Consider the following 72,089-nt stretch of genomic DNA (forward strand, 5'->3'; position numbering starts at 1 on the left):
ATTGTATTGTATTGACCCCCTTCTTTTGACACCCACTGCACCTACCTGGAAAGGGGTCTCTCTTTGAACTGCCTTTCCCAAGGTTTCTTACATTTTTCCCTACTAGGTTTTTCCTTGTCTTCTTAGAGAGTCAAGGCTGGGGGGCTGTCAAGAGGCAGGGCCTGTTAAAGCCCATTGCGGCACTTCCTGTGTAATTTTGGGCTATACAAAAATAAACTGTGTTGTATTGTACAGTATAATAGCTTTAATAGGCACCAGAGACCTAATCAATTAATATATCAATTGACTGTACTATTGTTACTTGTTGGCTTTGGAAGGATGATGGCTATCTGTAGATCACACTACTTAAAACGTAATCATATAAAGTCTATCTTAAAGTCTGCCTTCATGTGTAAGCAGCTGTTTGATAGTAACCAAGCGCATGATTGTGCTAGTGTATCAATAACTTGTAATGAAAATCAATTTTGCTGTCAAAAGTAAATAAATAAATTTGAATTAGTAAATAAATCAGTAAAAGGTCCCACATAATGTTTCTGTCTTAATGATTTCACAAATGTATTATATTCAAGATATTTTAACAAAATTTTAACTCCATCTATCTATCCATTTTCCTAACCTGCTTATCCAGGGCAGAGTCTCAGAACAAAAATTGAACTTTCCTGACAGATATCTTTGAAGTGTATGAAATTTCAAGAAAATCAGTCACCTATCAGCAGTCACTTCATGTGGACTGACAAATAGGCTGGCAGACAGACTTGACAATGACATTTAATGTTGTCACATTTTATGCAGACACAACCTAAATAATATGTATTGTAAGTGTTTAGACATTGCATATTTCCATTAAGATTTGCCTCAGTTTTAATAAGTTGTTATATACTGTCCAGGACATACATTTAAAAAAAAATGCCAGGCTGGTGTTTCACTATTTTTGTGAGCCAGAAATGATACTGTATTATAAATCTAAATATACTGTTAATATCCAAACCTCAAGAACCTGTGAAAGCTAGAACTAAATTAAGTGGGTTCAAAAAGTAATAAATGAAGTGACATATACAGTAGATAGATAGATAGATAGATAGATAGATAGATAGATAGATAGATAGATAGATAGATAGATAGATAGATAGATAGATAGATAGATAGATAGATAGATTGTGACAGGTGGCCGGGTGTGGTCATCAGCCGCCTGCCTATTTAAGGGGCCGCCTCCCTTCAATCAAGGCTGGAGTCGGGTGAGGAGTTGGACGAGGTCGGAGAGGAGGCGGCGAGGAGAGGCCTGAAGTGTGTGAGGGGAAAGAGAAAGAGAGACGGCTGTTGGAGAAGCCAGGACTTTGGGAGACTGTGGGGGTTTGTTGGTGTGTCGGTGCACTTAGAGACTTGTATATAATATAGTGTAAATAAACGTGTGGTGATGGCTGGAAATGTGTCTGCCCGTCTCTGTCCGGGCCGCACTATTTCACAATAGATAGATACAGTAGATAGATAGATACTTTATTAATCCCAAGGGGAAATTCACATACATCCAGCAGCAGCATATTGATAAAAAACAATATTAAAGACTGATGAAAATGCAGGTATAACAGACAATAACTTTGTATAATGTTAACGTTTACCCCCCCGAGTGGAATTGAAGAGTCGCATAGTGTGGGGGAGGAACAATCTCCTCAGTCTGTCAGTGGAGCAGGACAGTAACAACAGTCTGTCGCTGAAGCTGCTCTTCTGTCTGGAGATGATACTGTTCAGTGGATTCGGTGGATTCTCCATGATTGACAGGAGCCTGCTCAGTGCCCGTCGCTCTGCCACAGATGTCAAACTGTCCAGCTCCATGCCTATAATAGAGCCTGCTTTCCTCACCAGTTTGTCCAGGCGTGAGGCGTCCTTCTTCTTAATGCTGCCTCCCCAGCACACCACCGCGTAGAAGAGGGCGCTCGCCACAACCATCTGATAGAACATCTGCAGCATCTTATTGCAGATGTTGAAGGACACCAGCCTTCTAAGGAAGTATAGTCGGCTCTGTCCTCTCTTGCACAGAGCATCAGTATTGGAAGTCCAGTCCAATTTATCATCCAGCTGCACTCCCAGGTATTTATAGGTCTGCACCCTCTGCACACAGCTACCTCTGATGATCACGGGGTCCATGAGGGGTCTGGTCCTCCTAAAATCCACACCAGCTCCTTGGTTTTGCTGGTGTTCAGTTGTAGGTGGTTTGAGTCGCACCATTTAACAAAGTCCTTAATTAGGTTCCTATACTCCTCCTCTGCCCACTCCTGATGTAGCCCACGATAGCAGTGTCGTCAGCGAACTTTTGCATGTGGCAGGACTCCGAGTTGTATTGGAAGTCCGATGTATATAGGCTGAACAGAACCGGAGAAAGTACAGTCCCCTGCGGCGCTCCTGTGTTGCTGACCACAATGTAAGACCTGCAGTTCCCGAGACGCACATACTGAGGTCTGTCTGTAAGATAGTCCACGATCCATGCCACCAGGTATGAATATACTACCATGTCTCTCAGCTTGTCCCTAAGGAGCAGAGATTGGATGGTGTTGAAGGTGCTAGAGAAGTCCAGAAACATAATTCTTACAGCACCACTGCCTCTGTCCAAGTGGGAGAGGGATCGGTGTAGCATATAGATGATGGCATCTTCCGCTCCCACCTTCTCCTGGTATGCGAACTGCAGAGGGTCGAGGGCGTGGCGGACCTGTGGCCTCAGGTGGTGAAGCAGCAGCCGCTGCATGGTCTTCATCACATGTGACGTCAGAGCAACAGGCTGGAAGTCATTCAGCTCACTAGGACGTGATACCTTTGGGACTGGAGTGATGCAAGATGTTTTCCAAAGCCTTGGGACTCTCCCCTGTTCCAGGCTCAGGTTGAAGATGTGCTGTAGAGGACTCTCCAGCTGCAACGCAGAGGCCTTCAGCAGTCATGGCGATACTCCATTTGGACCCACTGCTTTGCTGGCACGAAGTCTCCTCAGCTCTCTGCTTACCTGCGCTGCTGTAATTGTGGGTGTGGGGGGGGGGGGGGGGGACTCTCTCCTAATCTGGTATCAGCAGAAGGATGGGTGGAGGGTGCAGTACTCCGAGGTGAGAGTGGGTTAGGGTGGTCAAACCTGTTAAAGAAGTTATTCATCTGGTCTGCTCTCTCAATGTTTCTCTCGATGGTGGCACCCCGTTTCAAGCTGCAGCCAGTGATGATCTTCATCCCATCCCACACTTCCTTCATGCTGTTATTCTGCAACTTCTGCTCCAGCTTTCTCCTGTACTGCTCCTTCACCGCCCTGAGCTGGACTCAAGAGTTCCTTCTGCACGTACTTGAGCTCATGCTGATCATCGCCTTTAAAAGCTCTTTTCTTCTGGTTCAAAAGGCCCTTGATGTCACTTGTAATCCATGGCTTGTTGTTAGAATAGCAGCGTATTGTTCTTACTGGAACTACAATGTCCATACAGTTGATGTAGTCAGTAGTACAGTCAACAGCATCCTCAATGTTCTCACTCTATGATCCCTGCAGGATATCCCAGTCCGTAGTTCCAAAGCAGTCTCTCAGAGCCTGCTCTGCCTCAGGGGACCACTTCCTGAATGAGCGTGTGGTTGCAGGTAGCTCCCTTACTCTTGATTTGTAGTGAGGCTGAAGCAGAACCAGGTTGTGATCTACTTTCACAAGCACAGGCAGCGTCTTTAACGTTTGCATACAGTAGGTCAATAGTCCTATTTCCCTGAGTGTTACAATCCACATACTGGGAGAAGGCAGGTAATGTTTTTTCCAGGGTCACATGGTTAAAGTCTCCAGCGATTAGCACAAGTGCCTCAGGGTGCTGCGTTTGTAGTTTAGCAACAGCGGAATGGATGATGTCACCCACTATCTCCATGTCCGCCCGAGGGGGGATGTAAACAATAACATCAATGACGTGTCCAAACTCTCTGGGCAAGTAATAGGGACGCAGACTTACAGCCAACAGTTCGATGTCCCCGCAGCAAGTGGAGATTTTGACGTTTACATGTCCAGAGTTGCACCACCTTGTATTCACATAGAGAGCGAGTCCTCCTCCTTTCCACTTCCCGCAGGTATTTGTGTCTCTGTTTCGCTCTAACTGTGCTAAACCCGGGTAGCTCCACGTTAGCATCTAGGATGTTAGTTGTTAGCCACGTTTCACAAAAACACAACAAACTGCATTCTCTGTAGGTCCTGACATTTTTTACCAACGCAGCCAGTTTGTTGATCTTATTTGGTAGTGAGTTCACATTTCCCAGGATCACAGAAGGCACCGAAGGCTTGTATTGCCACTTTCTCGCTAGCCGCTTGGCTTTTAGCTTAGTGCCGGCTCTGCTGCCACGATACAACCTTCTTACCTCGTCTTTTTAGATTATACAGAGCTAGAAGGTCTGGATAGATTTAAAATCTATATTTTGATTGTTCTATCATTCTTTGAACATTATCTCAGTATATAATCATTCTGCTCATCCCAGACCTCAACAAAGCACTACAGAGGGTGCTGAAGTTGGTACAAAATTATTACTGCCACACAGCTGCCTTCTCTTCAAGACATACAGCATATACTGTAATACTAGCCACACTACCTGTTGAAGACAGGTAATAGAGTAATTTTAAAATATTTACTACCTCTTGTCCTACATGTACCTTCAGCTCTTTTCCTCTGTATCCACGTGTGTCTGAGCCTCTCTTGAATGGCGTGTCATCTCAAGAGGGGAGGGCATTCCCATAAAGCCTTCTCGCCAACTCTGTCATTATATTCAAAGCACCATTCTAATATCATGTTTGGTTTTATAATGTCTGTCTTTGAAAGCAAGTCTCTCATCCTGCCTTAATGTTTCATTAAATATTAGACAGATATGCTGCCTTTAAAAGACAAACGGTGCTTACTGAATACCTCAGCCATTCTGCACAGTTCAGGACCATCTGTCCTGTAAATTCATGGACAATTTTTACCCAGTGATCATAAGGTTTATTATCAGCCATTCATTTTGACAAATGTGATTGTTTCTCTTTGGTAACAACTGTTCCATCTTAAGCGTCAGAATATTTAACAATAATTTTATAATGTGGCCACTGTGTCCCTCCAGGAACAAACTACTCAAAAAAATTTAAAGGAATACTTTGAAAACACATCAGATCTCAATGTGAAAAAAATCATGCTGGATATCTATACTGGCTAGTCCATTTTGCCGAAATTTCATTGCAGCAACTCAAAATCGTACTCAGTTGTTTGTATGGCCCCCATGTGCTTGTATGCATGCCTGACAATGTCGGGGCATGCTCCTAATGAGACTACAGATGGTGCCCTAGGGGATCTCCTCACAGATCTATACCAGGGCATCACTGAGCTCCTGGACAGTCTGAGGTGCAACCTGGCAGCATCAGATGGACTGGAACATAATGTCCCAGAGGTGTTCTATTGGATGTAGGTCAAGTGAGCGTGTGGGGCCAGTCAATGATATCAATTCCTTCATCCTCCAGGAACTGTCTGCATACTCTCGCCACATGAGGCAGGGTGTTGTCGTGCACTAGGAGGAACCCAGGACCCACTGCACCAGCATAGGGTCTGACAATGGGTCCAAGGATTTCATCCCAATACCTAATGGCAGTCAAGGTGCCATTGTCTAGCCTGTAATGGTCTGTGCATTCCTCTATGGATATACCTCCACAGACCATCACTGACCCACCACCAAACCAGTCCTGCTGAACGATGTTACAGGCAGCATAATGTTCTCCACGGCTTCTCCAGGGTATTTCACATCTGTCACATGTGCTCAGGGTGAACCTGCTCTCATCTGTGAAAAGCACAGGGCGTCAGCGGTGGACCTGCCAATTCTGGTGTTCTATGGCAAATGCCAATTGAGCTCCACTGTGCCAGGCAGTGAGCACAGGGCCCTCAGGCAAACCTCATGAAGCCTGTTTTTGATTGTTTGGTCAGAGACATTCAAACTAGTGGCCTGTTGGAGGTCATTTTGTAGGGCTCGTGCAGTGCTCATCCTGTTCCTCCTTGCCCAAAGGAGCAGATACCAGTCCTGCTGGTGGGATAAGGACCTTCTACGGCCCTGTCCAGCTCTCCTAGAGTAACTGCTTGTCTACTGGAATCTTCTCCATGCCCTTAAGACTGGCTGGGAGACACAGCAAACCTTCTGGCAATGGCACATATTGATATGCCATCATGGAGAAGTTGAACTACCTGTGCAACCTCTGTAGTGTCCAGGTATTGCCTCATGCTACCAGTAGTGACACTGACCATAGCCAAATGCAAAACCAGTGAAAAAGTCAGAAAGGATGTGGAGGGAAAAATGTCAGTGGCCTCCACCTGTTAAACCGTTCCTGTTTTGGGGGTCGTCTGATTGCTTCCCCTCTAGTGCACCTGTTGTTAACTTCATTAACACCAAAGCAGCTGAAACTGATTAACAACCCTCACTGCTACTTAACTGACCAGATCAATATCCCAGAAGTTTCATTGACTTGATGCCGTACTCTTAATTGCAAGCCAGCTCTTGCTATTAGTGAAACATGGTAATACATGACTCTAAGTGTTCTTTTCTATCACAAACATTTCTACTGTAAAGATTTTGATTTTTTTTCAAATAGCAAAATGTTTTCTGGACTGCAGGTGATTATTACCTCTTAATCCTACACTGAAACAAAAACATTGGGTACAGAAAAGAGAAAAGAAAATTGTTTATATTTTATATAGTTAATTTATGACAGCCTGCTTGTAAAGAAGCTAAGGATTTACATGTTGGGGTTAATCTGTGAGCAGCCACCCTAGAAGCAGTTAGTGGTTAGGAGCCACTCATGGAACAGAAGGTGCTTCTGAATCTGCCACTTCTGGTTGCTCCTTTGTCACATAACAATCATTACTAATCTAATGCAAAAAACAAAAATGTTGTTTGTTGTGAGCAATAAAATAAAAGTTTTTTAAAAAGCATGGTGCAATGTATGTCTGATTCTTACCATATGCACGTGAGCAGAAGAAAACAGAAATTTAAAACCAGTTTCTTACAAGTAGTGTGTTAGAAGAAAGCCAATTTGAGTCTTAAGGCTATAGCAAAGTACACAATATTAAATATTTGTCTTGATATTCACGTTGGGTCATAAAAAGCCAAGAGATAGACATTTAGTGTGCAAGATGTAGATACTGTAACTTGTGAATTCTCATAAGAGAAGGAAACAACTAGCTAGAGAGTATTTTTTCCTGAATTAAGTAAAGACAAAGTGGCATATTTAGTTATGCTGGGGTAACTGTTTTTTTTTTAATCTCTACAAATAGTTTATATAAAAAATAAATAAGACATTGTCTAGCTTTGTGAAGAATGTTGAACTAGCTGAATTAACAGATGTCCAAGAGTCAGTTTCAGCAGATGGGCCTAGAGAAAATTGAGGTTTGTCTGGAAATATTGCAAATTAGGCTTAATACAAATAAAACATTAAGTCTTTCACATAATTAGAACTGGAGGCTGGAAATAAAAAATAATAGGCTTTTCAGATAAAAAGTAAGGAGTTCCTAGTAGACTTGCTTTCCATAAGCATGCAATGTACAGTGGAGTGATTAAAAAAAGCTAATACATTACACTGCTCTCTGATGCAGGAAATTTCACTGTTATGTAATTCAACATCTGGAATACTCTGTGTAACGTTGGACTCTGTATTCCAAGAACGGCATACAGAAATGCCAAAATTAAACTGCTAGATTTATTCTTGAATCAAAGGGCATCGAGATAAACAGGAGTTAAAAGTATTTATCTTAAAAATGAAGATTAAGAGGTAACACGATGGAAATGTTTAATATTACAAAGGGAGTAGTAAGCATAAAAGCTAAAGTCTTTAAAGCTAGTTCTTCATCAAAACACAAGAATACTAAATGGAGGCAGGCTAAGGACAAACTCTTCAAGGTACAGCAGCTATAGATACTGCCCATGAAAATGTTAATAGGTGGTCTAAGTTAAAGAAACACCTTCTCATCTTCTCCATCTGCATGGAATGAATTTTCTAAAATTAAAAACAAAGAACTCTAAAAGACATGCTCTTATTACTTTTGTATACTAACAAACAACATATAAATAATCCTAATATTTTATTCAGAACAGTGGCAAACTTAAAAAACAGGTAAACCTAAAAGGACTAAAATAGTAGCAATTTTTTTTTTCTTTATACTAGATAATATAGCTAGACGGGTTAATCCTTATCTATCAATTAGCTTTCAATTTAAGCAGCAGTGTATCATATTTCCCTTTATACCAGCCACCACAGTAAACATAAATTGAAGACAGAAGGGGAAAGCTTCTGATCTGATTTCCAAAATGAAACCTGCTATATTACATTAGAACACCTTTCCAACTAGATTGTTAAAGAAAAACGTCATCTACAGGAGCTGCACAACCAACAGTGGACATAATTAATGAACCTTTATTAAATGGTAGTTTCTGATTTCTTCAAATTCACCACTATTAGACCTTTAAAAATATAGACCAATATTCAATTTGCATCTTTCTTTAAGAGACAATTGTAACAGGAAGATGTTTAAGGAGGGGATGATGCCATTACATATTTTTCAGAAATATATTCAAACATCATCTAGTATAAATTAATAATGTCCCACTCCATATACTGAATTTGCTGCATTTAAATGAAATAGGCTACCATTCTATGGTATCATGTTTCAAACCTATTCAAGAAAGTTTTCATTTCAGTTTGCCTAAGGACTCACTTTAATGTTACATATACCCTGTTTTTTTCTAAGACTCTGTGAAGCGCCTTGAGCATGGGAAAGGCACTATATAAATAAAATGCATTATTATTATTATTATCTACCAAAACAAGTATGTAACAATTGCCTTACAAATGTTCAAATTATCATCATCTTTTAGCAGCATTTCAAAGTAAGACATTCATAATATTATAAGTGCAAAACACAGATAGATAGATAGATAGATAGATAGATAGATAGATAGATAGATAGATAGATAGATAGATAGATAGATAGATAGATAGATAGATGGATGGATGGATGGATGGATGGATGGATGGATGGATGGATGGATGGATGGATGGATAGATAGATAGATAGATAGATAGATAGATAGATAGATAGATAGATAGATAGATAGATAGATAGATAGATAGATAGATAGATAGATAGATACTTTATTAATCCCAATGGGAAATTCACATTCTTCAGCAGCAGCATACTGATACAATAAATAATATTAAATTAAAGAATGATAATAATGCAGGTGAAAAACAGACAATAACTATGTATAATGTTAACGTTTACCCCCCCGGGTGGAATTAACTGCCACAGTGTGGCAGTTCCCAGACTAATAACAATATAAAACATTCAGCACAGTGGTCTAATAATAAAATAAAACTAACAACACACTTAAGGTCAGGTCAGGTTGAGGAGTATGCACTGGTACAGTACAGTGCCGCACCCACCACACGACGAAACAGCTTGGAATTCTGGTTTGCAACCCCCCAGGCAGACACACGGTCCAGTCCAACCCTCTGGAAATGACCCACTATCTGCCACAGCCAGGTGTTATGTGGGTGTCCCCTTGGCCTGGTCCAGCCACTTGGGTCCTCAACAATGAGGAACCTGTGTGCTGGACCACCCTCGGGGAATCGTGCCACACAGCCGTAGTGCCGTAACTGACACTCCCTCATAATGCAGGTAATGTGCCTCATTCGGAACTCCATGAGCAACCACTCATTCGACACAAAGTCAAACCAGCAGTACCCAAGGATTCTCCAAAGAGACACAGTACCAAAGGAGTCCAGTCTTCATCTCAGGTCACTGGATAACATCCATATCTCACAATCATATAGCAAGACAGAAAGCACCAGGACTCTAAAGACTTGGACCTTCGTCCTTTGGCAGAGATAGGATAGGAAGAGTTAACTGAGACATGAATGTCACTTCCGAGGTAAGTAAACCTCTCAACAAGGTCAACATTCTCTCTGCAGACAGACACACTGATGATGGCTGTGCCCACAAGGTCATTAAAGGCCTGGATCTTGGTTTTAATCCAGGACACTCGCAAGCCCAGACACCTCGCTTAGTCTCTCAAGCGCCCCAATCAGAGCCTCCATTGACTCTGTGAAGATCACAGCATCATCGGCAAACTCAAGATCAGAGAATCTTCCTTCACCAACAGATGTCCCACAGCCACTGGACCCCACGACCTTGCCCAACACCCAGTCCATGAAAGCACTGAAGAGAGTAGGAGCAAGAACACACCCTTGATGAACCCCAGAATCAACTGGGAAAAACACAGAGGTTCTGCCTCCACTCTGCACTGCGCTCACAGTATCTGTGTACAGGCCAGCCATGATATCCAGCAACCCTGAGGGGAACCCCGCGAACCCTCAGGATGTCCCACACTGCAGCCTGATGAGAACCCTCAGTGCTAGGATACAGATGGTAGACTTCTTAAGTATAAAACAAGACTTCTCCGGTCGCTGGTAGGTGAGCAAGTGATCACGGATCCTATTGAGGACAACCCTAGCAAGGACCTTACTCTTGTTTTCATGTTTTCATGCGTGACATGCATAAAGAAATAACTCTCTCTCACTCTTTTACTTTAATCAATACCAAATTACAGTAGTATTTATTAACATTTGAATTATTTTTAACCTATGTTTATCACACTACTGACAACAAACTTCAGGTGCTGACTCTGAAGTAGTAGGGGGTGCTACTTCATCCTCAGTACCTGCTTACCTGTGTCTATGCCCACAGTAATAAATAGGGCTGCGTCCTATATATCACCCTTAGCTCAAATTATAAAGCTGCATATCTTTATGGTTGTCCTGTCTGGACTCCCACAGGGTTGTAGTTTGAAACGGCAGACCTGCTGGAAGAAACTGAAGCCACTGGAAGAAGCTATCAAGAAGCAATTTGATCATTTGTGTGGATTCAACCGAGTCAAAAAATGTTTCTGGGTTATTCATCTGGCATGACAAGAGGTATTCCTGGGGTCAGCCTCCTGGAGCCTCTGTTCCTCAAACAGGCAAACTTGAAGTCTGAAGAGTAACAGTTCCATGGGAAGATGATGTGACCTGAGAAAGCGAAAGAAGGCTAGAGGTACGGGAGCAAGACAAAACTAAAAACTCGTCTATTTTTGTGTATGTTTCCTATATCCATTTCCCTCCACTAACCCTCCTCTATTGGAGTCTTCAATAAACCTCACTTGTTTTTTTTTTCACTTGGTCTGGCATAGGGGTGTTCTGGGTCAGAGGTGCTTGAGAACACCCAGATCTTATCTACAATTTTCCTCATACCTGCATTTTCACTATCATTGACAAAGAATATTCAGTTTCACTATAACAGATAAGGTATTGACATCAATATGAACACCACCTTAAAAAAATTAGTGAATTATACAGAGTTGCAGTTACCAATATGAATACTACCATACTTTCTAGAATATGAGGTAACTTGTGGTCTAGAAATAGAGAAAATTGTTTATTCACTTATTTAAAAAAGTTCACCTTAAATGAGCCATCTATTAGTTACATTTACTGACTTGCTGAAAGCAGACAGAATTTATGGAACTTGAGCATATACAACAAAGAGCATATATAACAAAGAAATTATTAAAAGAAATAAACATTTGAAATACATCAGTCTGTGTGTAATGAATGAATCTAATATACAAGTTTCACTTTTTGAATGGAATTATTGAAATAAATCAACTTTGTCATGATATTCTAATTTTATGACCAGCACCTGTAGTGTATTTAGGCTAGGTTTTTTAACTACAGGGAAGTTTGTTTGCAGGAGGAACATACAAAGGTCTGGTCAGGTTGGGAAGCATGCACTGGTATAGTACATTGCTGCACCCACCACATGATGAAACAGCTCGATTATCCTAGTTGGCAATCACTCCCACCCCAGGGAAACACGAGGTCCAGTCCCAACCTCCGGAAATGACCAGCTATCTGCTGCAGCCTGGTGTTACATGGCCATCCCCTTGGCCTGGTTCAGCTGCTGAAGTCTTCAACAATGAGGATCCTGTGAGCCCGATCACCCTTGGGGAATTGTACCACATGGCTGTAGTGCCATAACTGACACTCCCTCACAAAACAGGTAATGTGTCACATTTGCAAATCCATGAGCAACTGCTCGTTCGACACAAAGTCAAACCAGTTGCACCAAGGATTCTCTGAAGAGACACAGTGCCGAAGGTATAACACAATATTTCATATATACCACAAAAAGGCAGGAGGCAAGAAATTATATCAGTTTTTTTTTATGAGAACACACACTCCAACACGTGTAGCTGCTTACATTGCAAGAACATAAGAGTTTTACATACCTTCTATAGTCTCTAGAATTCAAAATGCCTATGGCATTATTTTTAGGAATAAAAAAGTTCTTAAATTTTAAGTCCTGGAAATCTAAATCTGGAACCTGATGGCACAATTTGAACTTTGGGCAAAGCATAGCTACAGTCCCACTAGATTTGGCCTGCTTTCTATCCTGCTTGTGATAACGTTCTGTGAAAAAGTGAGAACAAACACTGCTTCAGACAAATATTCATCCATCCATTTTCCAACCCGCTGAATCCGAACACAGGGTCACGGGGGTCCGCTGGAGCCAATCCCAGCCAACACAGGGCACAAGGCAGGAAACAATCCCGGGCAGGGTGCCAACCCACCGCAGCAGACCAATATTGTTACTTATAAATCTGACAATGTTGTTGAGACAGTTTTTTTTATTATTCACACTAACACTTATAAACCAATACAAATAAAAGCAAACATAATAACAGTTTCAGTTAAAAAGTGACATTAATATTTTGTCTATTTTACCAGTTTCTGAAGAAAAAAAAAGCTCTTTGCTCCTTATTAATTTGTTATACAATCAGATGAAAATTTAGCCTATCACCACTAATTGTTTCTATGCCCCTCACTCTCAACAGTTTTTTTTCTTTTATCAATGTTGATGGAAGTAATGATTGATCATGCTTGGTTTCAGAGATATTCAGTTGTAATAAGGAATGATCATACATTTTAAAAAATCATCAGATTTGTCCATGACTGCCCCCCTTATCAACTAAAAAACTCTGAAATCTGGCTGGGTTTTGCCTGTTTTAAGTTGCAGGACCTCTGATTACAGTAATCATTTAAAAATACTATCTAGGACATTTGCACTGTTAACTGTGAAGCTTCATCTATATTGGTGAAGGAACAGAAATTTTGAATGATCCAATGTTAATTTCTCCCATCTAACTGTATTTTCATTTATCTGCTACAACAATGTAGGTCAACATTCCTTTATCAAGCATATATTTAGTGCCTAGTTATAAGATATACTTGTACTTTGTTAATTTAATACACGTACATAGATGTTCATAATACTAAACATGGATCTCCACTTCAAAGTGTTTGCAATATATTGTATATCCTTTAGTCAGAATTGATACTTTTGCCATTTTGGTTATTTTCAAAAATATGCCTTATTTTCAGTTCCCTATAAGTAGCGTGTCACATGCCAAGGATTGGAAAACACTGTTAAACATCTACAACATGGGACGACCTGATTTTTACTAGTGTCTGTGTAAAAAAGAAAAACTGAATAAAAGAACCATTCATCCATGCACTGAAAGTTACATTTTCAGTATAATAGCCTAGCATTCAGCGAGTATATAGTTACAGAATTGCTTGGCAGCCCCTCCACTGTAGCACAAGTTGACATATACACCATAAAGGTTTAGGCCAGATTTGGGATCTGTTTAGGTTGCCAGTTTTACAATGTACATAACAATGTAACTTTACTGAAATCCTGCACCGCTTGAAATACTTAATGTGGTAATGAGTAAACACTTATTTCACATTACTCTTCATTGCCCTATTAAGCACTTAACACAATGTTGTTGTGTGCACTGCAACATGCTAGGCTGTTGCAGAATAACTATGTAAACAGACTACAAATTATAATTATTAAGTTTAATCAAAACTTAAACTGTATTCAATTATTGATTAAAGTGTAACATATGAATCAGAATTACAAACCAACCACACATTTCAAAGAGGCATTGAAGCAGAAAATAAAACCCACTCTGTATAAAATTTAAAAAAATAAATAAGTGAGTCAATTTTATATTTATGGAAAACCTTCAACAGAAAATTTCAGCAAAACAGCTATGCACAAAATTGCAGCCTTTCTAGATTTTACAGACTTCACATTTATTTATTTGCACATATGTCAAGTTAGACTGCAACTGTATATGTACTTGAAGCTAACATCTCTTAACAAGAGAAGTTTCTGTGCGGTGAAGAGAGATGACTTGAGTTTAAACTGTAGCCATTGTCCAAACTAAATACTCAAACACCATAAAGTTTCGCATTTTCTATGCTTCATGTTCAAATATATTAATGGATATAATAATAATAATAATAATAATAATAATAATAACATTTATTTGTATAGCACATTTTCATACAAAAAAGTAGCTCAAAGTGCTTTACATAATGAAGAACAGTAAATAAAAAATATATATATATATATAAAACAACATAAGAAATTAAAATAAGACAATATTAGTTAACATAAAAAAAAAAGAGTAAGGTCCGATGGTGGAAAGAAAAAACAAAAAAAAAAACTCTGGAGAAAAAACGGCTGGAGAAAAAAAATAAAATCTGCAGGGGTTCCAGGCCACGAGACCGCCCAGTCCCCTCTGGGCATTCTACCTAACATAAATGAAATAGTCCTCTTGTGTCTACAGTTCTCACGGAAGGACTTGATGATGATGGACATGCAGACTTCTGGCTTTTAATTCTTCACTGTTGGAACATCATGGTGCTTTGAGTAGATGGTGGTGGTGAAAGCCACCACCAAAAGGACACCGGAAAAAGAAACAGAAGAGAGAATAGAGGTTAGTACAGATTTTAGAGCCACCATCAATAGTTATTATAATGAATTGGATATACTGAGTATCAGGATTAAATTACAGTGAAATTATGAGAAGGCCATGTTAAAATAATGTGTTTTCAGCAGTTTTCTGAAGTGCTCCACTGTATTAGCCTGGCGAATTTCTATTGGCAGGCTATTCCAGATTTTAGGTGCATAACAGCAGAAGGCCGCCTCACCACTTTTTAAGTTTTGCTCTTGGAATTCTAAGGAGACACTCATTTGAGGATCTGAGATTACGATTTGGAATATAAGATGTCAGACATTCCAATATATAAAATGGGGCGAGATTATTTAAGGCTTTATTAACCATAAGCAGAATTTTAAAGTCAATCCTGAATGACACAGGTAACCAGTGTAGTGACATCAAAACTGGAGGAAATGTGCTCAGATTTTCTTTTCCTTGTTAGGATTCTAGCAACTGCATTCTGCACTAGTTGCAAACGATTTATGTCTTTTTTGGGTATTCCTGAGAGGAGTGCGTTACAGTAATCTAGTCAACTGAAAACAAACGCGTGAACTAATTTCTCAGCATCTTTCAATGATATAAGAGGTCTAACTTTTGCTGTGTTTCTTAAGTGAAAAAAAACTGTCCTAGTGATCTGATTAATATGTGATTTAAAATTCAGATTACAGTCAACAGTTACCCCTAAGCATTTTACCTCCGTCTTGACTTTTAATCCTAATATATCCAGTTTATTTCTAATAGCCTCATTGTATCCATTATTGCCAATCACTAAGATTTCAGTTTTCTCTTTATTTAGCTTGAGAAAGTTACTATTCATCCATTCTGAAATACAAGTCAGACATTGTGTTAGTGAATCAATAGAATCGGGGTCATCAGGTGCTATTGATAAATACAGCTGTGTGTCATCAGCATAACTGTGGTAGCTCACGTTGTGACCTGAGATAATCTGACCTAACGGAAGCATGTAGATTGAGAAGAGCAGCGGACTCAGGATAGAGCCTTGTGGAACACCATATTGGATATCATGTGTCCTTGAGTTGTAATTACCACAACTAACAAAAGAATTTTCTCCCTGCCAGGTAGGATTCAAACCAATTTAAGACGCTGCCAGAGAGGCCCACCCATTGACTAAGGCGATTTCTAAGAATATTATGATCAATGGTGTCAAATGCGGCACTCAGATTTAATAGGATGAGAACAGATAAATGGCCTCTGTCTACATTTACCCGCAAATCATTTACTACTTTAACGAGTGCAGTTTCTGTGCTGTGATTTGTTCTAAAACCTGACTAAAATTTATCAAGAATAGCATGTTTATTGAGGTGGTCATTTAACTGCATAATGACTGCCTTCTCTAAAATTTTACTTAAAAAAGGCAGGTTAGAGATGGGTCTAAAATTTTCAAGAGCAGAGGGGTCAAGATTATTTTTCTTAAGTAGGGGTTTAACTACAGCAGTCTTGAGACAGTCTGGGAAGACCCCCGTATATACATATTTGACATAATAAGAGTCGCATTTTGGTGTAAACAAATCTTCCGTTTTTTCACTTTTTCTTTACTATGAAGTCTTTTACCTGTTTCTTTTACTGGTGTATGTCTTTCTGGCAGGTTTTTGAGTTCCTCCCGGAAGCTGCCAGGCTAGTAGAAGAGGCTGTCGGGATAGAAGAGACTGTTGCTATGACAGCAAAAAGTGGCACCTCCGTAATCTTTAGTCCGTCACAGAAGGTGACCGTGGCTGACTCTAATTTACAGGACTGATGGTTGTCTTTTCGGTTAGCTCCAACAGTACTTGATTTAGCTACACTTCTTATTGTTGTCAACGGACATTCTGATTATTTTCACTTTATTTACAATTTCTTTTCTTTTCTTTCTGCTTCTGAAAACATTGATTGTTGCTCATCATTGCTAAACTAGCAAACGCCTGACGCTCTGTCTTGAGACAGTTATACGTTGAATTTAAAAACATCTTTTAAAAACGCGACTGGCAGAAGTAATTCTCAGATACCAATTCTTCAGATTTCTTCAGAAAATAACTTTTCCTGCAACGCCCTAAGAGAAAGTGCGACCTATTTAGAAACAGCACGCAGGATTAAAGAACCAACTAGATATTATAGACTGACAACATGAGGTAAGTTTGAGCCTTTTCATTCCGTACGCGAGGATTTTAATTGTCAACTACCTAAGACACGCCTGCTTGACGCATCAATATGTGATGTACAAAGTGTGATCGAATTTTTATGTAATATATATATTATTTAAGAAATATTTTATATTTTATCCGGAATACATTATCTATCTATCTATCTATCTATCTATCTATCTATCTATCTATCTATCTATCTATCTATCTATCTATCTATCTATCTATCTATCTATCTCTGTTCAATATAAAGTAATACTGGCTTTTAAAAGATCCAGTGTTTGCAATAAGAGTGACAAGCATATATCATGCAGGTAAAATAAACCTGCACTAATAATAAAACATACTGCACATAGTAATACAAAATTAAATTTTACCCTAAATGAGAGAAACTCATGTGTTTCTTTTCTTAATTCATATTTTCAACAGTCCTATTACAAGTCCATTGCATGACCCATTACTCACAGAACTACACTCGTTGACACTGAGCCAATTTAGCATTTGCAGTTAGCTTCAACTACATGTCCTTCAGGTTAGGGATGAAAATGTCAATATGTGGAGAGATAATGAGATGCACAGTACATGGGGGGAGGGGGAGTCATGTAAACTTCTCACAGACTGAATGTCAAATTCTACATCTGTGACACAGCAGCACTAAACACTCGCCACCACAACAAAAGATGAATATGGACTATGTGAATACAACAGGGAACAGTCCAGAGAAGTCAGAAATATAATCTGTTTCACAGAAGTAAGAAATCTACAGTTTAAAAAATACATACACATCATCAAATATCATACATAGATTATACAAGGTAATTAGGGTGTCTTCAGGCTTCACGGCCTGTTTTAAACTATAAAATGAGCTATGGCACTATCCCATGAGAGTGTGAGTTTTACAGGTTGATATTATATTGTTTTTACAATTTATTAATGGCTTCAAAAGTAGTTTTAATTCCCTCCTTGGTCAGTGTCTGAGAAAGGTTTACCAGCACTATTTCCATGTACAACGGTATTTCTGTCTCATGTCAAATATGTACATGTTAGGTTAATTTATAACTTTAAAACTGCCAAGTGTGCCAAATTTATGGATGGATTATAATTAAAGGAAAACGGTACTTTTACAGTTACAGTAGGTGTTTAAATTTCAGCGGTTATTATTGTGTGTACCATCATGCATAGAAAGCAAGGTTGAATACAAAAAAACAAACTGACTTAAACAGGTAATATTCACAAATTCAAAGGATATAGCACTCTCCATCTTGCTTTTCTTTTTTATTATACTGTGAGATATAATATGAGTAATAAATTCCATAAAAGTGGAAGAGGAGGAAATTTCAAATAATTTAATCTTTCTTGGAGAAAGGACATCTAGTCTTCTCTTTGTGGAACTTGTTGTGGATGTCTTTTAAATAAATGTTCAAAAGTGACTTTGCAAAAGCTGTTAATTTCACTGTCCTGCACCCGAGAGACTTCAAGAAAACCAACATTATTCCAATCAAAACAGTCGGGGTATTTATTCAAATGGGAAGTACCACTTCAATACACATAGATACAGCAAACAAGCAGGGAGGTGACCAGGTCAGCGGCTGGATTATAATGTTCCCCACATCATCCATCGGGGGACAGATGTGTTACGCAGGGAGGCTGTAAACCTGTAGTTGCCTCGGTGACTGTGAACCTGGAGACTGTGACGGACAAGCAGCCCTCAACAGACATGTCAATCGTGTTTTGGCATGCAGTACCAAAAGAAAAGACATTTCTAAGCTTGTATAGACATAGATAAGAGTAAATAACAGTTAAAAAATATGTTAAAAATACATACAAAATTATTTGAAAAACTTAATTCCAACCAATTTCTTAATTTCATGTTAACTTGTCATTTAAACTGATTGTCTGCCACAGCTTGTTTTATGCATCTTCAGAAATCAGCAACAGCTTCTTTTTTACATTCAGAAAAACTATTTATTTCTACCATGGCTTAAAATTTACTGGAAACACTAAGTAAAAACTGCTCTTTACTGGTATCACCAAAATGGAAATGATAACTGGCATTGGGGTGTGATCAGTTCATGGATTGCCAGAAGTCTTTTTACCGGGTTTAGGCCATGGGTGGGCAACCGTTTTTAGTGATGGGCCACATTGTCAGTAATGACTAACACAGTGGGCGTTATAAAATCTAGGTGTGCCTGTGAACCCAGGCTATTTAGCACTTGTCTTAACGACAACGATCCGCTTTAAAACATAGTTGCTCCAAGAAATGGTTTAAATGTAAATCTTTCTGAGCAATGCTAAGACATCAATAACAGAGTAATTTTAAAGTGATTTTGCTATGACATTGTTCTAGCTGTGAACATGAAACTGCTTGCTTTTGCACAGTTAATATCAACTGAGATGCTAGATTAGATTAGATTAGATATGTTGCAACAGTTAATTCATCACAAAAATGTTTATCTATTAATATAATTCTTTGCTGGCTTTTGCATTTGTGAAAAGACCTGCTAGTAGATGTACAGTATGTGCTACCAATTGATGATGCAATGTGCACAGCATCCTTGCAAAACCTTACAAACAATTTCTGAATAGTGTACAGTCTGTAGAGCTCAAGCAGAAACTTTGGTAAACTTCTATTTAATCTCAGTACTGTATTGCACTAGGGTTCAAATGTGACCAGCTTCAAGCCTTCTGGAATATTGTCCACATTAACAGCTAAAGGAGATAAACAAATTGTAAAATCTGTCTCATGGCACTTGAACACAGTTCCGTAAATTTGGGAAAATAAACAGGTTTTGCCTGTTGCAACGGAATCTGATTATTGCAAAGTTTGAAGAATGGAGGAAAAAAATAAATTAAGAGTGCAATGCCAAAATCAACATTGATGTGTCTGAAAAACACATAAACTCCCTGAAGGCACTGTTACAATGCTGCTGCTGCTGGTAAATGCATTTTATTCCTCATCTTATCAAACACATGGGTAATGTACTGTATGTAGTGCTGGGCGGTATACCGGTCCATACCAAAAATTTTTTTTATTTTTGTTATGATATGGATTTTTCTTATACTGCAACGCCGGTTTAAATAGCCTAAACAATGTTCGAAACGTGGCGCAGCGGGAAACTGTTTAAGGGGGGACCTTTTTCACTGCTGCACCGCTAAACACGCATACAACGGAGTACATGCGTTAGTGGAGGTTTTGAACAGTGAAAATGGACAGAGAACATTCTGAAACTGAAGCTGTAGCAGACAATAAAGTTGAACATGATGACACAGAAGAACTTTTGCCGAAAAAAGGAGCCATGTCTGTTGTCTGTAGAGACTTTGGTTTTAAATGTGGACCATTATGTTCAAAATAATGAATACTGTTTCTATACTACTGGATAATACTGCAAGCCAAGTTGTACTTGTTTTATTTTTTTCAATACTGTGTAATGTACCTGGGTACTGTGTAATAGTGTGACGACATGTTGACTTTATTCTCGACATTTCCACTTTAATCTCGACACTTATGACGAGAATAAAGTCAATATGTTGACTTTATTCTCGACATTTCTACTTTATTCTCGCCATTTATGTTCAGATTAAAGTCGACATGTTGACTTTATTATCGTAATTTGTCATTAAAGTAGAACATCGTAAACTAAACTTCATCTTAAAATGAATATTTAATTTACTAGATTTTCTCAAACCCCTTCATAAATTATGTAGCACATTAAATGCTTTGTGTTAAGTGTTCCCAGAGCCATGTTAATCGCTGCGTGCTTCTTAAACTGACTTCCTCTTGCACTATGAGGAGGCGCAGGCAGCACACAGAATACATTAATTTCATGATATTCCTGCTCTCTGAACATTTAGAATACTAAGATAAATACTTGATATCATTTTCATGATGAAATGCATTAAAGCATGTATTAATCATGTGAGGGCACGGTGGCGGGGAGGTTGCACTGCTGCCTTGCAGCAAAGGGGTCCCAGGTGTTCCCTGCCTTGAATTTGCATGTTTTTCTGGTGGGTTTACTCGGCGTGCTTCAGTGTCCTTTCAAAGTCATGTAGGATGTGGGGTTTTGTTACGTTATATTAACCCTGCTAGTGTATGTATTGCTTGTATTCACCCTGCAATGTGCTGGCGCCACGTTCAGGATTTGCTTCTGCCTCGCACACAATTCTTGCTGGGATGGACGCAACTCTGAATGGTTGGCATAATTAAACATGTATAACGAAGATTTTTTTAAAGTTCTGAACACTCCGTGGTCTAAGTTTATAACTAGTTTTAATTTCACAAAGACGTTTATCGTGTGGTGATTGGTTATGTGGAGAAAGAAAAAGGAAGGATAAGAACTGGGGGTTTGTTACATCAGACAGAGACAGCATGCATGCAATAAAGAAAGTCTGCTCAGAAGAACATCCATTGAATTCTGTGTTCGTGTCACTGACCACCAGATCACAAACCCAACATTTATACAATATTTAAACATGTGCAATACCCATTCATACATTCAGTTTTTTGGAGCCTCGTCACACCTGCCATAAAGTTTTCTGCACTGAACGTACACCTGGGGACCCCTTACTGCGAGGGAGCAGCACTACCGCCACACTACCATGCATGTTTAATACCTGCTTTAATGCATTTCATCATGAAAATGATATCAAGTATTTATCTTAGCATTCTAAATTTTCAGAGAGCAGGAATATCATGAAGTAAATGTATTCTGTGCGGTGATAGCTGCCTCCGCCTCCTCTTAGTGCAGAGGAAGTCAGTTTAAGAAGCACATAGTGATTAACAACTGGGTCGGGGAACACTTAACACAAAGAATTTAATGTGCTACAATAGTTATGACGGGGTTTGAGAAAATCTAGTAAATTAAACTGATTTTAGGATGAAGTTTAGTTTACGACATTCTACTTTAATGACAAAATAAACTATGCGAATGAGCCCTTCTTGGATCGAGGCCTTGCCGTGGCAATAAGGCTTGCATGGTCTAGTGATCCTCGGAGCTATGTTGTCGGGAGCTACATGCTTCTGGTAGGGTTTCCCAAGGCAAAAAGGGCTGAGGTGAAGATCCAGACTAACTCGATCCTGAGACCCCACATGGATTTAAATCATGGATCGGTGTTTCCCTTGCCTGGGAAAGGGTACCCGGAGCCCCACCCTGGAGCTAGGCTGGACCTTTGTCCATGGGGCCCAGCCGGGCTCAGCCCGAAGGAGCAACGTGTTTCCACTCTCCTGTGGGCCCACCACCTGCAAGAGAGGCCATAGGGGTCGGGTGCAATGTGATATGGGTGGTGGCCGAAGGCGGAAGCCCTGGCGTTCTGACCCTCGTTTACCAAAACTGGTTCTTGAGACATGGAATGTTACCTCTCTGGCAGGGAAGGAGCCTGAACTGGTGCGGGAGTTTAAGAGGTACCAGCTAAATATAGTCGGGCTGGGCAATTTCTCTTGAGAGAGGCTGGACTTTGTTCCGCTCTGGAGTTGCTGTGGGTGAAAGGCGTCGGGCAGGAGTGGGGTTGCTTTTGGTCCCCCGGCTCGAGGCCTGCACGTTGGGGTTCTAACAATTGAATGGGAAGGTTGCTTCCCTGCGCCTTCGAGTTGGGGGAAGGACTCTGACTGTTGTTTGCGCTTATGAGTTCAGAGTACCCAGCCTTCTTGGAGTCCCTGGAGGAAGTGCTGCGAAGCACAGCTCCTGGGGACATATTGTCCTGCTGGAAGACTTAAAACGCTCACGTCGACAACGACAGTGAAACCTGGAGAGGTGTGATTGGGAGGAACGGCCTCCCCGATCTAAACTTAAGTGGTGTTCAGTTGTTGTCCATAAGTGCACTTGGTGCCAGGATGCCCGAGGTCGCAGCTCGATGATCGACTTTGTAATCATGTCATCGGATCTGTGACCTTATGTCTTGGACACTCGGGTGAAGAGAGGGGCTGAGCTGTCAACTGATCACCACCTGGTGGTAAGTTGGATCAGATGGCGGGAGAGGCTGCCGGACAGACCAGGCAGACCCAAACGTATAGTGAGGGTCTGCTGGGAACATCTGGCAGAGGAACTGGTCAGAAAGATCTTTAACTGCCACCTCCGGCAGAACTTCAATCTCATTCCGAAGGAGGCGAAGGACATTGTGTCTGAATGGGCCATGTTCCGAGCCTCCATTGTCGAAGCAGCAGAATGGAGCTGTGGCTGCACAGTTGTCGGTGCCTCTCATGGCATCAATCCACGAACCCAATGGTGGACATCTAAGGTTCGAGAGGCCGTCAAGCTGAAGAAAGAGTTGACCAGTGGAACTCCAAAGGCAGCTGAGGGGTACCAGCGGGCCAAGCGTGTGGCGGCATTGGCTGTTGCAGAGGCAAAAACTTGGGCATGGGAGGAGTTTGGGGAAGCCATGGAAAACGACTTTCAGTCGGCATCGAAAAGGTTCTGGCAAACTGTCAAGTGCCTCAGGAGGGGAAAGCGGTGCTCCACCAACACTGTGTACAGTGGTGATGGGGCCCTGCTGACTTCAACTGCAGACGTTATTGATCGGTGGAAGGAATACTTCGAGGATCTTCTCAATCCCACCAGCATGTCTTCGTTAGAGGAAGCAGAGCTGGAGAACGACGCATTGGTTGGGGGAGCATGGGGCCTGTCTATATCAGGGGCCGAGGTCACTGAGGTAGTTAAAAAGCTCAGAGGAGGTGGGACCCCTGGGGTGGACGAGGTCCACCCTGGGTTCCTCAAGGCTCTGCATGTTGTGAGGCTGTCCTGATTGATACGTCTCTGCAGCATCGCATGGACATTGGGGGCAGTGCCTCTGGATTGGCAAACCAGGGTGGTGGTCCCCCTTTTTAAGAAGGGTGACCGGAGGATGTGCTCCAACTATAGGGGGATCACACTTCTCAGCCTCCCCGGTAAGGTATATTCAGGGGTGCTGGAGAAGATAGTTCGGTCGATAGTCGAATCTCGGATTCAAGAGGAATAATGCTGATTCCGTCCCAGACGTGGAACACTGGACCAGCTCTACACCCTGGCCAGGATCCTGGGGGGGGGGGGGGGGGGGGGGGGGGCATGGGAGTTTTCCCAACCTGTTCACATGTGTTTTGTGGATTTGGAGAAGGCATTCAACCATGTCCCTCGAAGCATCCTGTTACGAGCCATTCAGTCCCTGTACAGGAGGAGCAGGAGCTTGGTCCGCATTGCCGGTAATAAGTTGAACTCATTTCCTGTTGAGGTTTGACTCTGCCAGGGCTGCCCTTTGTCACCGATTCTGTTCATAAGTTTTATGGACAGAATTTCTAGGCGCAGGCAAGGAACGGATGGGGTCTGGTTTGGTAACCTCAGAATCTCGTCTGTGCTATTTGCGGATGACGTGGTTCTGTTGGCTTCATCAGACAGTGGCCTCCAGCTGTCACTGGAGTGGTCTGCACCCGAGTGTGAAGCAGCGGGGATGAGAGTCAGCACCTCTAAATCTGAGGCCATGGTTCTCAGCCGGAAAAGGGTGGAATGCTCTTCTCGGGTTGGGAACACATTACTGCCTCAAGTGGAGGAGTTCAAGTATCTCGGGGTCTTGTTCATGAGTGAGGGAAGAATGAAGTGGGAGGTTGACAGTCGGATCGGTGCAGCATCCACAGTAATGTGGGCTCTGCAATGGTCCGTCTTGGTGAAGAGAGAGCTGAGCCAAAAGGCGAGGCTGTCGATTTACCAGTCGATCTACGTTCCTACCCTCACCTATGGCCACGAGCTTTGGGTAGTGACTGAAAGAGCAAGATCGCAGATACAAATGGCTGAAATGAGTTTTCTCCGCAGGGTGGCTGGACTTTCCCTTAGAGATAGGGTGAGGAGTTCAGTTATCCGGGAGAGACTCGGAGTAGAGTCGCTGCTCCTCTCATTGAGAGGAGCCAGTTGAGGTGGTTTGGGCATCTGGTTAGGATGCCCCCTGGACGCCTCCCTAGGGTGGTGTTCTGGGCATGTCCCACTGGGGGAAGGTCACGGGGCAGACCCAGGACATGCTGGAGGGATTATATCTCCCGGCTGGCCTGGGAACACCTCAGGGTCCCCCCAGAGGAGCTGGAGGAGGTGGCCGGGGAGAAGGAGGTTTGGGCCTCCCCGTTTAGGCTGCTGCCCCCGTGACCCGACTTTGGATAAATGGTGGACAATGGATGGATGGATGGAATAAAGTGGAAATGACTTTAATCTAGACATAAACGGCGAGAATAAAGTCAACACGTCGATTTTATTCTTGACATATAGTTTTTTTTTTTCTTCACTGTGGCCCTAATAAGCTTCCATAGGGTTATACCAGAAATAGCATTATAAGTGCAAGTTGCAGTTTTATTTTTTATGTATATAGCTTAGCTTGAAGCAAGGTCCATATTAATGCAATTTGCCTTAATGATGGTTCAGTTGGTAAAGATGTCATCACCAAGTTTCACTTGTATTTTATTTTATTTTTATCTGGTGAATACTGTGTAATGCACCTGGGCTTGAAGTAATAATATTATTACTGGAAGTTGCACTATTATTTATTTAATTGTTATTATTTATTAGTTTAAATATTATGCAGTTTAATGATGGTAAAGTTGTTTAAAGAGTCACTTTAACGTGTCAGTGGACAGAGATTGTTAACATTAACAGAAAGTGTAGTTGGTTTACAAAAAATATTTACTATTTATTCCTTTTCTAAGACATGTTCAGTGCAATACAACTTTTGACAAGTACCTCTGGGTGTTTTATTATGTCTAAATGCCTCTTTGGATGGTTGTCAAAATTTTAGTTTAAGTTGTTTGCAAACTTTGTTTAATAAAGATGTTCTATATTTTGACTGCATCTGTCATGCAGTGTGATTCCTTCTCTTCATTAGTGCCACCCCCTTGAAAACTATCACTTTATTGGGCCATGCAAACCTGTATTAATACTTGTATGCACATTAAAATGTTATTTTGTACAATGTACAATTCTCATGACAGTGGAATAGATTATTCTTAGCCAGTCTACTGCAGTAATTGCAGTGGAAAATGTGGTTAACATCCACTCATGCATGGGAAAAAAATACAGTTGAATACCGTGAAACCGGTATAATTTTGAAAAATACCATGATACAGAATTTTGGTCATACCACCCAGCAGTAAATGTATGGTAATAATGAGTTTTGGTTGAACCTTTCACAGTTGTAATTGACCCTCTTTATATGAATATGTGCAAATACTAGGAATCACACATGAATTTCTATTGAAAACAATCACTGATAAAATCACATCGAGCAAACTCATATTCTTTAAAAACACACATGTAAGACAAATGCTATCTAGCAACTAAAAATATACATTTATGGTAAAAGTTAGGTTTATTTAATTATGTTTTGGTTGACACCAAATGACATCTCATAAGGGCTTGAAAATTATATATTTCTACAAGTAGCCCACAAGCTAATCTCATCCATGCTATGGGCTGGATCTGGCCTGAGAGCTATTGTTTGCCTAACCCTGGTTTAGGCAAAGGTGCCTCATTAGGACAATGGTCTCTGCAGAAAAACAGTGTTTCAATATCATCCCAGTCCTTTTCCACTGTAGTTACCAACTTAACTAGAGTATCAACTGATCCCAACACCCCCTCCCCTGAGGAACACAGCAATTTAGGGGTACCATGCATTTAACATCTTCTATAAAATTTCTTCCTCTGAAATATTTGGGTTCTAGTTATGTCAGAGGACTTAGTACTGAAAGACAAAATCTCTAAAGCTTAGTCAGTACTAAACAGGATACATTTTAAAATGCTATATTCTTTTTAAAAATTTTCAGAACATTTTTAAAATTTTATTGTCCACAGTGTAATGCCAAAAACGCTTCTATTTTTCTTAGCTGGCTTGAGCTATTTGCCAGCCATTTGTGCTATTTATTTACAGAGTAAATGATATGAATTGAAATGCCAAAGATATAAGGAAAAAACAAACCAGACTTCTTTGTGTGGACGAATGATGATATTCAACAACTTTTAAAGGTTAGAAATGTGTATGGGTTACCAAAGCCTTGGGGAAAATACACAACCCCAATTCCAAAAAAGGATGCTGTGTAAAATGTAAATAAAAACATAAAGCAATGATTTGCAAATCTCATAAACCCATATTTTATTCAGAATAGAACATAGAAAACAAACTGTATCAGATGTTTAAACTGTGAAAATGTACCATTTTAAAAACTGAATAAGGTTATTTTGAATTTGATAGCATCGACAAGTCTCGAAAAAGTTCAGAGAGGACCATGTTTACCAGTGTATAACATTCCCTCTTCTTTTAACAACAGTCCGTAAAAGTCTGGGAACTGAGGAGAATAGTTGCTGGACTTTTGTGAGAGGAATGTTGTCCCATTTTTGTCTGATATAGGAATCTAGCATCTCAACAGTCCTGGGTGTTCTTTGTCGTATTTTTGTTTCATAATGTACCAAATGTTTTCAGTTCGTGAAAGGTGTAGACTGCAGGCAGGTCAGTTCAGTTCTTCTCCTACAAAGCCATTATGTTGTAATAGGTGCAGTATGCAGTTTAGCATTGTCTTGCTGAAATATGCAAGGCCTTCCCTGAAAAAGACATTGTCTGGATGGGAACATATGTTGGTGTAAAACCTGCATATACTCTTTCAGCATTGATGGTGCCTTTCCAGATGTGCAAGCCATCAATTCCATAGGCACTAATGTACTATGATACCATCAGAGATGCAGGCTTTTGAACTAAGTGCTGATAACAAGCCGGATGGTCCCTCTCCTCTTTAGTCCAGCAGACATAGTTTCCATGTTTTCCAAAAAGAATTTCAAATTTTGGTTTGTCTTACCAGAGAACAGTATTCCTCTGTCCATTTTAAATGAGTTTTGCCCCAGAGAAGGTGGCAATGTTTCTGGAATATGTTCACATATGGCTTCTTCTTTGCATAATAGAGCTTTACACCTGCATTTGTGGATGGCATGGCAAACTGTGTTCACAGACAATTATTTCTGGGAGTGTTCCTGTGCCCATGTAGTGATTTCCATGACAGAATCATGACTGTTTCTTAATGCAGTGGTGCCTGAGGGTCTGAAGATCACAGGCATCCAATATTCATTTTTGGCCTTGTCCCTTGTGTACAGAGATTCTCTGAATCTTTTGATTATATTATGTACTGTAGATGATGAGATATTCAAAGTCTTCACAATTTTATGTTGAGGAACATTATCCTAAAATTGTTCCACAAATTGTAGATGCTGTGTTTTGCAGATTATTGAACTTCTGCCCATCTTTACGTCTGAGAGACTCCGCTTCTCTAAGATGCTCTTTTGATACCCAGTCATGGTACTGACCTGTTGCCAATTAACCTAATTAGTTGCAAACTGTTCCTCCATCTGTTTCTTTTTAGTATTACTTACTTTTCCAGCCTTTTGTTGCCCCATCCCAGCTTATTTGAGAGGTGTTGCTGCCATCAAATTCAAAATGAGCTAATATTTTTCATGAAATCGTAAATGTCTCACTTATAACATTTTATATTTTCTATGTTTTGTTGTGAATGAAATATGGGTTAACTAGGGGGCATTGCTCGCAGCCACTTTGCATCTCTGCCACAGATTGGGGGGGTGGGGGGGAGGGTTGCGGGGTTGGGGGTCAACACACACTAAGAATATGTGGTCGGATTAGCTGCTGGCTTGCTGCTGCTGCTGCTGCCGAGCTGCTTGATCTATACAGCAGCTGCCCTTTTGTCTCACTGCACAGGACCCCAACTTTTTTGGAACTGAAGTTGTAGAATGGAAGTCCTGCCAAAATAAACTGAGAAAAATATTCAAGCATTTTGAGGTGCAGTATCCATCAGCTGACACCGTGAAATTAGAAGAGGACTATCCCCACAGCAAAGATGAGCTTACAGTGGAGTAGACTAAACTGCCAGATCTTGTGACAGTAATATATAAGATTGTTTCTTCCTCCTGCACACTCAAAACATTTGAAACAGTATCAGTCAAAAACACTGTTTCAGTGTAGATTGAAGGTCAAAATTAATAAAAAAAACTTGATGTGTTTTCAAATTTGTCAGTTAGTATGGAGTAGGGCAAAGGCAAAAAGTTGGTTCAGAACATTAGAACAGGGCTTTTTCTCCAACAATGATTGTAGGCTAGTTCACAAAAAAGCGCCAAGAAAGATACTATAAAATTATGATGTTTCCTATCCTTTTCTTCACTGCATACAGCCAAGCAGTGGCATTGATTAGCCCCATCACTTCAGCAGCACCTATATTGTGTAACTCCACAAATGATAAACTTGCTTCACAGAAATCTAATATATCATGGGTCATACAAGCAGGGGTAGGTTTTCAGAACACCATTAATAGTGTCATAGCCGATAGGAAAATGGTTAATGATGTCCCGCCACCACAATAACTGGTGTTGAAAATCTTTCAGTCTGTGGTTATATCAGAATGCTGTCACGCACCATCTTCCACACTTGCTTTCTCAATTGTTTCTCCAGTCTTTGACAGGCCAGAGGAAGGGAATGCTCTAATCACTTAGAGAAAGCTAGTTAACCATATCTCTGAGCATGGAGTATACAGTCTCATCTTGGTTAATAAAGGTTTCCACCATATGATCCATGCAGGTGTATCTGATCTGCAGTTTCACTCAGAGCCATCCCCTCATCAAATGCCTCCTTCTCTGTTCATATGGGACTGGAGATAGTTATGGAATTCAACCAGCTAATGACCTCTTCGACCATACCTCTGTACATGACATGGTGAGGCCTAACCAGCAGTGCTTTGCACATTTGCAGCTCACTATGCACAAATTGTACCCGTACAAGGCTTTCATCAGATATTACAAAAAAGTACAGTGGTGAATGTTAAACTTTGAAGGTGATTTGTGTTGCCCCATGTTGGACACCAAAATTTGCATCAGTTTGGTTTTGTTTTGACCAGCTAAGATTTGCGCAGTGCAGAAGCAATACACTTTTTATTTTTTTATGATAACTCAAAACAGGATCTAGCACCCAGCAGCTCAGTTCTTCCTGAAAACAGACATAAAACAGTATAAATATAAAGAGATAATATTAATCACGAAGTTATATGCAATTTACAACAATTAAAAATGGAGAATTAAACACAGACATTATACCATAGCACTTTACCCCATTTTAATTTACTGTTACAGTATTGTCTTACCCAACAAACTGAAGTATTTAATTTCTGGCATATCTAAAGATAGAAAACCATTGCTTAGTACATCAGTCTGCCTACGCGTTTCACATTTCAGTAATTTAATATTAGCTGTTAAATATAAAATAAATGGGAATGAACTGAACCACAATGGTACATGGCATGAGATGGGTTCTACTTGTTTTTTGTGTAATTGCAAAAAACTCTTCTGTTTTCTCATTCACATAGTTTTTAAAGGCGAATATGAAATTTTTATGATATAATTATCTAAAATCATGTTGCAAAGCTCATTCACCTAGAATTTAGAACTTCCAATGCCTTCTTCAGCAGCTACTGAACAGCTACAAAATCTTAATTCAACATAAAAAAGGCAATATACAGTATATTCTAATATCGAGTGGTAATAGCGGACTCAGTGGCCACTTTATTTGGCACTTCTGTTCATTAGCATGGATACCCTCTTCCTCTCTATAGCCAAGCAAGTAGCTGCAGTTCAGTATGTATTATATAATAATGCCCGAAAAAATTTGAATAGATTTTGCTGACATTTGACCAAATATGACAATGACCAAGACATGTGTGCTAAGTGACTTTGACAGTGGTAGGGCTGTTGGTGTCAGATACTGTGGAGCCAGCAACTCAGAAACAGCTTGCTTCCTGGGATTTTGATGCTTTACAGTCTCTTAGAATATACACAATGATTTGAAAATCAAAAACATTCGGTCAGCAGCAACTTCTTAGGTGACAACACTTTGTCATGAGAGAAGTCAGAAAAATATGGTCACAGACAGTCAAATAATATTACTTACAATAGCTTTGTGCAGAGAAGAAACTGTGTATGCTCAACATGTCAGACCTCCAATTGGATGGGCTACAGCAGCAGAACAGCACACTGGATTCCAGTCATGTCAGCTAAGAAGAATCTAATGAATGTTAATTTCTCTTACAACATGCAGATGGCAGGCTCAGAATATTTATAAAAATCTGACAAATCTATGGAATAATATGTGTGATGCTGATGGCGAAGTGGTGTAAGAAATGTTTTCTTAGCACATATTAGGCCTCTTAAAACCAGTAGCTGAGCGTGTAAATTATTTTATGTTCAAAGTATATGCTTCCTCAAACTGATACTTCAAGTAGGATAATGCACCATGATCCCAAATCATTTATCAGTGCAAGATGATTCTATGGATGTGACAGTGACTTCGGTTTTCTCCATTGGTCCACATATTTCAATTTGATAGGGTACTTTTAGGGTGAGGTGAATTAGGAGGGTTTTCCATCATGAGTTTGTTGTTGAATAATCTGCACAAACCTTGTACTACTACTGAATCATATGGACCAAAATCCCTAAGGAATGTTTTAACCACCTTTTCTGAATCCATGAGGTCAAGAATTTAAGCTATTCTAAGTGTAAATTTAAATTTTCTTGGCATCTTACAGATTTGAGTTGACAAAACATTGCTTAGATTTCCATACATTCACTTCACCTTTGTATTCAGCCTAGCTAAATATCTCTTTTAGTTCCTGATTAATTGAGCTTCTGTAGAACTGATACACTGTAAATGTTGTAGTGTATCAATGTTTTAACCATTGCTTTAATTCAAATTGCATCACCCTCTCCACTGCAGAACTAATGATTTTTATAAATGTGATTCATCTCAACTGTTATTGTGCCTTTAATCACTTGGCAAATGAAATTTTCTTTCTACTTGCACTTTTGCAATTCTTAGTCTTAAGCTGCTTACTTAACCATCTTGCTCTCTGTGCTGACTCAAATCTCATATTCTAAACAGATCCTCTTGTTGACCTTGAATCACAAAAAGTAATTAAGCATTCTTCTCTTTTTCTAAACCAGCATAAAAAGTGGAAAAGAAAATAACTGCTGGTAAGTAAAAAAATCTGATTATGTTAAATAAGTTCTAGATGCATTTTTATCTCTGAAAAGATATTCAGTCTCTGACCTTCCTCTTCCATTGGAAACATTCAAATGTTTTATTAAGAACAATTTAGTTTCCTTCACTTTATACCCATCACAAATTGTATTCGCTATTCAGTTCACTAGAAGATAAATATGCAGTCATATTATTTTAGTAGAAATTTGTGTATTTAGAATTGACCTAAATCACTTTGGCATATAGTTTACCTGGGAAATTTTACCAGGGAAAGTGGTGAAAAAATGCTTTAGTTGCCATACATTTTTATGCAATCGTTTTGTTTACCCCATTGAATTAAAGCTGAAAGTCTGCACTTCAACTGCATCTGAGTTGTTTCATTTAAAATTCATTGTGGTAATGTACAGAACCAAAATTAGAAAAAAGTTGTCTCTGTCCAAATATTTATGGACCTAACTGTATTGCTTTTTGTTTAGCGGCAGATCCATGTGTTACTATCAAAGCTCCACTTTGACTGGAGACAATAATTTAATCATGCCAACTAAATGTAATCAAATGATCAATTGGCTTCAAAATGTTGGACAAGGGGCATGAACAGAGGCATTCCAATCATGAGTGTGTTGTACTGTACTTTAACTGGAAAAAAAGTGAACAGGGAGTTGATCTAAATGATGATTTCATTCACTTGTGTATCAAAAGAAGGTAAAAACTACATAATATCTGGTTATCACAGAGGGTACAAATAAAAATCTTCAAAGAAACCAACATTGGTGACTCTAACAAATGTTCCACTATATTCTTTATTTCGTTAGAATCACTAACAACACACACCTTGAAGTTTTAACTGCACTGCTTAATTTAACATGAATAAAAAGAAAACAACTTTAGACAATATAACATAAGAGCAAACTTCTTCAGTGAGAACTATAAATATACCTTTAGCCATTTCAGAAAATCACTCTACAGACCATGTAAGAGCCATTTTCCTTGTTCTATAAGATTCATGAATGTTTATTAGATGACAATGCATAAACTATGGAAGGTTCCTATAACCCCCGTGAATAGAATCATTTTGGTATGTTCTTGCCATTTCTAATAGCTTGGAGTAAACATTATTCTCCAGTGAGTTAGTGTCAGCCTTGTGTTGTATAAGGTGTAGAGGCATACGGTTTTTAATCGTGATTGCACGTCACCGTGCCTGGGCACTTGCTTATGTGCCAACCGGCTTACGAGCTTTTAGAGTGCGTGAAGTAAATATGCACTTAACAGCACTTAATTTATGTGTTGTGCCATACGTAAAGCATACAGAAATTAAGAACCTTTAAGTAGGACAGAAGAAATTAAGAACCTTTAAGCATAAAAATACTAAAGTCTTTCAAGAAAAGCTAAGTTTATAGAAGATTCATTTTTACCTTTTTTGCCTTTTATTCTAAGTGTATAAATATTTTTTCTTTTATTCTTGTTTGGATCATTCGCTTTTAACTTTCACTAAAAACCGCTAAAACGAGCTCTTGGACTCTGTGAATTCTTTTGACACGCGTCTTACCCGTGCCTGATGACACCTTATATTTTTGCAGCTACAGACCATATTGACAAAAATTATGCTTATGTTATTATTCGTTCTTCAGTCTTTGGTAACTAATATAGTTACTTTTGTAAATATAGTAATATAGTTACTTTGTCCTCTCTGTCAATCTCCCTCTCTTTATATATATATATATATATATATATATATATATATATATATATATATATATATATATATATATATATATATAGTGGTGTGTGAGTCCCTGTCTTGCACCCCAAAACACGAAGCTGAGTCTCAGTACTTTGGCGACACCAGCATTATTCAGCTTGAAACAGGAACAGCACGGTTATTTATTGTAGCGGGATCAGCCACTCTCCTATACACAGACACGGCAGTCAGGCAGGGTCTTGGCCAGGTTAGTGGCCAAATAATACTGTCCCTGCATTTATAATGTTCCTTGCATCACCCATCGATGACAGGCACATATAGTGTGAACGCGGTCGGCTTGGATTTACTTTTTCTGTGAGCCGCTACATCACTGGGAGCCTACGGTTGCCCTAGCAATTGATAGGCTGTCTTCCACAGATGCGGAGATTGCACTTCAGGACGCTCTTTGGCATGTCGTCCTGTTGGGGGGATTCCCAAAAGAGTTTAGAAACCTTACTATATACATGATAATTTATTCCTTAATACATTAATTAAACCATACATTTACTCAATTAAATAATATTTATAGTTGATAGTTTTGATAGAGTTTTGTAGTTTTGGCTTTATTATTTGGGAAATAATCATTTCAGCCAATTAGAAGATGTTGATGAGTCTGTGAATGGAAATGTTTGGAAAGTGTTGTCCCTTTGTGACAAACCAAATTGGCAGGCTCATTTAGGTTCTACATAGAAGCGACACCAAGAGCTAGTAAAAAAAGGTCTTAACTGGTGTACAAGTGGCCATAGTTGTATTGCACTGTTCCAGAAGTAATTATGGGGAAAGTTGGAAACTCATAGTGACTTAAATCCAGCACCAAGATGACTCTAGAGCTGGAAGAATGGTTTGGGATGATGGTTTTGTGAAAAAAAGAAAAGCTTAAGGTTGTAAGAAAAAGAAAGTGAGAACATGTGAAATGATATGACTATTGTGGTGAAGAAGTAGGTAAACTGGCGTTCTATCATTGGTCACACTCATGCACAAACATATAACTCCATTCTCTCATACTTTTGCCAATTAACTGTGGTGAATTATTCAACCATACTTGTCTTTGGGATGTGGGAAAAACCCTGAATACTTGAAGAAAACCAACAGACATTGCAACAACATGCTCATTCCACACAACCAGTGACCAAGCCATAAATTAAATCTAGGTCTCTGAAACTGTGCTTCACCAGTGCAGTAATAAATCTGGCAACCTACATTTTTATCACATTGTGTAATCTTTCTCTACTGCACACAGATTGCACTGTGCTGAACTCTTCCCTGTGGGTTGATAAACAGAAGATGACATTTTCTCCTTTTCATTGGTGAATGTTCACTGAACTTTCTGGCAGACAGGCCGCCTCTAAAGTGGGTTCAGAAAGAGGTTAATGTAAACAAACTGCAGAAATGGAGAGGCAAAAATTATTAAATGCAGGATTGACTGACAAATCCATCATCTCATTTAGCTTTTGGCTTTCACCTGCTTATGTCTTTATCCCTTTTACAAATATGGCTCATGATGTTTCTTCAGCACAGTAACACTTACTTAAGCAATGGCCTTCATGTATATACAATGTTATCTGATGACACAATGTCATAATAAAATGATTTCAGAGCATATACGAGAAAGATAGAGATTACCAATTGATTTAAAATAACCATTTAGTTATTTCTGAATAATTCAGAACAGTAATATTTTTTTTTGGGAGGGTGGTGGTACAGTGATTAATGCTGCTATCTCACAATGAAAGTTTGAATCCCAGCCAGGTGACTATCTTTGTACAGTCTGTATATTTTCTTTTAAATATATAGTGTAATTGCATATATATATATATATATATATATATATATATATATATATATATATATATATATATATATTATCAGGTTAATTGGTATCTCTATAATGGTACGATTGTATGTGGCTGTGTGATTTATGTGTGTGTACTGAAGTTTATGTGTCCACAACTCAATAACTGGATTAAATGGATTGGGAGATTGGATGAATTAAAATATTTTTTATAAGTGTTGTTTTAGTTTAAACATATGTTTAACACCTCTTCTGGTAAATACCCAGTAAGCACCATGCATCTCATCATCTGAAACTGCCTCTCCTCGTGAGGGTCATGGCAGCAGCTTATAGCATGTCCGTGATCTTTTCGGATTCACTTTTACGGTGAACTGCTACAGTGTTGGGAACCTACAGTTGCTTCGGGACGCTCTTCTGCATGTTGTCCCGTTGGGTGGAATCCCACAAGAGTTTAGAAACTCACTCACACCAGTCATGATTCTTTTCAAAGGTAAAGTGCAGGTTAATTTGTTTTATGTATTTTTACTTTATATTTTGTATTAATCATTTTTATATGAATAGTGTTGGGTTGTGGAACGAATCATCTGAGTTTCCATTATTTCTTATGAGGAAATTCGCTTTGATATACGAGTGCTTTGGATTGCGAGCACTTTTCCAGAACGAATTATGCTCTCAAACCAAGGTTCCACTGTACATGGGTGTCTTTTTTGTACTTAACCATTTCAGTAGTTCTTCTTCATGACATTTCTTAAAACAAATGCTTATGTATTTCAAGGTGCACTGCAAGCCACAATGTTTAACTAAATTATTCTCTCACAGGAAGCACTAATGAAATTTAACTGATCACTTGGCAGGAAACAAGCAATGATTTTATGGAGTTTGCCTGGCATTGATATAGGTTTATAAGGGTCATCCTTGTCACATAATCTGGCTATGACACATAATATTTTGAGAAAAAAATGTTATCGTTGTATAATAATGTGTCACACACACAAGTGTGATACTGTATGTGTTTTGTGTGGTTTGTGGTGAAGGCAAAAGAGAGTGGATGAGAGACAGAGGGCGATATCATTAACAAAACCTTTATTTCCTTTACAGTATAGAAAAACGACTGACAAGTGGCAATCATCTCCAATCGTCTCCAATCATCTACAGTCATCTCCACATGACTGCCTGCCCCTTCTGGTTATCCATTACAAAAATATAACTCATACAGGAAGATATGGTTCGTTTTGATTTGTGAACTCCAAGAAGGAAAGACAGATAAGAACACCAGCAATAGCACTTCCAGTTATCTCTATATATTTTTGCCAGAACAACAACCTTTGCCTTGCAGCAATTGAATGGGGTTACACTCTTTGTCCCTAACTCTTAAATGTTGCTGGTCTCCTTTTGTTCTTATAACTGTAATATCATAATAGCTATATTTGGATTTTGCATTATGGAAATCTCAACATAGGATTTACCATATAAAACCTAATAAATTTTGTTTCAGCCATATTTTCACCTAGAGATTTTTACTTTCAGTATATACTTAATCACAATTTTCACTTTTTTTCTGCTTTCATTTACACGTTTCGCAGTTGATTGTAAGTGGTGATTTTTTCTGCCATCAGTAGGACTCCAATTTGTGTTAATTTGCATGTGTATCATTTCATTATTAATTTTTTAAACAAATAATAAAGCATTTTGCACTTTTGTAGATTTTTCATTTATCGAGATATTACAGTGCAACTTAATATACAAAATTCACGTTACTAATGCTACTGGTCATGAAGGGCTTTCAAGAGTTATTGCGAAAGAAATAGGTAAATCAAAGACTCCAGAAGGGCACTGTCCCAGACGCTGGTACATACTAAATTAAAAGGATTACTTCAATGATATGAAACTTACAAAGACTGTAGTAAGACTAAGAACTTCTGCTTTTGTAGTGCAAGACCAGTTTATGGGTTGGATTGTTTATTGATTAGAGTTTCTGTATTCTTTTCCATTCCAAGGTAAAACAATGACCTGGCCTAAAGTGTTTGTTGGGGAGTGGGTAGAGGGGTATTGTATGAGGGTAAAGGGGTTTGTGTTTGGGAACATACTCTGAAGAACTGTGTTACCTTATTTGGATTTTGCCTCTTTTTGCCATTACTCATTTGTTCTTGCTTTGTTACGACATAAGAAATATCAGCCAAAGCTAAGCAAATGTGACTGTCTGTATTAGGTGGTTATAATGATTGGCTAGTACAGATATCTGAATTATATGTGTATTGTTCGTTTGGTTATAAAACCGAGATGTCACGAATACCCTGGGAGGTAGGCAACGACATTGTTATTCCGTTTTCTTTGCCCACTTAATTTCGCTCTGAGTTAGCCCAAGAATAAAGCTTGTTGCTACTATAATTATCACTCATGCATCACAGCTTCATGAGACTGGGTTCAGGTTGTGGCCCGGTCAGAAGCTTTCATGCTATGCCCTTGTCTGTATTGTTTTTTTTTTTTTTGCCTTTTTTTCCGGTAATCTGGATTTCATCCCACAAGCCAAAGGTGCAAAGCTTTGGTCAAATATGTATCTCTGAATTGGTCCAGTGTGCCTTGCAATTGATAGACATTCTAACCAAGGTGAGTTCTTGAAGTCACCGGAATGGGTCAAACGCAACGCCACACCCAAACAATCAGAACTGGATAAATATAGAACTGGAAAAAAATATGCTTTTGACATTGAGACAAATGTAAAATATTATATAGCGATCTTCTAAATCATGTAGTTTAGATAAATCTATGAAACTAAAAACACCATACAGTTTATTATTTATCAGATCTCATTAATGGTTTAATAGCCATTTTATGGATTTACCCAAGTTACCCAGATGCCCCATAAGTCTTTTTTAGCTGATCTCTGTTGTCTTGGGCATCCTTTGAAGTGAAACACACACTAAATATATTCTAGCGTCACCTACAAGCACATCTTATTAATCCTCCCTTTGTGTCTTATTCCCTAAATATCCATTTTGTTGCTCCACTTTTGTTCCAAATGCCCAAGACACCTTAGTCTGTTTCTCCTCAGCATAACACCTACTGTATCACCTCTAAACTAAGTCTTTCTCCTAACTGAGCATTCATCTTCCTGTCACTCCATCACATTTCACACATCCATGAAATCATCTTTATTTTCATTCTTCACTTTTCCAGCTTTGCTTCATGTTCCATTTTCATTCGGTCTTGTCTTACTCCGATAGAACATACTGCTGTTCACACAGCTGTCTGAAACTGTACACATTACTGACCGACAGACTGCTTTACAAGTCAGAATGGGGGATAGCTGTCACCCTGTCAAATGCCTTCTGGAGGTACTTTTCCAGATACTTTTCCCAGATTTGCCTGACTCCAAATATCATGTCCGTTATTCACTTCACTGGCATGAGACCAAACTGCTTTTTGGTGTCTTACGCTTAATGCCATATTATTTTCTTCAGCATTCTCACAACCGCATTTATTACCTACTCCAAAAGGTTGATTGTTCATTGTGACTTCCATTACCCCTCTTTCATTTGTATCATGGAATGAGCACATTTCTTTGACAATTTTCAGGAATCCTCCCTTCACACACTAGCATGTTGAACTGGTCTGTCACCCTTTCAGCAACTTCAGCTGACCTGCTCAATCTTTTTGAGTGCTTCTGTGACCTCCTTTCTCACAATAACCATAATATCCAATTTGTTCTCATCATTCAACAACTTCTCCATTTACTTCTTTCAAGAATCATCTTTTTTTAAGCAATTCACAACTACTATCTTCTGTCTTTTTCCCATCTGATTTTTGAACCCTGAGTACTCCTTCCTTTCTCATTTCACAGCTAACTTGCAAAGTCCAGTCTCGTTTGTACATTCTTGGACCTTCAGAGCCGTTTTTCCAGCATTTCAGTTTATTTCCTTATAGATCCCCTTGTCACCCATTGTCATTTTTTCTGCCACACTTTATAGCATCTTTTCCTTTTCTCAGTTGTCATGTCAACTTCAACATCCCATGTTGCCTTGTGTCTTGGTTGGCCCTTTGCCAAATTACTGTTGTTTTCAACCAGAAAGTCATCATTGTTTCTCACTTACCATTGAAATAATACTAGGATCTTGTAAATAACATCTCTTCAGCTTGACTATTATGAATTTAGATCATTTTTGTCAGCCTATTTGAAATTCAAACATGATCATCGCTTTGTAGACACCACTAGGTATTTTGTAAATTGTCTCAGCTTTAAAAGTTAAATCTTCCAAATACCTGATCTTTCTGCAGACTGAGACCAATGCCACTTGAATATTTTAATATACAGTTTGTGTTCTGTCAATAATGTGACTATATATAATTGGTGCAATTCAGCACATTCATATATTAACTGTTCTCCTTAATAAAAAGATAAGTGCCTGTGTACCTGCCTGTGTGTCTGCTTGGTTGTGGTTATTTTTAGTAATAAAATGCATTGCATTTGTCATTCTAAAAGATGGCACATCACAAGCATACACTGCTTTTACGATTCCCATACCAAATTCTATATAACACAGATATGCGCATTGCATATCTCCAAAGGTTAATGCTGAGGTCTGTGTTGATTATTTAGATTTCAACCCTTCCTAGACGGATAGCACAGCTAGTCCACTTTAATAAAAGTGTGTTTGTCTGTCTGTCTGTGTGTCTTTCCAGTTACTATGCCTCTGTCATTCCAAAAGATGGCACATCACAGACATTTTTAGTAATGACATGCATTGCATTTGTCATTCCAATAGATGACACATCACAAAGATTAAAACTGCTTTTACAAATCTAATACCAAATTTAACATACCAAATATAATAACATTTAATAGAGACATACCTGTTTACATTGCATTTATAACCCAGGAACAGAGGATGCACAAACCAGTGTGTTTCTTCGCGCCGGTCCCAAGCCCAGATAAATGGGGAGGGTTACGTCAGGAAGGGCATCCGGTGTAAAATTTAGCCAGATCAACATGCAGACACTGTTGGGCTACTGTTGGCCGAAGAAGGAGAAGAAAAGAGGGGGGGGGGGGGCGTTTCCTGAGGAAAGAGGAGAGGAGTAAGATAAAGAAACTTTGAATGTTGGCAGTATGACTGGTAGAGAGAAGGAAGGTTGATATATTGTGCGTGCAAGAGACTAAATGGACGGGAAGTAAGGCCAGGTGGATCAGAGGTGGATTCAAATTGTTCTATTATGGTGTGGATGGGAGGAGAAATGGGGTAGAAGTTATTCTGAAAGAACAGTATGTCAAGAGTGTTTTGGAAGTGAAAAGAGTGTCAGACAGAGTAATGATTATGAAGCTGGAAATTGGAGATGTGATAAGTGATAATGTGACGGAGTGGTGGCTCTGAGGCTAGGGATCTGCACTGGCAATCGAAAGGTTGCCAGTTCGAATCCCATAAATGCAAACAGGGACTCTGCTCTGTTGGGCCCTTGAGCAAGGCCCTTAATCTGCAATTGCTGAGCACTTTGAGTAGTGAGAAAAGCACTATATAAATGCAAAGAATTATTATTATAATGAATGTTGTTAGTGCATATGCCCCGCAAGTTGGGTGTGCGATGGATGAGAAAGATGATTTCTGGAATGAGTTGGATGAAGTGATGAACAGTGTACCCAAGGGACAGAAAGTGGTGATTGGAGCAGATTTCAATGGACATGTTGGTGAAGGGAACAGAGGAAACGAGGAGGTGATGGGTAGGTATGATGTCAAGGAGAGGAATGAAGAAAGTCAGATGATAGTGGATTTTGCGAAAAGGATGGGAATGGCTGTGGTGAATGCGTATTTTAAGAAAAGGGAGGAACATAGGGTGACTTACAAGAGTGGAGAAAGATGCACACAGGTAGATTATATCCTTTGCAGAAGAGTCAATCTGAAGGAGATTAAAGACTACAAAGTGGTGGCAGGGGAAACTGTAGTTAGACAGCATAGGATGGTAGTCTGTAGGATGACATTGGAGATCAAGAAGAGGTGATTAAGTGCAGAGCCAAGGATCAAATGGTGTAAGTTGAAAAAGGAAGAGTGCAAGGTTGAGTTCAGGGAGGAGTTAAGACAGGCACTGGGTGGCAGTGAAGAGTTACCAGACAGCTGGGCAACTACAGCAGAAGTAGTAAGGGTGACAGCAAGATGGGTACTTGGTGTGACATCTAGACAGAGGAAGGTGGAAAAAGAAACCTGGTGGTGGAATGGAAATGTACTGGAGAGTATACAGAGGAAGAGGATGTTGAAGCAGAAGTGGGATAGTCAGGGAGATGCAGAAAGTAGACAAAAGGTGAAAGCTAAAGAAAAGGCGTATGATGAGTTGTATGAGAAGTTAGAAACTAAGGAGGGAGAAAAGGATGAGGAACCGAACTGGGAAAGATGTGCAGCAGGTTAGGGTGATAAAGGATAAAGATGGAAACATACTCACAAGCGAGGAGAGTGTGTTGGGAAGATGGACAGAGTACTTTGAGAGGCTGATGAATGAAGAGAATGAGAGAGAGAGAAGGGTAGATGATGTGGAGTTAGTGAATCAGTAAATGCAACGGATTAGCAAGGAGGAAGTAAGGACAGCTATGAAAAGAATGAAGAATGGAAAGGCCGTTGGTCCAGATGACATACCCTTGGAAGCATGGAGATGTTTAGGAGAGATGGCAGTGAAGTTTTTAACCAGATTGTTTAATGGAATCTTGGAAAGTGAGAGGATGCCTGAGGAGTGGAGAAGAAGTGTACTGGTGCTGATGTTTAAGAATAAAGGGGATGCGCTGAGCTGTAGTAACAACAGGGGGATAATATTGATGAGCCATAGCATGAAGTTATGGGAAAGAGTATTGGAAGCTAGATTAAGAAGGGAGGTGATGATTAGTGAGCAACAGTATGGTTTCATGCCAAGAAAGAGACCAGCTATATCATATGGGTTGGAGACGGTGGCACTGACAAGAAAGCAAGAGACAGAGCCGGAGGTGGCAGAGTTAAAGATGCTAAGATTTGCATTGGGTGTGACAAGGATGAACATGATTAGAAATGAGTACATTAGAGGGTCAGCTCAAGTTGGACGGTTGGGAGACAAAATCAGAGAGGCGAGATTGCGTTGATTTGGACATGTGCAGAGGAGAGATGCTGAGTATATTGGGAAAAGGATGTTAAAGCTAGAGCTGCCAGGCAAAAGGTAAAGAAGAAGGCCTATGAGAAGGTTTATGGATGTGGTGAGAGAGGACATGCAGGTGGGGGGTGTGACAGAGCAAGATGTAGAGGACAGGAACATATACAATAAGATGATCCGCTGTGACAACCCCTAATGGGAGCAGCCGAAAGAAGAAGAAGATATGCATTGCATTTGTCATTTAAATAGGTGGCGCATTACAAAGTAACACTGCTTTTACGAATCCCATTCCAAATGGAATATAACAGAGTTATAAGCATGGCATGGTGCTTTGCAATGTTAGCACTGAAGTCTATGTTGATTACTTAGATTTCAACCCGTTTTAGATGGGATAGCACAGCTAGTTGAATATATTTTTGTACACTTGTATATTTTTTTTTAAATACACTTTTTTATTACATGGTTACAATGAGCCAGAGGCTTAGTCAGAAGCATTAGATACAAAGTAGGCACGAAACTTGGACATGATGCCAGACAATCACAGAGCACACTCATACACCACATCACTCACTGGGTTCAAACACCAATAGTCTGCTATCAAAGGTTTTCCTAAGGAGTCCAGAATGAAGTACTTACATTTGCAGGATGAGTGAAGGTAGCCTATTAATCATGTCTGTTAGGCTGCATTTAGTATTTTTATGTTACACCAAGATTTTTCCTTGTCATTAAAGATCAATTGGCACCATGTACAGTACATCAGTGTTTATTTGATTTAGTAAATGTCTAAAGGATTGATGCCTAGATGAATATGAATCAAGCTGAAGAAAATCTGGCAAATACTTTGACCTTCATGAATATGTTAAGTGTGGAGGAAGGTGACCCCTAATGTTTTGGATGCAGGAAGCAGAATTCAGATTCTTCTCAGCTTATTATAACTGATGTATTCCAAGTACAAATAAATATTTTTTACCAGTCTGGCACAGATATTAAACAAAATGGTCTGGGTTAGCAACAAGTATGGTGGAAAAAAGAAAAGTGTGCAAGTCAAAATTTTTAACAACATTGCCCCCCACATTGTGCTGAAGTAGCTTTACCCAGCCAGTATCGTTATTGAATTGAATATCTTTTTTTTAGCATTATCTCTGCATCCTCTCACACAAACATCTTTTCATCTGCATTCTCAGTTCAGGTTTTGGGACCTGGTGGATTCTGATTTGATTATTGCCATCTAGTGGTCACTACTCTGAACTGTTCATTGAACTTTAAAAGTAAAGAAGACAGTGGCCGTGTTAAAACCATGATGGCGATACTATAGAAGTAACAGATTGAAACCAAGAGAGAACTGAAAATCATTAAATGTTCATATAGATAATAATGGTTATTGATAGAAAAGATGACAAATTTTAAAGAAATAGCAAGCTGTATCATTAAAAAATAATAATTGTGAAAGTAATACTTGAACAAGCAGACAAACTGAAATAATATACCAAAGATGATTAATGCTTTAAATTATTAATGCTAATGATATAATATATTGTACTGATAAAGAAAATGTAAAGTAAAGCAAGTAGAGATTAATATAAAAAATTCTTTATATTGAATGAATTGCACAGAAATACATGAATTCATTATCTTGGATTTTGAGGTTAAAGTTTTGTTTACTCGTACTAAAATACAATCATGAATGTAGAATGGCATGGTACGATTGTGTGTGCACCCTGTGATTGGCTGGCATCTTGTCTGTGTTGTTGCCCACTTTGTTTCCAGTGCTGCCAACCTTCCATGATTCTTAGGTGAATCAAATCAATTTGATAATGGATGGATGCATGGAAAGATATCATTTTATGCTATTTAACCATACTTTGTAAAAATATACCAATATGTCACTACAGTAGTCAGCTCATGGGTCATTCAGTTGAAAAATAAGTAAAACATTTTTTGTCTCTTTTGCCTTACATATTTTGATTCTACAATAATAAATAAAAATAAAAAATGAAAATACTGTGTATATGTATTCCCAGAGAAATGAAGGTCCTAATGCCAAAATTTGCTGACTTAATTTAATTGTATCTGGAGAAAGTGTGTGTCCTTATTTTAACTCAGGAAAATGAGTCAGCATGTTTTTCAGGTAAGCGTTTCAAGTGTATAAGCTCTTATTTCTGAGCTCAACCAAATTATACAAGTACAGATGCTCAGTAATTACCAATTTTCAATGCCCATATCACCATACAGACCCATCCATCCATTCTCAAATTATCTTAGCCCAAGTAATAGTAGTAGGCTGATGTCTCTCCCAGTCTTCATATAGAGCAAAGCAGAGACCAGTTTTGGATGGGCACCACTCCATCCTGTTATATTTGCAAGCAGGTTGGGTTTGAGAATGAGCCAGAAGAATAGACAAAAGCCAAAAAAGGTCAGTAACAGGAGGTCAAAACAAACAAATGTCAAAGTCAAACCAACATACAAAATCTATAGTCAAAAATCAAGAGCAAACAAGTCATTGACCCAAAATTCTGTTTAGCACAAGAGTTTGAAAGTGTTATTAGAAAAGGGTTTTGAATCCACAATTTAGATGATGAAGTGAATTTGAGAAGGGCCTTTTAACCCTTTGTGCTATGTCACACCCTCGGAGGATATGCCCCTAACAATGACTGTCTTTTCCTTGATGCCGGGAGCCCCAAGAAGGAAGAAATTGAAGACAACACCTTCTACTCAGCAGAGGTCACATGAGCCATCTACAGTAGGATTGACTGATATTTCTTACAAAAAAAGGATGGCACAGAAAATAACACCTCCATTCCACTAGATGGCATGTGCTGTAGGATAAAGATGTAGAAAACGTGGGGATTCCTTTTGAAGTCTAGCTCTTCAAGAACTTTTGGCCCTTCACAGTTGCTGTGACATCAGATAACACTAAAGAGAGTTCTGGACTGGTCTCCCTGTTATGATTTTAGAAGCATCCTCTGAAAGTCATTTTGCTGTGACCTGGAAGTAACCCAGGGATGAGCTTTATAGCCAACAGACAACTCAAGCAATTAGACTGAATGTAGATTTGGAATTAGAGAAGGAGCAAGCACTCAACTCACAGAAGGAAGAGAGTCCAGGGCATGGTGAGAGAGTAAGGATGTGAAAAAAGGAGTGATTCATAAAGAAATGGGCACCCACAAGTGATCAATACTATGTGTATTGTCATTGTATGAAGGAAGGACTGCACAAATAAAAATAAATGTTGGGGCACTAACTTGGTTGTTCCCATTTAATTTGTTAGTTCCAAACAAAAACAGACACTCAATGGAGTAGCAAATGCAAAACTAATAATACTAAACAGAAAACAGAGCTTGTGGCTTTGAGTCTTCAGATTGCATGGAGCCCTGTCCTGTGAGTCACTGTGATCATCGTGAACAAACTCTGCTTCTGACACACCCAAACGTTATGGATGTCCAGCCGAAAGGGGCAGACCCAGTTGCCTTCAATGGGTGTCTTCTCTGGATTGTAGAGGAAGAAGGAGACAACATAGTTAGTGCTAGCACTCCATCTGGCCCTGAGTGGTATTACGTACTTAAGATGAGGTATGTGAGGTGATCTTCTGATGCACATGTGTGACAATATATGGAGAACTTCTGAGTTTCACAAAAAAATCAGGCAGAAGAGGACTGGGCAAAGAGAACATTATTCTTGTTCTTGAAGGAACAGTATTTTGGCTTTATTTTGTATTGGAGATTTTTTTTTCAAACAAGCAGCAAACTTGACAACTTCCTTGTTGTCTATCTTACTCGAGCAATCACCCTTCAGATTAAAAGATCTCAAAGGCCTCTTCCTCGGGAATGTTCAGCTGAAGATAGACAGGAGAAACACATAAGTAATCCGGCTTTAAAGCATCCAAACAATGTGCAATAAGTGCCGTATGTACTACTTTCTGCAGTTGATTCTGCACTGGTAAACCTTAGTTACTTAGTTACTGTAGAGTGAGCTTAATTCATATTTGAAAGCTTTTTGAAAGTGTGCTTTCTCTCCGGTTGTCCCAGCCACACAGAAGGAAGTTGCAGTGCAATTAGTCATTATATATACTAATATATATATACATATACAGTACTGTGCAAAAGTTTTAGGCAGGTGTGAAAAAATGCTGTAAACAAAGAATGCATTCAAAAATGGAAGTGTTAATCATTTATTTTCATCAATCAACAAAATGCAGCGAATGAACAAAAGAGAAATCTAAATCAAATCAATATTTGGTGTGACCACCCTTTGCCTTCAAAACAGCATCAATTCTTCTAGGTACACTTGCACACAGTTTTTGAAGGAACTCGGCTGCTAGGTTGTTCCAAACATCTTGGAGAACTAACCACAGATCTTCTGTGGATGTAGGCTTCCTCACATCCTTCTGTCTCTTCATGTAATCCCAGACACACTCAATGATGTTGAGATCAGGGCTCTGTGGGGGCCATACCATCACTTCCAGGACTTCTTGTTCTTCTTTACACTGAAGATAGTTCTTAATGACTTTGTCTGCATGTTTGGGGTCATTGTCCTGCTGCAGAATAAATTTGGGGCCAATCATACACCTCCCTGATGGTATTGCATGATGGATAAGTATCTGCCTGTATTTCTCAGCATTGAGAACACCATTAATCCTGACCACATCTCCAACTCCATTTGCAGAAATGCAGCCCTAAACGTTCAAGGAACCTCCACAATGCTTCACTGTTGCCTGTAGACTCTCATTATTGTACCACTCTCCAGCATTTCGACGAACAAACTGCCTTCTGCTACAGCCAAATATTTCAAATTTTGACTCATCAGTCCAGAGCACCTGCTGCCATTTTTCTGCACCCCAGTACCTATGTTTTCGTGCATACTTGAGTCGCTTGGCCTTGTTTCCACGTCGGAGGTATGACTTTTTGGCTGCAACTCTTCCATGAAGACCACTTCTGGCCAGACTTCTCCGGACAGTAGATGGGTGTACCTGGGTCCCACTAGTTTCTGCCAGTTCTGAGCTGATGGCACTGCTGGACATCTTCCGATTTCGAAGGGTAATAAGCTTGATGTGTCTTTCATCTGCTGCACTAAGTTTCCTTGGCCGACCACTGCGTCTACGATCCTCAACGTTGCCCGTTTCTTTGTGCTTCTTCAAAAGAGCTTGAACAGCTCATCTTGAAACCCCACTCTGCTTTGAAATCTTTGTCTGGGAGAGACCTTGCTGATGCAGTATAACTACCTTGTGTCTTGTTGCTGTACTCAATCTTGCTATGACATGAAACTGTCTTCCACAACCTCACCTTGGTAGCAGAGTTTGGCTGTTCCTCACCCAGTTTTAAGCCTCCTACACAGCTGTTTCTGTTTCAGTTAATGACTGTGTGAAACACATGCAGAACAAGATACAGAATATGAAAGCAGAAAAAAAGACAGTGTCAAAAAAAAGAAAGTAAACATTGCATTAGCGCAAAGAACGAGAAATTATTACTCGGAGAAATAATGAAAAGGCGAATAGAGATCAAATATATGGACATAGGTGATATGTCAGAAGTATGTAAATATTGTAAGGCTTTGAAGTTTAAGTCAAGAGAATTTCAAAAACGGAGTTTACCTCACATGCATTTATTGGTTAAATTATTAACTGCTGATGATGTAGATCGTTTTGTCTGTGCTGAAATTCCAAACAGAGAGAGCTATCCTGAATTATGGTACAAAGTCATTAAACACATGTCTCACTGACCTCATTAAAAAGATTCAGCACGTTGGGACTCGAAAGATTCCAAATATTGTTTTTACAGAGTTTCTGAAATAAAAGGTGAACTAATGAAATAGCAACAACTCAAAGAAAAAAAAAATCTTAAAAGTGTGTATCCAGAAAAACAAATACGGGGGTTGGCGAGCGAAGCGACCAGGGGGCAAAGCCCCCTAGTATATATATATATATATATATATATATATATATATATATATACAGTATATATATAGGGGCATACAGCTCCCCAAACTCCCGAAAACACCAGACACAGGCACAAGTTTTGCATTAAACAAGACTTTCTGTTTTTTGTGGGGAAATGCTTCCAAATAACCATTCTCCACAGCACCAAGCACAGTCCCAAGCACAATACAGCACGCAGCAAATCTTGGCTTTCACTTCTCTTCCTCTTTCCGCCTCCACTCCTCCTCCCTACTCTGGCTCCTGGAACGAAGGCGGACAGCTCCTTTCATTCTGCACCTGGGAGTACTCCGAGAAGCTCATTAGCGAGATCTGAAAGTCCTCTTAGGTGTGGTGGTAGCCAGACAAAATAGGGCTCTGTAGCTCCTGCAGCACCCACTGGCAGCACCCCTGGAACCCAACAGGGCTGAGACAACAAATACAAACTCCCATGTAGCCCTATGGGAATCTAAGGTGCCATTGCACCCCAGGGGGGCTGCCAAATAGCAGCTCGGGGCAGATAGTGCCCTTCATAAGGCATCTCCCCCTGTCCTTCCATTATGGATGTGTCCATGCCATGTAATAATTTTGGAAATTCCTCACTATATATATATATATATATATATATATATATATATATATATATATATATATATATATATATATGGTTGCAATAATTTACTGTCAAATAAATGCAAAGAGTACACGACACGTGTTTCGCCCTCATTCTGGGCTCATCAGGTGTACACACTCCACTGCACTCCCTCTCGGGAATCGAACCTCGGACGTCAGCGTCAGAGGCGATGCCCCTAACGTTGCGCCACGGCGTGTGGTTCGTTTATTTGACAGCATGTAGATCGGGGTAATTACATTCACAGCATTCGAAGTCTGTGTCACAATCTGTTAGTGTGGGTGGTTACCTATATATATATATAGGTAATATAATAATTAAAAAATTTTGCTATCTCAGGATGTGTGAGCAACAACATTGTCTGGAAATAAAAATGGGGAAACCTGAACACTAGGCTGGGATTCACCATTCTGGAGCTGAAAATTCAATCAAATTGAATCATATTTTCTAAGATCAGATTCTGAAGTCCCTTATATAGCATTGGTTATTTCAACATTATTGGATGAATATTCAACTCAAATATTAATATTAGTAGCAATTAAGGGATGATTTCTACTGATCACTTCAGGTTTTATCACACAAAGGATGACACAATTATCACGATGGTACATATAGAAAAGAGTAATTTATATAATAATTATACCATACTTACTGTACGAAATGGATTGATAATATTAAACTCCTAGCTAAATAATTGTACAGTAGTAGAGCAAACATAAGAATTAATAAAGAACAAGACAGGGGAGATAGAGATTGTGACTGTTCTGATTTCTTAAGGGACCTTAGTATTGTAATCTCTTTAGGAAACTTGCAGTGATGTCTGTGAGCCTCAATTCTCTCTGCTTTCTGCTGTCCATGGATTCAATTATTCAACAAGTCATCCAGCTTATTAATGTGGGGTTACAAATCTATTTATGAACCCACACTAAACCATGAAATGCAAAGAAGTAGTATTCATTGTTCTAATCCAGCAAGGAGTAACTACAATTATGGAATGCAAAACCATACACAAAAATAGCAAATTCTTGACTCATGAGAGCAGGGGAATAAATAGAAAAGCAGTGTAGATGACAGATGGGGCACTTGCATTTCAGCCAGCAATGACAAAATGGTCAACATTTAAAAAACATAAATATTTTCTTTTTTACCTTAACCCATTATATAAATATAATCACTTTTAATACATAAAAGGTGCAGAGAAGTAAAAAGTGAACACTGTGAATATCTTATATGTTTTAGAACATTATGGGGCAATATCTACCCATCCACCAATCCATTTTCCTAAACAGATTATCTTGGGCAGGGTTGCCAATGAGGCAGAGTTTATCCTAGCAGTCTTTAAACACATGGTAGGAACAATCCCTCAACAGCGCACCAGCCCATTGCACAGTGATAAGACAGTATTTTTCCTTAATAAGAGGTAATTTTACAGTAATAGATATTAATTTGTAATTTTTTACATCAGTTATGTAGTGCTGATAATTGCTCTTCTGTATAGAGTATCTTTTTATGTATGAAACATAAATAACAATACAGGCAGAACTTTGAACTACAATTTCATTCACTTTCTTTGGGACATGGTACCATCTTCCCTATTCTGCAACCACAGTACATTGACACTGAGGTTGTCGTTTCCACCTGTTAAATGCAAAACAGCATTGATTTCCAATTTATTTCACAGTTAAAATACGTTTTTAGTGATGATGGATGTTGCTGGACCTCAGAGCCATGAGATCTATCAGTAAAACTGTTTTTTTCCTTACGTTGCCTGCAAATAGCCAAGACTTTTTTGTCATTTATTCAATCAGGCACATGTCCATGTTTATCCAGTAGATGTAGAGATGAAGATTATTCAGGCGTGGAAATCTTCTAAATATGCAGTAGTCAAAAACACTTAAATTGGCTCTGGAGAGTGTTAGCACATGTAAATAAGGATTTTTGTGCACTATTTACACATTACAATAAGTACTCCATAAAGCTATGAATGCATACTGTGGCTAGGTGCTGGAATGACAGTTCCACAAAAGAGAAAGTTTGTATAATGTCCAATAATACAACAAAATACACTCATTGGTGAGTGTGCCCTACACATATCAGTGTTGAAAAATAAATCAAAGTAATCGCCTGGTTAGCCACAAGTTAGGTCAGTTAACTGAAGTGTTTTGTCTGGCAGTAAACAGTTGCCAAAAATAACGCCTCCTTCAGGGAAGCCCAGGCTTTTATGGAGAGTGGACAGAGAGAGAGAACTGAAAGGTCAGTTGCACTCACTGGGTGCATTCTTGGAACTGTGGAGAGAGAGGAAGATGATAATTTTAGAGTCTCAGAGTGTTATTACATAATTCAGCAGAGCCTGTAAGGCAGGGGTCTTCAACTCCGGTCCTGGAGCTCTACTTTGACTACAGGTTTTCTTTCTAACCCTTTACTTAATTAATGACCAGTATTTGCTGCTAATTAACTCTTTAATCTTAATTTTATTTGACTTACTAGTTAAGACTCAGGACCCCTAATTACTGTCTCTCTCCCAAACCTTCTATCCTCCATACGTCCCCACTGGGCTGGAGCCCCAGCCATCTGCCAGAAGGGTTAGCATGAAAACCTGTAGCCTCAGTAGTACTCCAGGACCAGAGTTGGAACCCCCTGCTGTAAGGAGATGTACATGCGTGACAATATATAATCACAGTTTGTCACACCTCTTTCCATGAGGACCTCCTAAGAGCACAGGCAAAACATCTCAGGAGGAATTTAAAACTTTTGTAAGCCTCAGAGGTTTTTGCTTCATTTTTCAGGTATTGAAAAATGTCAAGAGGAGTTGATCCTTCTAGTCACCGTGCTATTAAGACAAAAATACAGGGAGGCACTTTCATAGTCTTCATTTCATCATTGGAGACACAAGTGGTACAAGAACGGCAAGTTGCTAGAGATTGTGTGGAGAGGCTTGGCATTTGGTAGAAGATTCTGGATTACCTTCAAGTCACATAACTAAAGGTATTTCGATTCCAAAAATTGTTAGGTAAAAATTTGACCACTAATAAGTGAAATTAGAGAAAACATATGGTTTCCTATGTCTTGATTCAAATACACACAGTCGGTATCAAAAAAAACTGCAGTGCAAACTGAATTAAAAATCAGGCATGTATATTATTTTCAAAACTAAAATTAAACAACTTTTACATATTTCTAAAGCACATACAGTATTAAAAAAATAGCTCAAAGTGCTTTACAAGATGTCAAAGAAAGAGTTGCAAGAAAAGAAAAACAAATTAAATTAAATTAAATTATGTAACAATAATAATGAATAACTAATAAAATAATACCCCAATATGAGCTTCTTAAGCTAACAACATCATTTTGTGGTGACCTCAGGATGCTTGTACTGATACAACGGATCAATAACAATGCCTTGACAATATTTTTACCACTTCAGCATGAACATTAGTGGAATGGAGTGATGAGGCAATGCTTAGCATAGTGGCTTGATGGTGCCAGGAACCTTGATTTCATTGTACATCCCCTCCATGTCTACCTGTGCGATTTGCCTAGTTTCCTCTAATGTTCTAAATCCCAGCATGTTTCTGATGTTTTAAGTAGCTGGCATTCTGTCCCAGGCTGGTCTTTGCTTTATGGCCCATTCTGCTAGGCTCATTTTAATGTAATAGGTAAAGCTGTTTCATAAAAGTGATAAATGATAGAGGTAAAATTGTTGGTATTCCTTGGGTCAACATTGTGTGGAACAATATTAAAGATGAAGATTGCATGAAAGCTCTCAGATCCATCTAGAATGCCCAGAGAAACAGCACAACAGATGGGGCAGCAGATGGTAAGACAAACCTTCACAGGGTTCATGGAAATATTTCACTTTTAGAATCAGGTGGCACACTCGATGCATCACCAAGGTATCATTGGTAAATGACTTGCAGAGAAGGAATAACATTATGATGAATGAGGTTTCTGAAGTGACACATGTTAAATAAATAATCGAGAGTCCCAGAATGTGAAGGCTCCAAGAGGCTGCAGGTGCATATTTGAATGTGCACGCACTGCTCCAAGTGTGATTGGTGTGCTTGGCTGATCATGCTTTTACATGCATGTAAGTCAAGTGCTTCACTAATACCTCAGAGCAGGTGGAGGACAGCACCTGCGCCCAATCGGTGCTATAAAGGGAGCCTGCAAAGTGAAATAGGAGGAACAATTGCTTGAGATAAGATGACAATTTGGAGGATAGAGGGAGAGCGAACAGTCGGGAAGAAACCAGACGGCCACAAAAGGAGAATGCGAAAGAGGAGAAAGAGCGACTAGGCCCTGTGAGAAGAGAGAAGTGAACGGTGCTTTGTGGGTTGTCCCCATTCATCAGTGTAGGAGTGGGGACATGGAATGAACCTCCCTGGCATCTAGGTAATGCCATGTTGACGAATGGGATGACAGAGGTCTGGCAGTGTGCGTCCTGTAGGATGCAGGTTGAGACAGCTGGGGCTGGAGTCAGGTGAGGTTGTCTTAGCTTGTCGTCATCTCTGCCTGTTGGGAACCCGTTGGGGTGAGCTTGGGAGACGCTGAGTGAAGGATGCACTGAGCTGGCTTAGGCAGAACTTGATGCTGATATGGTTTTACCAGGAATTGGAGGAATTGTTTTTATCCTCCACAATGTACTCTGGACTTTATGGGTTACTTATTTATTTAATGCACCGCACTTTTTGGGCACTGTTTTATGCAAATAAATGCACTGAAACAGTTGCACCTACCTCTTGCTGACTGTATGCGTGTGTCCTCATTTACCTGGCTCATCTTAGTTCTGGGTTTAACCTGCCTAAGACCGTGGAACCAATCCCGACCATCGCAATCATTCACTCAGTTTTTTTATAAAATCTCCTACTTTCTGCTAACTATTAGTGACTTTATTCAAGTGTGTATAGGTCCCATCTTTATAGGAAAGTTTTGTTTCTCTTTTGGAGTTGATGACCTTCAGATTTAAGCATGAACTTGAGTTAGGCAATTTTAGAACTAGGAACATATTCATTTACATCACACCTTCAGAACAATGGGTATCAGAGATAGGATGTAAGTCAGTGGCGTAGTGTAATGGGGGCGGCAGAGGCGGCCCGCCCCAGGCGGCACTTTTAGGGGGCAGCAAAATTTCACAATAAATAATAATAATATCTTGTAAAAATTTGAACCATACCTAAATAAGGGGGCGGCGGAATTTTCCTCCGCCCCGGGCGGCTGACACCCACACTACGCTACTGATGTAAGTGCATGTTTCTTATGGGATGTGTGACTGAGATCAAGGTATCCACTTCAGTAGCTGCTTGACCACTCATAACTTAAAGTCAATACCTTTTACTAGCTAGCTAAATGCCTGGCCCTACTTAAGAGCAAAAATCAAGGACATTCTGGAGTAACAACTACATTGTATGCCACCCCTTCCACAGACAAAAGGAACAGCTGCACAATGTTTGGCTGAATGTGCTAAACGACACCATCTGGTAACTGTATGACTGTCTGATACAATGTATAGCTGCTTGTATCACCAATCATGGGATTTTTTATCAGATTTAATGACCTCCACAAGAAGCCCTGCTCTGAACGATCTTTCTGTTGCCCTTTTGGAATTATTTCTTACTAACATGTCATATGTTCTGTGTTGCAGTTTTCATTTGAATAGGCTCAATGCTTTTTTGTAAAGGTTTTTTGTAACATACTGTTGCTTTCTTACCTTAACCCATTATTAATATATACAGTAAATATAATTTATATGTATACACATGCATCGCAATTTCAAAGAATTTATTGCATACACCTCCAGATTGTTTAATTTATGCATAAATAATTCATGTGGTGCATGCATTTTTGTCTAAAATTTTCAACAAATAGTAAGACTCATAGATAAAATTCCCTTGAGTCTCTAGCCTAGACTGTCAGCAAAACACGTTTGTTCATAATCATGTTGATTTGCTACAGATGGCTCTTTACACTAAGGAAGTGCAAATAAACCTCAGGTTTATTGCTAAGAAAACAATGGGCACAGAGAACAAGGAAGTAAAGCTAATTAAAGGTAGAAAAATTGATTTCAGACTCCTGTTACTGCATCATTATTACTAATATACAAAATTCCAGTATGCTGTGCATTTATCAGTTTAAAACTGAAAAGTAACTACACCTGACACATTATTCACTTTTCAGTTGAAAAAAATAATAAAATATGAAATACTAAAACACACAGCATGCTCTCTCTTATATTTATACGTATAGTATATACTGTGTTATATATACACACACACGCACACACACATATAGAATAACAGTGTTATACAGCAATTTCCTTCTGGGGTGTTACTATATATCACTGTATATATTATTGTGTATTATACTATATAATTTGTGTATATACAGCATATATATATATAGTCATGGCCGTGCTAATAGGGGACGTCTTAATGGTTCTGTTGATTATAATTTCCCATCGCTCCAGGTGTTGCTGCTGTGACATATTGCCTTTAGTCTTTCTCCCTCTGCAGGCTGGAAGATTGACAGCTATAGCAACAAATGATGTCACTTCCAGTGTCCATCCCCTTGGACCCACCTCTTCCTGCCAAAAGGATTTAAGACCTGGGGCCTCATGCATAACGCCTTGCGTAGAATTCACACTAAAACATGGTATACGGCCAAAAATGGAAATGTGTGCACACACAACAAAATTCAGATGCATAAATCTGTGCGTACACCAACTTCCACGTTCTTCCCCTCCATAAATCCCGGTCAGCGTAAAAAGTAACGCTCGTGCACGTGCCTGTCGCTCCACCTCGACTCCTCCCAGAATTACGCCTCTTTGAATATGCAAATCAATATAAATAGCCCCTTATGTTTTGCGTTCTGTGAAAAGACAATGGCAAAAGCATAAAGAAGAATTTCAGCAAATACCAAGTAGAGGCAAGGAAAAAACATACTATTTGTTGTTTTAAGCAATGATATGAACAACAAAAGGAAGTTGATCGAGTGACAGAGTGGCGGAGAAACTTCAAAGTTCAAGTTCAGAAAGTCGCACATTGCCCAAAATAAATAAGAAGTGGTCAGATATCAAAGTCGCCGTGAAAAGGCGAGTAGTAGCCCACCATCTGAGTGTCATATGGAAGCATATTAGGGTACAGAGAAAAAAAAAACTGTCTCACAATGTTACAAAAAGGTCTAAATTTCCACTTTAATCACGTAGTTTATTTTGTCATTAAAGTAAAACATCATAAACTTCATCTTAAAATCATTTAATAGTTTCTCAAATGCCATCTTAACTAAAATAGCATGTTAAATGCTTAGTATTCTATGTACTCTTACATGTGTGAATCAATACATGCTTCTTAAACGGGCTTTCTCTTATGCCTACAGGACACAGAATACATTACATTCATGATTTTACAGCTCTCTGAACAATTTAATAACTAAGATGTATACTTGATATCATTTTCATGATGATAGAAATTAAAGCATGTATAAAACATTGAGGCACATTGGCGCAGTGATAGTGATGAGCCGGCGCCCCATCCAGAGATTGTTCCTGCCTCTTGCAACATGCTTTCTGCCCCATGCACGAACCTCAATAAAATAATTTATTGCAGCAGTACTGTCTCTTTCAAAAATACTAACCCCCGATGCCTTTCCTTCCCCAATTCCTTTCCTTCCTTTTCTTTCTCCAAATAACCAATCGCCAAACAATCAACTCTTCAATAAATGTCAAGCCATCTGTAAGCGTAGAACGCAGATTCTTCAAAGCTTTTAAGGAACATGGAAATATCTTCGTAGTACCTGTTTAATTATTCCATCCAGGGTCGCGCCAACCCTAGCAAGCATACAGCGTAAGGCAGGAACAATCCCTGAACGGGGTGCCAGCTCCTCGCTGACACTGCACCACCAAGTCCTCACATATTTAATCAATAAATATATACATTATTTAAATGAAGTTTAATATGTATCTGTATAATGTAATATATATACTTCAATGCATTTCATCTTTAAAATGATATCAAGAGTTCCACGAAGATAGCGCCTGGAAATCTAAATCAACTTAGAAGCCAGTTAGATAGATAGATAGATGTCATCATCTGTAAATACAAGCTCAAAATTGAATTGAATTCTATTATTGTTATTATATGATACAATGAGATTCAATATGCAAATCCTCCATAAACTTATTTCATATAAAATGGTAAAATAACAACAATAATAATAATAATAGGATAAAAAACAAAAAAATATACAATATGAAAGCATAAGTGGCTCAGGTTGTGCAATATTACAACTGAAATACAAGTTTACAGTGAGGTGATTGTACTTATACGTATAAACAGTTCTACCAGGAGCACTTGATGGACTGATTGAGTGCATTTATATGTCTTGGGATGAAACCGTTTCAGAACCGTGAGGTCCGTACAAGAAAGGCTCTGAAGCATTTGCCGAATGGGAGAAGTTCACATAGACTGTGCATGGATGAGGCAGCGTGTGCTAGAAGCTCTATCCCGATATTTCTCCCCGCTCTTGGCACAATCTGCAGTAGAGCTTTCCGATCAGCTGCTGTAGAACTGTGATTCCACACTCAGATACAGTGGGTTAAATACTCTGAGTGGTGCACTGACAGTGACAACGGTAAAGCAGCTATAGTATTTGGAATAGTTTGGCCATTCTGTGCACCATTATATTGTTACGGGTTGATTTCAATCAAATGCATTAAATTAATAAACGATATGCGGTTAATTTCAGTGTATTTGATAAAGCCGCATCAGATAGATAGATAGATAGATAGATAGATAGATAGATAGATAGATAGATAGATAGATAGATAGATAGATAGATAGATAGATAGATAGATAGATAGATAGATAGATACTTTATTAATCCCAAGGGGAAATTCACATACTCCAGCAGCACCTTACTGATAAAAAAAACAATATTAAATTAAAGATTGATAATAATGCAGGTAAAAAACAGACAATAACTTTATATGTTAACGTTTACCCCCCCGGGTAGAATTGAAGAGTCGCATAGTTTGGGGGAGGAACGATCGTCTCAGTCTGTCAGTGGAGCAGGACAGTGACAGCAGTCTGTCGCTGAAGCTGCTCTTCTGTCTAGAGATGACACTGTTTAGTGGATGCAGTGGATTTTCCATAATTGATAGGAGCCTGCTCAGCGCCCGTTGCTCTGCCACAGATGTCAAACTGTCCAGCTCCATGCCAACAATAGAGCCTGCCTTCCTCACCAGTTTGTCCAGGCGTGAAGCGTCTTTCTTCTTAATGCTGCCTTCCCAGCACACCACCGCATAGAAGAGGGCGCTCGCCACAGCCGTCTGATAGAACATCTGCAGCATCTTATTGCAGATGTTGAAGGACACCGGCCTTCTAAGGAAGTATAACCGGCTCTGTCCTTTCTTACACAGAGCATCAGTATTGGCAGTCCAGTCTAATTTATCATCCAGCTGCACTCCCAGGTATTTATAGGTCTGCACCATCTGCACACAGTCACCTCTGATGATCATGGGGTCCATGAGGGGTCTGGGCCTCCTAAAATCCACCACCAGCTCCTTGGTTTTGCTGGTGTTCAGGTGTAGGTGGTTTGAGTCGCACCATTTAACAAAGTCATTGATTAGGTCCCTATACTCCTCCTCCTGCCCACTCCTGATGCAGCCCACGATAGCAGTGTCATCAGCAAACCTTTGCATGTGGCAGGACTCTGAGTTGTATTGGAAGTCCGATGTATATAGGCTGAATAGGATCGGAGAAAGTACAGTCCCTTGTGGTGCTCCTGTGTTGCTGACCACAATGTCAGATGTGCAGTTCCCAAGATGCACATACTGAGGTCTGTCTTTAAGATAGTCCACGATCCATGCCACCAGGTATGAATCTACTCCCATCTCTATCAGCTTGTCCCTAAGGAGCTGAGGTTGGATAGTGCTGAAGGCGCTAGAGAAGTCTAGAAACATAATTCTTACAGCACCACTGCATCTGTCCAAGTGAGAGAGGGATCAATGTAGCATATAGATGATGGCATCTTCCGCTCCCACCTTCTCCTGATATGCAAACTGCAGAGGGTCGAGGGCGTGGTGGACCTGTGGCCTTAGGTGGTGAAGCAGCAGCCCCCCAGCTCCGATGCACAGACCTTCAGCAGTCGTGGCGATACACCATCTGGACCCGCTGCTTTGCTGGCACAAAGTCTCCTCAGCTCTCTGCTCACTTGCGCTGTTGTAATTATGGGTGGGGATGTCTCTCCTATGCTGGTATCAGCAGAAGGATGTGTGGAGGGTGCAGTACTCTGAGGTGAGAGTGGTTTAGGGTGGTCAAACCTGTTAAAGAAGTTGTTCATTTGGTTTGCTCTCTTCACATCTCTCTTGATGGTGGTACCCCGCTTTGAGCTGCAGCCAGTGATGATCTTCATCCCATCCCACACTTCCTTCATGCTGTTATTCTGCAACTTCTGCTCCAGCTTTCTCCTGTACTGCTCCTTCACCGCCCTGGGCTGGACTCGGAGTTCCTTCTGCACGCACTTGAGCTCATACTGATCACCGCCTTTAAAAGCCCTTTTCTTCTGGTTCAAAAGGCCCTTGATGTCACTTGTAATCCATGGCTTGTTGTTAGCATAGCAGCGTACTGTTCTTACTGGAACTACAATGTCCATACAGAAGATGATGTAGTCAGTAGTGCAGTCAACAACTTCTTCAATGTTCTCACTATGTGATCCCTGCAGGATATCCCAGTCTGTAGTTCCAAAACATTCTCTCAGAGCCTTCTCTGCCTCCGGGGTCCACTTCCTGAATGATCGTGTGGTTGTAGGTAGGACCCTCACTTTTGGTTTGTAGTGAGGCTGAAGCAGAACCAGGTTATGATCTGCTTTCCCAAGTGCAGGCAGCAGGGTGGCTCAGTATGCGTCTTTAACGTTTGCATACAGTAAATCAATAGTTTTATTTCCCCGGGTGTTACAGTCCACATACTGGGAGAAGGCAGGTAATGTTTTGTCCAGCGTCACATGGTTAAAGTCACCTGCGATTAGCACAAGCGCCTCAGGGTGCTGCGTTTGTAACTTAGCAACAGCAGAATGGATGATGTCACTCGCTGTCTCCATGTCTGCCCGAGGAGGGATTTACACAATAACAACAATGACGTGTCCAAACTCTCTGGGCAAGTAATAGGGACGCAAACTTAAGGCCAACAGTTCAATATCCCTTCAGCAAGTGGAGACTTTGACGTTAACATGTCCAGAGTTACACCACCGTGTATTAACACAGAGAGCGAGTCCTCCTCCTTTGTGCTTCCCACGGGTACTTGCATCTCTGTCCGCTCTAACTGTGCTAAACCCGGGTAGCTCCACGTTGGCATCTGGGATGGTGGTAGTTAGCCACGTTTCGCAAAAGCACAACAAACTGCATTCTCTGTAGGTTCTGACATTTTTCACCAGAGCAGCCAGTTCGTCGATCTTATTTGAGATTGAGTTCACATTCCCCAGAATCACAGAAGGCACCGAAGGCTTAAAACGGCACTTTCTCGCAAGCAGCTTAACTTTTAGCTTAGTGCCAGGTCTGCTGCCACGATACCGCCTTCTTACCTTGTCGGGTAAATAGGGAACCACACCGATACTGGCATTTGTTCTCAGCGCTCGAAGTTGAGTACTTGAATAGACGAGTCTCGGAGTGTAAAAATCCATTCCCACGTTGTAAAAGTAAGTGTGTCCAGGGAACAAATCCACATAAAATAAAGTGATAGGAGTGATCAATAAATAAAAATAGAAAAATAAAAGTAGAAAAGTACACATACACATACAGTCATACACGGAGCTGCTGAAAAGGCTGCCACTCTCAGCGGCGCCGGAACTTATACAGGGATGTGAATCTAAAAAATAAAGGGAATCCACACAGGAACAGTAGCACTTGTTTGACGCTGGGTGCTGCCAGTTTGCAAAACCGAGCGGAGAACTTGCATAAGCAAGGGACTGACCTGGCGTGAAAATGTGCGTGGCTTTACGCCAAGTTTAGTTTTCATACATCGCGATGTGAACATGGAAATGGGTGTACACAACATTTCTGTTTATTCAAGGCCCCAGAAGATCCACCATCTCAGGGCAGTTCAATTGAGAACTTGCGTCTGGAAAGACCTCTCCAAAATTATTCAGTGTTTTTTTTTTTGTTATTCAGCTTAAATTGTATGGGGTCACCAGGGTGGTGGCCCAAGTCTTTATCATGGTGTGTCTGATCGCTTACAATTTATATAGATAGATAATGTACTGTGTGCTTATGCTTTGCTATATACAACTTAACATACACATTTATAGGAATGTGGGAGGAAAAGTTGAGTACCCAACGTAAAACACACAGCACCACCACACCAGTTTTATATGATATTAAATTTATTGGCACCATAAATGCACATTCCTTTCTCTTATCAAATCACCAATGTGAAAACTCTGAAGTGGTGTGTGGCAAGTACTGGGCCTTAGAGGAGGAATCAAGTAAGAATGTCCACTCTTAAAAACCTTCAATATTCTGAAATAACCAATGACCCTAAAGTTGCACGGCTCTCATAAACTAAATTAAGACTTGACATCAGTCCTCACAAATACAGCCACACTCTTTGAGTTAATCTTAAATTACTAATCATTAAAGCTGCTTTTACTCTGGAAGTTGAGTAGTACCTGAAAAGCTGAAATACTGTGAATCAGCAATGTGAATCAAAGTGCATGCTTTAATTAACAGACACTCATTTTAAACAATGTATTTAACTCTTTCAGGGCTGATGTCGACTTTTGTCAAAAGGAGGAGTTGACGATGTAAGCTTTGACAAAACCAACTGTTATGCTTTAGTTGGATGCTTGTTGCTAGAAGGAAAACTAGATTCATTGGTCTGACCGAGATTTCCTGCCCTCATGTGAGTAGCAAGGTGCAAACAACAGCAAAAATGGCACTGACATTTGGCAAGAGATCAAAGTGAATGTGTAAAGCAAAACACTCCGTGGAAGACGTTTTGCCTGTTATCTCTGAACTGGACTCGTCGGACTCAGATTTTGATACAAGTGATTGGAAACGTCTCGATGCATGCTCAATAATCCAGGTAAGGAAATCCTAGAAATTTGATTCTGTTCATCTGGACAAAGTTTTTAAGTGGGAGAAATATTTCGAGACTTATCCAAGTCTCTTCCTCAGTCTCAATTGAAAATCAGATCTCAGGAGGTACCACAGTTCACAGACCACATCAACGGGGTGGACAAACACATCAAATTCACCAGAGAGGATATGGAAAATAACAAGCTAGCCTTCTTAGACTGTGAAATTTCCATCGTCAACGGGGGACATTTGAAAGTGGAAGTGTACCGTAAACCCACACATACAGACCAGTATCTAAGGTTTGACTCTCACCATCCACTAGAGCACAAACTAGGTGTCATTAGGACTCTACAACACAGAGCTAACACCATTCCCACAGACTCACAGGCCAGGGAAGCAGAAGAACACCACGTCAAAAAGGCCCTGAGTAAATGTGGATATCCCAGCTGGTCCTTTGTCAAAGCAGGGAGGACACCTAAAGAACGCTCCAAGCGATTCATGACAGAGGAAGGACATCCACGGCCTAAGCGAAAACCCTTAGTGATCCCGTATGTGTCAGGAGTATCGGAACAGCTGAGGCGCATTTTCTCGAAACACCGGGTCTCAGTGGCTTTCAAACCCCAAAACACGCTATGCCAAAGATTGGTCCATCCCAAGGATCGCGTCCCACGGCACAAACAGAGTAACATAGTTTACGCAGTTAAGTGCCAGGAGGAGTGCCGTGAATTGTACATCGGGGAAACCAAGCAGCCACTGGCTAAGCGCATGTCACAACACAGAAGAGCTTCCTCGTCAGGCCAGGACTCCGCAGTCTATTTACATCTACAGGATAGTGGTCACTCCTTTAAAGATGAAGAGGTGCACATCCTGGACAGGGAGGAGCGCTGGTTTGAGAGAGGAATCAAGGAGGCCATTTACGTGAAAAAGGAACGACCATCTCTGAACAGAGGAGGGGGCCTAAGGGTACATCTGTCGCCATCTTACAATGCTGTGATTGCAGCCATTCCTCAACCCTCTATGAATGGTTCACACGTCTACTAATCAGTGGACAATTTGCATATCACTGATCAACTGGCCCTTTGTCAATGGTGCTAGTCTCTGTGATTAAGCAAAGGTACTGTTTATAAGGTTGGGGAAACCTGCAGTCAATTGAGACTGAGGAAGAGACTTGGATAAGTCTCGAAATATTTCTCCCACTTAAAAACTTTGTCCAGATGAACAGAATCAAATTTCTAGGAAGTGATTGGAAACAAATGTCAGGTTCCAGCTTCAGCTGATTGGTCCCCAGCTAATTGTTGTACTGACAATGTTCACCAGGGAGGACTGCCACTTAACAATGATAAGAGGTAGAAACCAGATTGCAATGCACTGTGACTTTGACTCAGCCCTGCAAAGACTGCCTGGCAGCAAGTCTGACGCATATTCTTGGCAAACTGGCAGCCACAGCATGCAGCAACAGATGTTTTATGTTGATTTCTGTGTGAAACCATTGCTTTTCAGAAACTGTTTTTTGGAGAAAATATTCAGCCCTCAAAGAGTTAAACAGTCCAAGCCCAATCCTGTTGAAAAGTCCTGAAACTGTACAAATCCAAAAGAGATTTTAGTGGACTGGATGGAAAAATGTAACGTAAAACCTATACAGTAAGTGAAATGCCATGGGAGTTGAAATACTGGCACTGTATTTGCAGAAGGCATAATGTAAATACCAGATTATACAGGGAAATATCACCAACAGATGAATGGTTAAGATAAAAGTCGCAGAAAATAGAAACAGTATGTAGTACCTAACAATAAAGCCAAGGAGGCCAAAAGAAAATGTTGATTTTTGAAAAAAAAAAGGAATAATAACACAAGGTTATGGAGCCATTGGAGACAAAATGTACAGAAATAAAGAGACTAAACAAAACTCTATAGGTTTTTTAATCTCTGCTCACAAAACACATTCCTAACTTAGGTCTTCTCTTCCATCAATGGCTGACAGAAGAGGCTTTAGAACCTCTCCACTAAACACTTTCAGAGACTTTATGGTGATAACTTTCAGGGTTCTGAATAGTCATTGGATCCCATGGGTTTCCTTTGTAGCTTTTATCCTAGCAGCCTCAGGTGTTGCTACATTCCTGAGCCCCTGCTTCCAACTAAAGGGCCACACAAATCCTAGACTGCCTACCCATTACAATGGGTAATGAAGTGCTATGATAAGGATGTAGATCGTCTTGTAGCCAACTATGATACCTTTCCATTATTCCTCATCTCTCTTGAGTGTTCAACTCTGGGGCTTCATCTGCTACCCAATTTGGAAAACAACTAATACACGGTGGGTCAGCCAACTCTGCTAATTACTGGGTTGATGTCTTCCAGCCTCCAGGGAGAATGTATCACTTTTCTCCCTTAAAAATCTCTGGGTTACCCAACAGAATTATGATGTATAACAGCTTCTGGCAATTGCAGCCAAGTTCCCAATTGAAAAGTGTAACGCTATCACAGGCCAGGCCTCCCTCTACATCAGATTCAACCGTTCTTTCCCTCTTAAGAACAGAAAGTTACTAATGAATTACATAAAGCTTATTAATTAGGAGAAACTGAATTTCTTCTTCAATTATTTTATTAATTACAATTTATAAATTATGCCTTTTGTTACTACTATTTTGTTAAATTAAAGGAATATTAACAATATTACTTGACTAATGAATGAGTGTTAAAACATGTCTGGGAAACAGATGGACACCCTTAGTCTTTAGGTGATCATTAGCTCTTTCTCACAAGAAAGCATGATCGCCTTCCTTAGGGTGTTCTGCAAAAGTCTGTTGTAAATATTTGATTATTATAATAAATATTCTACACGTTCAGGGATGCCACATGCTGGAAGAATGCATACTTTGCATTACTCATGTTTGTTAACAGGTAAAGATTCCCAGGCAGATATTTAGTAGGTTAGATTCTACCAGACTTCCCACTTTTTGATTGGTTAATGGCTTTAATTTAGCCCCTCCTGAAGTTACACTTTGCTCACTTTACACACAGATAAACATTAAATTCTAAGTTATGCTATCCTTAGACACTTCTTGAAGATTTAAACACTGTATGCAACTTTGTCAAGCACAATGTAAGCAGTTTACAAGGAAAAAAAGGTAAAGTAAAGAAAGAAAGTAAAGAAGGTAAGAGACACATTTCAGCTGTATATACTTCATCAGGTGTAAATCTTAGCATCCTATTGAATTTGTTTTTAAAAATATATTTTTGCTTAAATTACATATAGTGGTGCATTTTAATAAAAAATCAAATTCAGAGTCATAACAAACCAATACATATCTCAGCGTCATGGCCAATAAGACTGGAACCAGCCATGTTTGGGGTGCTGACAATCACAAGAAACTCACACGGGTTCTCTTTATGCCACAAGTCCTATCAAGAATGAAAGAAAAACCGGAGTACACAAATAAAAAAATCATGAACCCCGAGAATAACATGCAAATTACATTAATAGACAACACCTAGGATTAAAACTCAGGTTGTTGGATTAGTGATGCTGTACAGCTAACCAGGGCTGCTCACCAAATCCCATCCGTCAGACTCAGTTCCAACCCTTAGCATTTCACACCAGCAATACATTTACAGTATAGACAGTCTACTAGAGTGGTTGTTATCCAAATCAGTGAAAGTTTAGCCATGAAACAATACATAGTGACAGGCATATATAATAGATTATTCAGAGGAAAGAACATGCTGGCGGCAGGTGTTTGCTGTTAGAAATCTATTAATGAGACATTACTTCAAAGGTGCTATCCTGTGTTTTCGTGAATTGAACTGCTAGCGCTCTTTATTCTGTACCTAAGTTCTTTCATTTATACATTGTAGAGTGAAAGCTTGCCAAACAGTATATTAATGTGTTATTGAGTACCACTGTAGCCTGTTCATGCTCCAGTTTCACTCAGCCATACAGTATGTTTTTAACCTATCTCTTCTGTTAAAATGTTAGTAGGAAACGAAGTTCAACCTACCTGCATCAGCAAAACTATCTATCTATCTATCTATCTATCTATCTATCTATCTATCTATCTATCTATCTATCTATCTATCTATCTATCTATCTATCTATCTATCTATCTATCTATCTATTTAATTAGTGCAACATCATGAGTTTGAACCCAGTGCCCAGTTGCCTTCTGGGTGAGCTTTAAATGACACCATGGTGTTTATGTGTGTTTTCCTTTGGGTACTCAAGTTCTTTTGCATTATTCCCCAAAGACATACATGGCAGGTTGCTTTCTCATTTCAAATTGGTTCTGAAGAGTGGGTCTGAGAATATTTGGGTGTTTGGTCAATCTTATGGGGTTCTTTCCTTCCTTTCAGTGCTCTGACCCTTTGAATTCTCCTTCTGGAAATCAGGTGAATGAGTTTCCACATTTATAGTCTCAGGGCAAGGCATAATAGGATGGAGTGCAGGTCATAATTTATCTCCATGTATAGTGTGAAGGTCCAGCTTTCCAGTTTTTCTCTCTGGGTGTATAGTGACACTCACATATCTGGTGTCTTTCTGCCTTAAGATGTTGACCTGTGCTGATGCCTCGAAATTTCTCAATGCCCTTACTCTTTTTCAGTGGGTTCCGTTGCCTCCTTGGAACTTTTATGTGAAGAAAAGAGAAGAAAATGTGACTATATATTTTTAGAGTAAAATAGAGTTCACTACCCCCAGATCACCCAGAAAGCTAAGCCCTGCAATGTGTGTTTCCGCACCACATAGCTTCACCTGACATTATTTCTGCTAAATGCTAATTTAACTCAGCTGTTACCCTATTCATATGAAACAAAAAACACTGGAGAGGGAAATGATCCGTGACCAGGGTAAAGCCACGGCCTAGAAGGTAATACTTCAGTTGGGTAACTACTGATTTGATTACCAGAGACTCCCGCTCCACCACCGCATACCTGGTTTCTCGGTCTAGTAGTTTCCAGCTCAGAAATATAACAGGGTGTTCAACACCATCAATGCTTCGGATCAGCACAGCACCAAGTCATGTGTCTGAAGCATCAGCCAGGAGGATAAAAGGCAAAGAAAAGTTAGGAGCCATTAAGATCAATGCTGACATTAGGGCCTGCTTTAGGTCAAAAAATGTAGCATCTGCATTCGAATACCATACCACATTGTTTGGGACACATTCTTTGTTAACTTAGTCAAGGGCACCACCCTCTCTGAGAAGGAAGGTACAAACTGGCAGTAGTAACCACCACTAAACCCAGAAAGGCTTGGACTTCCCTCTTGGTCTTCAGATCGGGGCACTTGGTAATGGTATCAATCTTAGAACACTGTGGTCTTATTGTACCCCTGACCACTAGGTTGCTTAAATTTCCAGCTTCAGTTAGCCCAAAGAAGCATTTCTTTGGGTTAATTTGGAGACTGGCCTCACCTAGAGTATGGAGCATGGCTTAGACCCGCTGTAAGTGTTCCTTCCATGTGTTGGAGTAGATGACAATGTCAACCAAGTAGTCAGCACTATAGGCATTGTGGAGATGCAGCACTCTATCTATCTATCTATCTATCTATCTATCTATCTATCTATCTATCTATCTATCTATCTATCTACCAGACATTGGAAAGTCGCCAGTGCCCTGTGCAAGCCACATGGAAGGACACAATACTGCCAGTGTCCACTAGGGGTGCTAAACGCTGTCTTTACCTTCTTGGAGTCCGTTAAAGGAACTTGCTAGTACCCTTTCATCATGTCAAGGGTGGGCAAATATTTCGCTTTACAGAGACGCTCGAGGAAGTCATCCACTCGCAGTATCAGATAAGTATCAAATTGGGGAATAGATTGAGCGTTTCCGTATTGAGACTTGCTTGCTTTTAGAATTGACTTCAGCTTGATAGATAGATAGAACTCACTGCAAAACCTCCAACTTCCATCAGGCTTAGGAACCAATGACTATGATCTCCTCTATTACACACAAGTCCAGCAAATGCTTGATTTCAAGGTCCATCTCGGCTTGTTTTGCCTCTGGGAGTCTATACGGGCAGTCTATGATAATCACCACAGGTTCAGCTAAAATGTCAGAGTGGTCCATCCAAGTTTCTCGCTCAAAGCTTCAAGGTTAGACAGGATAACTTTCTCCTCCTGTTGCAGCTTGGCCATCAAATTGATGCCGAAATTAAGGTCTGATTTATGAGCAAAGAGGGAAAGGGCTGTCTGGAGTAAGGGCTTGGATCCCTTTCCTTCCACGGTTTCAGCAAGTTGACATGATAAACCCGGCCACTGATTAGGTTGCTTTACCAAATACTTTAAAAGCCCATTTCTCTCCTTAACTTCATAAGGGCCCTGCCAATGTGAGGTGGGAATGAGCACCATGATGGATCTCCCATGCGGAATTGTTGCAGAGATGTGCCAGTCATAACAATGGGCCTGTGCTCATTGTGCTTTCTCCATATGCACCATAAGGTGTCTAATTTTTACACATCTAACACATTACTTAATGATATATTCTAATATATTTGTGAAAGGGAGGGTCTCTACCATCCGTAACCTTCATTTAGTATGTCCAATAAACCCCGGGGATAATGCCCATAAAGTAACTCAAAAGTGGAGAAGCCCACAGAGGCCTTGAGGACTTTCTGATAGGCAAATGACATAAGGAGAAGTACTTGATTCCAGTTCCTCTGTTTGAGGATGCTATTCTGATGTCTTTAAACGCTTGATCTTGAGTAATTTGGCAACTTCCCTGTACGTCTCCGAGGTGAAGGTCATCCCTTGGTCTGTTAAGATTTCCTTGAGGATGCTGACATGCATAAAGACCTCTTCTGATTCCTGTGCAATGTTCTTAGAAGTGGCTGTTCACAATAGGATAGCTTCTAGATAACAGGTAGCATAATCAACTAGGACTAAGGTGTACTTATGTCCTCTAGCCGAGGATTCAAGAGGTCCCATGATATCAACCCTGATGCACTCAAAGGGAATATCAACCATGGGGAATGGGGATTAGAGGAGCTTGGTCCCTCCTAGGAATATGTTACTTTTGGAATTCCACGCAGAAAGTACTAAGACGACGGACCTCCTTGTTAATCCCCGGCCAATAAAATCGAAGCTTGATGTGCTCAAGTGTTTCCTTGGCTCCCAAGGGGGCACCTATTAGGTGGGCATGAGCTAGCTCACATACCTGCCACCAGAAAGTCTGAGGGACAAGCAACAATGACTTTGCCTCCCACTCATGCTCTATTACCCAACAAAGTAAGTAATTATTAAGAAAAAAGTGCAGCCCTTGTGGCAGGGAATGGTGCATGCATTGGCTATTTATCAATATTACTGCATTTGTGGCAAACTTAAGGGAATTTTCATTCCATTGTTTCCTTTTAAAGGAATGTGCAAGTGTAACAAGGAGAGAGGGTCCTGGCTGACCTCAGTGGGTGTGGTTTCCGACCAAGTTCCTGTGTCGGCTGAGGGTACTTCCAGCTGTGACGCTGCAGTGTCTACCACGTCACACTGGGCCTCAATGCCAGCTATGAACACGTGTGGAGACTGCTTGAAATGGATTTTCCCTGTCCATAGAAAGGCACAAATGCTTCGCAAGAATGGAATGTGGTCAGGAGGGCCGTGACTCAAAGAGCCCTTATGGTTCCTCTGTAATTGATCACACACATGGCCGACCTATACCACTGACTTTCCCCATGAATACAGGTGGCACTGGTCTTCCCATTAAGACACTTTTCCGGCAGCACATAATGGTGAGTAACAATGGAAATGTTGCTGCTGAAATCAGTTCATCCAGTAACCTTGTGCCCATTGATATGCACCACTCCTGTAAAAGATAAGGTGTAAACCACAGCACAGTACCTAACTCCCTTCGCCCAGCTGCAGTCCATGGCTTGTTGAGCTGAGGGCAGTAGGGGATGGTATGCCCTGCCTCCCCAAACTTGAAACAGAACAGGCAGGACATGCATTTCTCTTTGGGCTTCATCGTGCACTCTGTGTCGTGGCAGGAAGGCTCATGGTGGGCAACACGCCCAGTCTGAACTTGGCGAGCAGACCATTCTGTACGCTCAGTTTGCGAGACTTCCCTATTCCGTTCGAGGGTCTTGATTAACACTTCCATGTTTTTATATGCCTGTCCACAGACCGGCTGGGCTAGCAACTTGGGGAGTTTATTCATTTACATCTGGGCTTAGCCATCGGCCGACTCTACCCCATATATGTTGAAAGCCTAGGAGCATGATGGCCACTCTGGGTCAAATTTCCAATCCTGCAAATTCTCACCACAGTTAAGACCTTACCTTTTTAGCACCTCTGCCTTTAAGGTATTGTAATGGGGGTTACTTGCTCATCGAGGTCATAATAAGTCTGCTGCATTTCATCCTTCAGGAACAGCACCAGTATGTTGACCCATTTTGCTCACTCCCAGATATACCTGGTGGCTGTACATTGTGAACGGCGCTATATAGCGCCCGACCTGGCACAGACTCAGGCAGAGGCACGTACTTAATTAAAACAGCTTTTATTTTCTCTTCAGCCGTGGGGCACGCCTTCCCCGTGTCCCACAGGCCCAACACAGTCCCAAAAGCACTTAAATATAGCACAACAAACACTCTCTCTCTCTCTTCTCCCTTTACCACCACTCCTCCTCAGGCTTAGTCCTCCTCCTCCTGACTCTGGCTCTCTCGAGTGGTGGTGGCTGGCCTTTTTTATACCCCACCTGGAAGTATTCCAGGTGCTTGATCACCTGGGCCTAATTGCATTTCCGGGTGGGGCTGAGGAATTGACCAGCCGGGCTGCCAAGTCCATGCAGTTCCCCCTGGCGGCCATCCGAGCCCCCAACCAGGCTGTGGAGGACTCCATCTCCCATGGAGCCATGCGCCGAGTTGGGGAATCATTGGCTGCCAGGGAGGCTGCCACCAAGCGTCCCAGGGGAGGTATTGAGGTGACCATGGCTGCTCCCACGAAACAGATGCAGCAGGGGCATCCGACTGTCCTTCACAACATTCAAAAATAAGAAAATACCTCTTGATGTCGTCTTATCTTGTTACAATACTTAGGAAGGTGCCCATGACTGGTCCTAATGGATAGCCACACATGCTTGATTTTGCATCTTAGACTTGGCAAGCTGTGTCCTGTTGTCCCCTATTTGGACCCAGACAGACTGGAGTTCTGTGGAGATGGTGGTAATAATGGTATTCAGATCCTGCTGCTCTGATGTCAATAATCCTGCTGTCTACACCACTGTGGAATAAACAGAGACAAAACCAAGACAAAGAGTTGGGGTTTACCACTGCAGTATCCCTGTATATTGGGAACAGTTGGCAAAACAAATGAAAAAAGGTCTTTACAGACAGAGCTTATAAATGAACTGATTACAGAGTAACAAAATGTTGGTTAAGTAGAATAATGACAGGAAGGGGTGGGTCCAGGGGAACCAGAACCAGAAGTGATGTCATCAGTGGGCAGTTCCTTTGGTTGGTCTGCAGAGGGAGAAAGAGAGAATGCATCAGAGGACAGTGCTATCTATCTCTTTTTGTTTTTCTGTCTGTCTGCCCCCTACCTGTTTGTCAATCTGTTTAAGGTTTTCAAAGACTATTGTCTGTCTACATAATATATTTCATTATTTATCACAGATTACTGGGATAATCAACACTTACAAACTCAAACCTGTGAAACACACACACACATATAGTATATGGGGAGAACATTCTAAAAACATACAGGCATTGATTGGACTGGGTTTGTTCCCAGCTCCCTGGAGCTGAGAGGCAGCAGTGATGAACACTACGCCACCATGATACTTACATTAGATATAACGTTAAAATATATTAATGACAATTGGTAGACCATATGGCCATCAGAGG

At 40.1% G+C, this 72,089-nt stretch overlaps 1 protein-coding gene across 1 annotated transcript; it reads right to left on the reverse strand.

The window, feature by feature from the left end:
• Positions 1–2,102: 2,102 nt before the first annotated feature.
• On the reverse strand, positions 2,103–59,912 carry LOC127526095 (uncharacterized). The gene is made up of 2 exons (XM_051920238.1): positions 59,335–59,912; positions 2,103–2,914 (listed from the first exon to the last, which is right to left on the reverse strand). Exons 1-2 carry the CDS (start codon positions 59,848–59,850, stop codon positions 2,240–2,242), a joined length of 1,191 nt encoding a protein of 396 aa, XP_051776198.1. The 5' UTR covers positions 59,851–59,912; the 3' UTR covers positions 2,103–2,239.
• Positions 59,913–72,089: the final 12,177 nt, after the last annotated feature.

This window comes from Erpetoichthys calabaricus, chromosome 17 (genome assembly GCF_900747795.2).
Source record: "Erpetoichthys calabaricus chromosome 17, fErpCal1.3, whole genome shotgun sequence".
NCBI lineage: Eukaryota > Metazoa > Chordata > Cladistia > Polypteriformes > Polypteridae > Erpetoichthys > Erpetoichthys calabaricus.

Excerpts from the sequence above, each read along its gene's own strand:
- LOC127526095 (XM_051920238.1), bottom strand. The coding sequence starts at position 59,850 with ATGGACATTGTAGTTCCAGTAAGAACAGTACGCTGCTATGCTAACAAC. Across the intron at positions 2,915-59,334 it reads TATCGCCACGACTGCTGAAG|GCCTCTGCGTTGCAGCTGGA; the intron begins GTCTGTGCATCG and ends TGACTGCTGAAG.